At 38.6% G+C, this 71,159-nt stretch overlaps 4 protein-coding genes, 1 long non-coding RNA gene and 1 pseudogene across 15 annotated transcripts; 5 read left to right on the top strand and 1 right to left on the bottom strand.

The window, feature by feature from the left end:
- Nucleotides 1-5,274: 5,274 nt before the first annotated feature.
- Nucleotides 5,275-19,918, top strand: LOC132113141 (uncharacterized). The gene is made up of 3 exons (XR_009425090.1): nucleotides 5,275-5,344; nucleotides 5,491-5,683; nucleotides 19,889-19,918. It is a non-coding gene; the product is annotated as an uncharacterized LOC132113141 (long non-coding RNA).
- Nucleotides 19,919-20,850: 932 nt separating this feature from the next.
- LOC132113353 (zona pellucida sperm-binding protein 3-like) lies at nucleotides 20,851-21,978 on the bottom strand (annotated as a pseudogene).
- Nucleotides 21,979-28,023: 6,045 nt separating this feature from the next.
- Nucleotides 28,024-30,629, top strand: LOC132112361 (zona pellucida sperm-binding protein 4-like). The gene is made up of 8 exons (XM_059519803.1): nucleotides 28,024-29,134; nucleotides 29,212-29,399; nucleotides 29,473-29,570; nucleotides 29,642-29,799; nucleotides 29,873-30,065; nucleotides 30,139-30,286; nucleotides 30,367-30,439; nucleotides 30,514-30,629. The coding sequence occupies exons 1-8, from the start codon at nucleotides 28,042-28,044 to the stop codon at nucleotides 30,588-30,590; spliced, it is 2,028 nt and encodes a 675-aa protein (XP_059375786.1). The 5' UTR covers nucleotides 28,024-28,041; the 3' UTR covers nucleotides 30,591-30,629.
- Nucleotides 30,630-33,948: 3,319 nt separating this feature from the next.
- Nucleotides 33,949-36,363, top strand: LOC132112362 (zona pellucida sperm-binding protein 4-like). Of its 4 annotated transcripts, none has more exons than XM_059519804.1 (9): nucleotides 33,949-34,301; nucleotides 34,710-34,875; nucleotides 34,951-35,138; nucleotides 35,212-35,309; nucleotides 35,381-35,538; nucleotides 35,612-35,804; nucleotides 35,878-36,025; nucleotides 36,106-36,178; nucleotides 36,253-36,363. In XM_059519804.1, the coding sequence occupies exons 1-9, from the start codon at nucleotides 33,951-33,953 to the stop codon at nucleotides 36,327-36,329; spliced, it is 1,452 nt and encodes a 483-aa protein (XP_059375787.1). In that variant the 5' UTR covers nucleotides 33,949-33,950; the 3' UTR covers nucleotides 36,330-36,363. The 4 variants fall into 4 exon arrangements, with proteins under 4 accessions (XP_059375787.1, XP_059375788.1, XP_059375789.1 ...); XM_059519805.1 differs by having other exon boundaries at nucleotides 33,949-34,230; nucleotides 34,690-34,875; XM_059519806.1 differs by having other exon boundaries at nucleotides 33,949-34,188; nucleotides 34,690-34,875.
- A 3,271-nt stretch (nucleotides 36,364-39,634) lies between these two features.
- On the top strand, nucleotides 39,635-42,175 carry LOC132112364 (zona pellucida sperm-binding protein 4-like). 5 transcript variants are annotated; one of them, XM_059519808.1, is made up of 9 exons: nucleotides 39,635-40,205; nucleotides 40,497-40,682; nucleotides 40,758-40,945; nucleotides 41,019-41,116; nucleotides 41,188-41,345; nucleotides 41,419-41,611; nucleotides 41,685-41,832; nucleotides 41,913-41,985; nucleotides 42,060-42,175. In XM_059519808.1, the coding sequence occupies exons 1-9, from the start codon at nucleotides 39,674-39,676 to the stop codon at nucleotides 42,134-42,136; spliced, it is 1,653 nt and encodes a 550-aa protein (XP_059375791.1). In that variant the 5' UTR covers nucleotides 39,635-39,673; the 3' UTR covers nucleotides 42,137-42,175. The 5 variants fall into 5 exon arrangements, with proteins under 5 accessions (XP_059375791.1, XP_059375792.1, XP_059375793.1 ...); XM_059519809.1 differs by having other exon boundaries at nucleotides 39,635-40,163; XM_059519810.1 differs by having other exon boundaries at nucleotides 39,635-40,150; nucleotides 40,517-40,682.
- A 3,231-nt stretch (nucleotides 42,176-45,406) lies between these two features.
- On the top strand, nucleotides 45,407-47,976 carry LOC132112365 (zona pellucida sperm-binding protein 4-like). 4 transcript variants are annotated; one of them, XM_059519813.1, is made up of 9 exons: nucleotides 45,407-45,991; nucleotides 46,316-46,481; nucleotides 46,559-46,746; nucleotides 46,820-46,917; nucleotides 46,989-47,146; nucleotides 47,220-47,412; nucleotides 47,486-47,633; nucleotides 47,714-47,786; nucleotides 47,861-47,976. In XM_059519813.1, the coding sequence occupies exons 1-9, from the start codon at nucleotides 45,431-45,433 to the stop codon at nucleotides 47,935-47,937; spliced, it is 1,662 nt and encodes a 553-aa protein (XP_059375796.1). In that variant the 5' UTR covers nucleotides 45,407-45,430; the 3' UTR covers nucleotides 47,938-47,976. The 4 variants fall into 4 exon arrangements, with proteins under 4 accessions (XP_059375796.1, XP_059375797.1, XP_059375798.1 ...); XM_059519814.1 differs by having other exon boundaries at nucleotides 45,407-45,752; nucleotides 46,296-46,481; XM_059519815.1 differs by having other exon boundaries at nucleotides 45,407-45,710; nucleotides 46,296-46,481.
- The last annotated feature ends 23,183 nt before the right edge of the window (nucleotides 47,977-71,159 follow it).

Consider the following 71,159-nt stretch of genomic DNA (forward strand, 5'->3'; position numbering starts at 1 on the left):
TCTTTAAAAGCCCCTTCAACAAATTATGGCCTAAAAAGATCTTAATTTGGAGCAGAAATTATTATATACAGTTATGGCACTCAATGTTGCATGCAGTGCTAAAATGGAATATATCCTCAATATTTCCTCAATACACTCTTAAATCAAGATACTATTACTTAAAATCAAAATGAAGATTATGAAGTCTTGTTTTCTGAGAAATTAATCATGAGTTCATGCTTAAAATAAGAATAAATGTTTGTCAATGGGGTCAGAAATCAACTTGTTTCTCTTCGAACTTATTGAATTTATGAGTTGTTCTTGATTTAATAATAAAACGTATCTTGTAAAATGTATCTTGATTTAGAAATATCTTTAGATATTTGCACTGGAAAACAAGACAAAATACTGAGGGATAGCAATTTTAAACATTAATTTCTTTACTTGGTCTTAAAAGGTCTTTAAAAGTCTTAATTCATCATTTCACAAATGAATGTCCCACAAAAAGGTCTAAAATTGAAACAGAAAGTCTTAATGTCATGGTATTAAATGTTGCATACATTGCAAAATGAATTATAAAGTAATGGAGGTCTATTGAAGTTGTATTTTCAAACTTTGAAGTGTTAATACAAGACATTTACATTTAGAGAGAATATTGATATACTGTATTTTGTTTCTTTCAATATATTCCTTCAATAATCTTTGCTTTAAGGTGTTGAAAGGTCTGAATTGGCTGATTTTTAGTGAGAAAATGTTTAAGCAGTCCATCAAATCATGGCGTATTTTTTTTAAATCCTGCATATATTAAGCATAAGATTTACATTACAAACTCAGTGAACATCTGCCAAATATGCTTGAGAAACGTTGCATATTAAGCACCTCAGAAGAGCTCCATCTCACATCTACCTGTGACATATTGGCCTTTCCCTGCTCTATTATCACATTAAAAATGCAATGCTTTGCGCAGTTTTAAATATGCACGACCTCTTCATCCCAAACGCAGAGAAACACAAGTGTCGCTGCCATCGCGCCTCTCTGAAACTATTTTTTTAATGAGGCGAAGGATGCAGCACTTCAGTGCAAGAAGCGCCGTGACAAATGTTCACATTGTCACATCTCACATTGTGCAAGAGTGCAAAAACACTTCCTTCTAATTTTGGAGCATAGCACTTTAATTGCTAGTGGTTTTAATGACATTTTAACAGGTAAACAAACACTGGCGGAGGGGTATAATGAGGTTTCCCTGACTGCCCACACACACAAAACAACAACATATCAGAGCTCGCGCTCATGCATTCATTTTATTCACCACAGCAAGTCCTCATGTTTATTTGCTGAAGCACAACTGCATCTAATTATTAAGATATGAGGCTCAGGTTTTGCTTCTGTAGCTCAAATCATGCTGGATAACAGTATTTTCTGTTCAAGTTAGTGACAGGGTTATTTTATCATTTCTATGGTGTATTAATATTTGAACGAACATTTATTTTCATGTTTCAATTTTAGGTTTAGTTTTAGAAATTTTGTCACACCTTGAGGGGACAAATACTGCAGGATGAATGCACAGATGAACTATTGAGAAAATAGCATTTGTGAAGATTTGTGTTTATGTATATGACAAATTAAGTTATATTTTCCAATATTCTCTTTTGAAAAGGCAAACAATCCAAAAAAAAAAAACATATTTAAAGCAGAAGTTAAAGTCACTTACTAAATGAGATTGAAAGAACATTAAAGTTGATGACTTATATTTTTACATCCGTAAACCTTTTGTGAAATCTAAATGAACTCATTAATCTGTTGTTTTAATAATTTAATTTTATTTTTGTCATTTTTATTATTATTCTTTTTAATATTTCTGTAGCTTTATTTTTACTTAAATTTTAGTACTTTTTAAATTTAAATTGTTCATTTATTTTTTATTTTTTTTATTTTATATTATTTATATAATAACATACAGTATAATAACAGGGTTCTAAAACACAAGTAAATATTTTAGGCTAATATTTGAATTTGTGTTGATGTTAAATATTTAATTCAAATATGCTGAAAGGAATGCTCTGGCGTTAAAATAAAACATATATCCATCCCTAGAAGGTTCTATACATTTACAGTTTTTATAATTTTATTTTTGTCCTATTGCTTTTATTTATTTTTATTTAAAAAAAAATTAACACATATTTATATCAGTTAGGTAACAAGTTTTCATCTAAAATCCTTTTTATTTTATTTTATTTTTTAAAAACTTTAAATTAAATTTCAGCTTTACAGTATAATAACCTATTTATTTTGGCATTAAAACAGAACTTAAATCAATACAGATGTGTAACTAACAGGACTTTGTAAGACTCTAAATGGAACCAAATGTGATACTTTTTCTATTCTGTAGAACCTTCACCAGAAGGCCTACAGTGATTGGCTCTTTTAATTTAGAGGGCGGGGCTTCCATTCTTACCACTTCCATATTGAGTGTCTCTTTCTTTATACTCCATAGGCTGTGTCTCTGCTGCTGTGTGTTATTAATCACGATTCACGAGCAACATCTATTATCATACGCGAGTCACCGACATCTAGTTTTCTGCTATTGACTGGAGAAGACATCCCCCCAGACATTTCATTAGAATTGTCTCTGGCTTTGACATCCCGTGTCAAGGAGCAGGTTACAGCACTCATTTTTTCGACTTCATTGACAGAAGTTCATTTAGTTGAAGCAGATAAAATGCCGCGCGCTTCCTCTGAGGCGAACTCATTGTCTCGTGCTCTCTTTGTCTGATCCTGACGGCCCACGATGAGTCAGACGTGGGAATATATTCGAGTCGGAGGACAGTTCAGGACTGCTGACGAGGAACGTGGCTGAGGCCTATAATTAAAAAGAAAATGTATCGCATTGATTACTTCTTTATCTCTGGCGAACCTCAAACGCTGTTGAAAATGAGGGTCACGGCTGCACCTTTTTGTTGGTGGTTCTGGATCCTTCGGGGCTGGAAATGCTCATAAAAATGTGCCGGTTTGTAAGTAATCTCACTGTCCCCAGCCAGAGGCGACGAGGCCACTTCCATAGATATACAAAATAGCATTTTATTCTTGGCCACCCTGAGCCACATACTGCATACTAATACACACAGCTTCTCTCAGCATCCACTGAATGACAGACAGCAGGGAAAAACAACAAAAAGATCTCGGATCAGTCTCTGATCAAACTTATTTGCTCAGAAGTCAAAACTCAGGAGACTTGATGGAGTTTCATTGATGAAAAAGCTGAATTTGGGATTAATTGGATGGGGAAGATGAATCAAGATGATTATCATAGATAATTAAATCTGGAACTGAAATTAAAACAATGAAAAAATAAAACATTTGTTACTTGAGACTAAAATAAAACTGACGTGAAATATACAATATGTATATACTGTTCAAAGTTTGGATTAGTAAGATTTTTTAAAATAAATTAATCATTTTATTCAAAAGGATACATTAAATTGATTGAAAACAAAGACATTGCAATGTTACAAAATTACAATGTTACAAAGTTGCAAATAAAAAAAATCTATTTCAGTAAATGCTGCTCTTTTTGAGCCGTCTATTCATCAAACAATCACTAAAAATAAAATGTCACATTTCCCCCAAAAAATATTCAACAGCACAACTTTTTTTTTTCAACATTGATAATAATCAGAATGTTTCTTGAGCAGTAAATCATCATATTTTCATGATTTCTGAAGATCATGTGACACTGAAGACTGGAGGAATGATGCTAATAATTCAGCTTTGCATCACAGGAATAAATTTCAGTTTACAATATTTTCACAAAATAATTGTTATTTTGAAAAGTAAAATTATTTAAGAAGAATCTTCCTTGAAAGCATCGCAGCATATTTCAGCTCTTATTTCAGAGGATTATAACATGGAGATGTAAATGAAGCTCATAGTCTATGTGCAAATATGCTTTTTAGTTTCAGCTCAATATTGATCTTTAACACATCAAACTTATGCATATGCAGAAGAATCCTGCGTCAATTTAGTTTTTTATTATTGATTTGCACATGAATAGATTCATAGGAGGAATAGTTCAGCCACAAAATGACTATTTGCGTACCTACATGTCATTTACAACATTTTTTTTCTTCTTCTTCTTCCATTGCACACAGAAACTGTCCTAGAAGCTGTTCTCTATTCATGTGAGTGAGGATGGAAATATTAAATGAGGACAGAAAATTAAAGCACCATGAATACATGGCTGGCATTACTTTGACCTAAAATAATTACTAGCTTTTTTTCACAAGTATGTATATATATATAATAGTTATTCTCTATATCCAGTGTACCTAAAATGTTGATTTCAGCAAAGATTTTAAGTTAATATTTCAATAATTTAACAATGCATTTGCAATGTTGGTTAATGATAACATGAAATGCAGGTAAATTGTATATATACAGTACATACACTATTTATAACTACTGTACTATATTATAAATAAAATTCAAATTTCACATGTGTTACTGTATTTGCTGTTTCTCTGATATTTAATTATTTGTGAAATTTACTAACAATTTCTGAGAAAAAAATAAATAAACATTTCAAAGTAAATCCTACACTAAATGTTTTTCAGTGTATGTTTATGATATTTATCTATACGTAATTCTAAAATGGTTCTAAAATAGAATATTTTTCAGTCAGGGGAACATCAGAGAGTCTTTCTTAAAACTTTAAAAATTCAAATTACAAAACTCCAAATTTAAAACTCTATTTCAAATTTAAAGATTTCATGTTAAATTAAGTTTAACTTGTCATTTATTTGTAATTATTTGTAAAATTTACTGGCAATTTCTGATAATATAATATTTTTAAAGTAAATCCTCGCTATTTTTTTTTTCCTTTTATGATGCTATTTATCTGTATTTGAATAATATCTCTGTATTCATGTATTAACTTCATTTTAACCATACTACACTGTAAATAAATAAATAAATAAAATATTTTTCAAAGTTCTACACTTATGTTAAAATTAAATCTTAAAATCATAATTTTTTATTTTAAATTTAAAATTTGTATGTATAATTAAATGTGTTATTTTCCAATTCTTCGTAACTATTTGTGAAATTTACTTGAAGTTTCTGAGGGGAAATTATTTCTACAACCACTTTTTTTCAGTCTCATATTATTATCAGAACCAGCTGATTTTAAAGCATCTCTGCAAAAATTGCCAGACTATAAAGCACTTTAAAATCATGCATTATTCAGAATTTGTTTCTTAGTTTTGTACCACCATCATGAATATTCAATATATTCCTAATTACAGTACACTCCATATGACTTGTGCATTATGATTTGACATCAGTGAGGATGAATGGCATTCATTTTTAGGTGAGTATTTTTATAAATTAGTATTTTGAAGATTTCACTGATATTGCTCAGCGTTCACACTTACATTTCATGAATTTATAATAATGCTTTTAGGTTTAACAGAATTTGAGCAAACAAAAAGTATTTTCTTCCATACTCTTTCACAGATTCCCAAGAATGATAAACTGTCGGGCAATAAAAGCTGTCTTCTGCTTCACGAGATCCTGCCCCTGTCTGTCCTGCACACCTTCTGGGGAGAGAACACAACTGTCTGGTTATAACCTGACACGACTCAATCCACACCGGGGGTCAGAGGTCATCTATCAGGAGACACGCAAGATCATCGGGGCGCTGCATCAGGTACCACACACACACACACACACACACACACACACACACACACTCACTCACACACACACGTAGGACAGCTACTTTAACATCCAGCTCAAAAAAAATTATAAAAAAACAAAACAAAAAATACAGAAAGGTTATGAATTCCAAAATAAATTCAAATATAATATTTAAAATTGATAAAGTATAATTAAATTAATTACAATTAATTAAAATAAACCAAAAAATATAAAAATGTATATACATTTTTCTTTAATATTTATATTAATTACTAATTATATATATATATATATTTCTTACATTAATTTATTATACTTAGCAATACACACTGCTGATCAAAAGTTACTCAAGATATTAATACAATAAATATATGTATTATATTAATTTATTATAGTTATTTTATAAATATTATTCATTATGTTGTAAACATATTTTATAAATTATTTTTATGTAAATATGCAAATATAATGAATTAATACTTTTATTCAACATTTATAATGTTACACAAAAAATATTTAAATAAATGCTGTTCTTTTGAACTTTCAGTTCACAAAGAATCGTGAAAAATTAAATGTATCACTGCTTCTGATAATAATCAGAAATGTTTCTTGAGCAGCAAATCATCATATTATTCTGATTTCTGAAGATCATGTGACTCTGAAGACTGCAGCTGCATGCACATCACAGAAATAAATTACACTTTAACAGATATTCACAGAAAACTTTTGTTTTAAATGATAATAATATTTAATAATTTTTATTGTATTTTTGACTAAATTAATGCAGCCTTGATAAGCAGAAGAGACTTTTCAGAAACACACACACACACACACAAATGTTTCATACTGTAAACCATATATATATATATTTATGTATTTCAATAAAACATCATAATTTGTCTTTTTGGTTGGAGTTTACAAGGGGGCAAACATTCTCAAATCCTATTATCAAAACATAGAAGATGTAGTAACTTAACAAAAATAATTTCTTTGTCAATGAAACTTTGCCTTCACTGGAAAATGTATGCAAAGCATATTCCATAAATGACTTCTGCCTGACAAACTGTGACCTCTGATGAGCAATTACTGATTCTGAACGTCCGCATTGTCTCTGCTGACCAGAAATCACAAGCGCAGAAGAAAAAGCCCTCAGTTCTGTCAGATCTGGACGTGTGTCTTCACCTGCTGCTAAACACTGACAGATCCAGTACACTGATCTACTGTTTCACCGGCTTCTTCTTCTGAGACAGCGTTTTTAACAGCATCTCCTACACTTCTGAAGCCAACCACTAAACCCGACTCAAAACTTTACACTCAGTTTCGTTTTAAACTGATGCACGGTTTTCACTAAATGCAGTATCAGACCTACAAAATAAATAAATACTTTTAATTGAGGGAGTCACAAGTGATGCACCATTACATGAGTATTGTTTGTCACTGTAGCAAAGCTTAATGACTATAATAGGACAACATGCTAAAGCATCTTATAACATGCTATTGATATACTCAATTATGTTAGTAACGTGTTAAATCATGCTAGAATGTGCTAAATCATGTTACAAATGTGTAAATCATGTCAGCAACATGTTAGGAACATGCTAAATCATGCCAGCAATCACATCATGCTATTAACATGCAATATCATTTAATGACTTTGAGTAAATCTTATTTAAAAAAGACAACATCAAAGCTATTCATCAAATGTCACTCCTCTAGTTACAGTGCTGTTTATTCCTGCGTTATCTGTGTATGCATCGCAGTTTTTCATGCATCTGACTCTTGTGTGGATCAATATTCAGAAATAGTATCTTTAAACATGCAATAAATGTGTTTAATTGTGCTTGAGGATGCACAGAATGAAGCTCAGCAGATTGATAAAGTCCTCTATAAAGCGGATTGTGTGTCTCACAGTCTCAGGGATCAGATCGGAGCGTGTTTATTGTTTATAGACCCGGTTAGTGATTAGTTAAAGAGGTTAGTCTCATGCTGAGCTTTCCTCTTTTCTGAAAGCGTCCAATTAAAGCTTATCTCTAGTTACATGAACCCTGTGTGCTTCAGGCGCTGAAACTCGTCTGTGTTTGTGTTGCAGAAGTTTGTCTGACCACAGATCCGTGCAGTTTTATAGTTTGTATTCATGTTTTTTTTAAGTTATTTTAGAATAGTTTTAGTACATCAAGTTCAGAGGTGGGTAGTAACGAGTTACATTTACTTGAGTAATTTTTTGGGGTAACTAATAGGCTACTTTTCGGAGTATATTTAAAGATGGGTATTTATACTCTTACTTGAGTAAATTTTGGGGGAAATATCTGTACTTTTACTTCGTTACTGTGGGCGACGCTCCTCTCGTTACTTTATCTTAATGCAATAAATGTTATAAATGCTTCAGTTTATTCCAAACGTCTACTTTTCTCTGGGCAATGAGCGATGCCCATTCGCGAATGATTCATTCTTTTGAGTCAATTCTGTTCAAAGGCTTGATCAAACCAATTGGCAAACGAGTGAATAGGTTCATGAATCAGTTTAAATGATTCGTTCAGTTCCCTGCCGCACGCGCTGAGCGTCTGAAGCGGTTCACTCAGAGTTGTAACGTTTAACATCAGCAGCGTTGAAAACGTGGCTGGAACTGCACTGAATTGAAAGCAAATCTGCAAAGGCTATTATTTGCTAGCGATGGAGATCCTTATTAGATGAACACCGCGTGTGCTGTCTACTGTTTAACAGGTAATAACTTGGGCTACATTCGATTACAGTACACGATACCTCTGTGACATTAGTTTGTTGTACGTGTGTGGCTTATAACAGAGGGGAGTCAAGTTGAATGTTCAGCAAGTCATATCACCAGCTGCTAAATTCAGATCTGTGATTGCTTGCTGGCGCTGAGCCAGAGATAATGTGTTTTTACAGCAGTGTGCATTATAACCAATCACACATGATTCTGTTGAGCTTATTAAAGCATTGGCCAATCAGAGGTGTTCAGATGAGTCATCGCTAAAATGCCGGTGCTTCCTTCACTCGCTCACTGACTGAATACCTCTTTCTGGCGAATTCTCTCGTCAGAAACAACAAAGTGCAGATGTGTGTACGAATCTTTAATTAAGATATTGATTTCACAGTGTTAACAGTTTCAGTGATTTTAATGGGAGTTTCTGAGAGTGATTGAAATCTAGACTGTCAGTGAAAATGATCTTTAATAATGTAAATGTTATTTGCTCTCTTTCTGAACAATGAAAGATTAGTAGCAATATTTATATCACATTCACTTTCAATGTTAAATTCACATTTAATATAAAGTCAGTCGTATTAAAAATATGTTATGGCATGACACCTATATCTGTTACTTAAGTAAACAGACAGGGTTTTATAATAAATTACATAAATTGGAGTAAAGGCTGATGAAATATATACATTTATAAACGCACACATACATTACATACATTTTATCTATATATCTAAATAATAATAGGCTCAGTATATATGACCCAAAGTAACTAGTAACTAACTACTTGAGTAGATTTTTTATCCGATACTCTTTTACTCTTACTCAAGTAACTATTCAAGACTAGTACTTTTACTTTTACTTGAGTAAATATTTCTAGAAGTACTTTTACTTTTACTTGAGTACAGTTTTTGGGTACTCTACCCACCTCTGATCAAGTTAAACTAAATGAGAAATGTTGTCTTGGCAACTATTTTCTTTATATAATAATTGTTATTATTTTATTTTCTTCATAAAATAGGAATGAAGATTTTTATTCTTAATTCTTTATGTAGTTTGTATTTTTTTATTCTTATTTAATTTATAGTTTTTGTTTTTTTACAAATATTTTATTTTTGTTAAAACTTACATTAATAAAACTTTCATCACTAACAATCGTTTTTCAGAAAAAAAACTATATATATATAATTTTTTTCATTAATATATTTTTCATTATTATTATTATTATTATTATTATTATTATTAATAGCTTTTATAGATTTTTGTTTAATTTTTAGTTATTTTAGTACTTCAGGTTAACTAAATGAAAATAAATATTGCCTTGGCAACTACTTTTAAATTGTATTTTTTAAAGTATATTTTTTATCAGTAAAAACTTTCATGAGCAGTTGTTTTTAACTAAATAAGAAAGATTTTTATTATTGCATTTGTATATCATTCTTACTCATTTTTAATTCAGTTTTAGTTATTTCGGAAAATCAAGTTAAACTAAATAAAAATGAGAAACATTGGAAATATTTTATTTATTTTTTAATAAATGTCATCCCCAAATTACTTAAGTCATGTAATGTTGTGATGCAATAAAATAAATAAACCGCACTTAAAAATGATAATTGTTCATAAAAATAAAGCTGACATGAAATAAAATGCAAATATTAAATGAAAAGCATAAACAGTTTACGAAAAAATGTGGCTTGCAAAATAACTAAAATGATTTCAATCTTAAGCACTAAAACTGCTAAAGCTAAAACTGAAAAAATTGTTTATATGTTTCATTATTATTATTTTAATTTTTGTTTTGAAAAGCATAAATGCTACAAATGCACATATTTTATAGGAAAGTGTCACATGCTCAAATAAAATAGGCACTGTTTTGGGAATCAGCGTCCCAAAATTAATAAGAAACTTGTATTTCATGCTGCAGGAATGAGTTTTTGAATGCACTTCGATGATGAACGTGGTTGCATCACTTCATTGAGTCCAGCAGAATCAGATCCTTTCTGTGTCAAACAGACAGAAGAGCAGAGAAGAGGTTGAGGGATTAAAGGCCTCGAGGCGTGGAAGTAAAGCCCTGGTCCTCTCCGAATCAAACACACATCTGAGGCTGAATGCTGACACGGCTCTGTGAATTAAAGAGACTCGAAAGCCGTACAGAAGCCATGGAAATGGCACACATCAAACAGAACGCAGTGTTTTAACAACGTCCCGCAGGGGCCGACTTCATACAGTCTCCAGTGCTGCTCTTTTATGGACCGTGGGTTTGATTTATACGTCCCCTCCATCAGTCAGACACGCTCTGAAACATCTCTGTGTGAGACGCCACTCTTCTCCACGCGAGACGCTCGACTGTTTTCATAAACAGTGATAAGACGTATCACAGCGAGGAAGAGCTGGACGATCTCATCTTATCTGCAGGCACAGGACGTCCCAAACCACCGACAGTTCTGTGTGAGATACTGGAATTAAACAAATAAATAAAAATAAAAACTTTCCTAAAAAAAGCATGTTTGATACTGGCAATAAAGCTGAAAATAAAAACATATAAAAGTCTAAATGTTGGCTTGGCACTTAACTGAAATAAGTACTAAAATAAAACAAACAAATAAAATAAACAAAATAAAACTAAAATAAAAATAAATGAAAATGTTCTTGTTGTTACTGAATTCTTTTTTTCCTGGATCTGTGTAAACTCCAATCACAAAATAGCATTGTATTTAAGTCATACTATTTTTTTGATGCAATAAAATAAAATTACATAAAACTTAGCTGGAAATGCGTATTTGTTCTTTGAAATAAATCGGACAAGATAAAATAAATATTAAATGAAAAATTTTAAAAGTTGGCTTAGCAACTAATTGAAATAAGTTAAAACTGAAGTACTAAAATGACCAAAACATAAATTGAAAATAATAATTATAATTAAATTAATTAATTAATTAATTAATTTATATATATATATATATATATATGGGGTGTAATGGTTAATAAAAATTCACGGTTCGGTTCGATACGATACACTGGTGTCATGGTACGGTTCGGTACGTTTTAGATACAGCAAAAAGAAAAAATTGGCAGATAAATTTCCTTGATTTTTAAAAAATGTTTTATTTATTAAAACTAACAAAGTATGTTTTTTTTTTACATTGAACAATGATGGAGCTATTCTTTACCCATCTTCTATAGTGTTTTCTTAGCAGCATACTGTATAAAACAAAAACGGCTCCTTATAAAAAAAAATGAAAATGTTATATTAGTTATGAACGAATACAAAGATGTAACTTTTTATATGGAACTCTATAACTCTTTATATTGAGTGTGTTTTTACTCAATTGGCTCTCTAAAGGGCTTATGTTTTTTGGAACAAAGCAGGAATTACGGTCTGTCTGAAATGGACTCGTGAAGGAATATTGTAACAGGGCTCAATTACATTAAGCATGTTCTTAAAACCTACGTTTTCCACTACTGCGCTCGCTCACTCAGTACACGCTGAAGGCTCGTTGCAAAATGGCCAATGCGTTTAACAGACCAGAAATAGAAGATCCTCCAATAACCAACAGGTCTGGTGTTTGGGTGCACGTTGGATTCCCTGTAAGCTATAATGGTGATGATAGAATCAATGGTAAATAGTAAGGTCTCATATCCGCGGCTATAACGTAAATGTAGCCTACCAATCGCCGTGGTGATGTCTTTTGCCCTGTTTGAATGCGTTGGAAATGTCTGTCTAAATGCTGTGGGGATAGTTTGTTTCGTGTATGTTTCTCTTTTTTTCATCTTTTCCCAGATACTGACACACTAAGGTGATGTCGGCGTAAATGAGTTGACATGTTTCAAGTAATCCCGCTGGTGTTTTTTTGTGTGTTTTTTTTGTATTCCCACTGGTGTACCCTAGATGCGACATATCGTTGTTTTTTTATCCACCACTCTCTTGCCATCACCATTATAGCTTACAGGGAATCCAACGTGCACCCAAACACCAGACCTGTTGGTTATTGGAGGATCTTCTATTTCTGGTCTGTTAAACGCATTGGCCATTTTGCAACGAGCCTTCAGCGTGTATTACTGAGTGAGCGAGCGCCTGACTGAGTAGCCTAACCTAAACATATAAGTTGGTGTTTTTTTCTTCTTCGGGGGTGTCAGGGGCGTTGCCTGTTACGTCGTTTGGGTTATTGGGCTACCTTGTTGAACGCATATCATTATATTTCAAATTTTATTTTTATTTTTTCCCAAATATAATTAATTAGTCCAACGAACCGCATACCGAACCGAAAGCCTCGTACCGAAGGGTTCAATACGAATACGCGTATCGTTACACCCCTAATATATATATAAGTTTTTTTTTTCTCTTTCCTTAACCCGCATACAATGAATTACTAAATAAGGTCATATATAAGCCATGTTATTATTGTTAGGATGCAATAAAATAAATAGTTTTTGTTAACTGAAATAAAGATGACAATATAAATATTAAATGAAAAACTGAAATAAGTTTAGGTTGGAGTACTGCAATTACTACAACTAAACTACTCTTTAACCGGTGTAAAATTCATCCCTTAATAAAATTATATATAAATTATGTCATGATTCAATCAAATAAATTGTTAATTGTTTAAAAAAAAAAGTTAATTGGAATAAGGGACATAAAATACAGATATTAACTGACACACGTTTCAGATGAAGTACTGAAATTACTTACTTTTTATTATTGATTCTTTCTTTCTTTAACCTGTGTAAACTGAATCAACATCTCTAAGGTAATATGTTGGACTATTTTCTCAAACAGCGATGATAAGACAGGATGAATGTTTGATGTGTATCACAGCGAGAAAGAGCTGTGCGATCTCCTCTTATCTGCAGGCACAGGACGTCTCACACCGAATATACTCTACAAAATCCCAGATAGATGAGTATCATTCACATTAGTGAGCAGATGATGTGTGCTTTTCTCAGTTGCATCAAGAGACTATCATTACGCAGCACTCTGATAGAAGTGTGTTCAGATTCAGCATCTTGTCTTGCAAATGATGCAGTGATGTAAAGATGCTCAATTGTTCATGCAAAACCTAGTGAGCTGCCTACTGTGTCTAGACGGCATTTTTCAGCATCACAGCACACATCTTATGCAGCATGCAAAAAAGATGATCCCAGAAAGCACTGCAACCATTAAAAAAAGTAATCATCCACAATGCAGTGTTGCTATTAACTAAAACTAGCATAACCTTTGTAAAAGCAATTACCAGATAATGATTATTTGTACAGTAAGTCATGCAGGGGCGTAGCCATCTTTTCAGAAGTGAGGGGGACATAAATCACACACACACACACATATTATATATATATATATATATATATATATATATATATATATATATATATATATATATATATATATATATATATATAACATTACGATATAACATTTCTGTAATCTATATAGCCTACTATTCAACAGTTTTTTAACAGTAAGATTTTTAATGTTTTGGAAGAAGTCTCTTCTGCTCACCAAGCCTGCCTTTATTTGATCCAAAGTACAACAAAAGCAGTAATATTGTGAAATATTTATACTATTATACTAACTGTTTATACTAACTGTTTTCTATTTGAATATATTTTAAATGCAATGTATCCCTGTGATCAAAGGTGAATTTTCAGTGTCACATTAATCAGAAATCATTCTAATATGCTGATTATCAATATTTAAAACAGATGAGTACATTGATGAATAGAAGGATCCACAGATCAGCATTTATGTGAAATAAAAAGCTTTTGCAACATTATACACTATATCATTCAAAAGCTTAGTCAGTATAATTTTTTGTTTTGTTAAATAAATGATAGAAATTAATACTTGTATTTAGCAAGGATTCTTTAAATTGATCAAAAGTGATTATAAAGACATCATTTTACAAGAGATTTATATTTCAGATAAATGCTGCTCTTTTGAACTTTCTATTAATCAAAGAAATCTGAAAGAATTATACTCAGCTGTTTTCAACATTATCATAATACAAGTTTTTGTTTGTTTGTTTGTTTTTTTAGCAACAACACCGAATATCAGAATTATTTCTGAAATTCTCTAATTTCTAGCTTTTAATTGGCTTAGAAATCTATAAATGCTGGACAATAACAAAGAATAATGATTTGTTTATATACTACAAACATTTTTTTTTTATCACATAAGGCAGAATAGTTTATATACTGTAATAAATGCCATGTCAATTAGCACTGCATTGTTTATATAATTTATTAATCACCAGCTGGAGATTTTTTTGGACTTGGAAAAAAAACAAAACAGAAAATAACTGTTTTCATACAGCGATGGCTGGACGCTGTTGTTGCCCATATTAGGAGTTTCCTGATATGACTTTCTGCGCGAGAGCGCCCTCCGGCTTCGAGGATGAATGAAACAAACACACACACACACACACACTGCAGGAGAGATTAGCGCTCTGTGATGTTCATCCCGCTTTCTCGGTCCGAAAAGATATCAGGTCATGCGCAGACTATACTGTCTCTTTGAGTTTAAATCTATATTTATTTACACCAGCTCTTGAAAACCTCTATAAGAACACATTTGCCCGACAAAGTGCGGGGGACGATGTTCCGTGATGATAAAAGTGGGGGGACACGTCCCCCGCGTAATCTACGCCCCTGAAGTCATGTTGTTACGTTGTGATGCAATACAGTATAATTATAATAAAATACCAAAAGTTTAAGTACAAAAACTAAAACCAAAGTTTTTTTTTCATTCTTTCTTTTACCTGTGTAAAATTAATTAACAAAGAATGTTACATGTATGTTATATTATGATGGAATAAAATATGAGGGGAAAAAGCATACCTTAAAAATGTTTTTTTTTAATAGAAATAAAGATTTGTAAAAAAAAAAAAAATTGTATTCTCATTGTTTAGCCTGTGTAAAATTCATCACTGTATAAGGTATTTCTTATGTTATGATGCAATAAAACACATAAAAATAGATTTGTTCATCGAAACAAAAATGACAAAATCAATAAATGAAAATTTTAAATGTAAAAACTTGTCTTGCCAACTAAATGAAATAAGCATGTTAAATTACATAGTTGAAAACTTAAACTGATCAACTGGAACTTGCTTAACAGAAAAACTAAAAATAATAGCTAATAAAAATTATATATAATAAATAATAATAGAAAGAAATCTAAACAGGAACATAAAAACTAATTCAAAATATTAATATAAAAATATTTCATACTATACTACATAAATACTATAGTTGTATATAAATAATGCTAAAATAACACTGCCAGAATGTCAAAAGAATATCTAAATATGATATAATATGTAAATCAGGCCATTTAGATTTGCTTTATATGATTGTGTTACTTAAAATAATCATTTTATTTTAGCTAGTTTCCAATAGGCAGTTTCATTTAGACTTAAAAAATATAATATAAACTAATAAAAACTATATAGATTAAATATTAAATGATTCAAACAACAAAAAAACTAATAAAAAAAAAAAAAAAAATTAAAACACAAAATTAATTGAAAATGAATCACTAAATAAGGTTGTATATGTATATATTTTATGATAAAATAAAATATATAAAAATACCTACAAATGTTGTTGTTAATTTAAATAAAGATAACATGAAACAAAATATAAAATATTAATATTATAAAAATTAAATATGTAGATAATATATAGTAAATATAAAATGCTTGATTGTCTGCATTGTTGCAAAACTATATTACATACATTATGACTACGGCGAGATATTTAAAAAAATGAACATTACGATTTTCTGTACAGCTGCTCTGAAACTATTTTTATTGTGATATAAATAAATTTGACGACCAATAAACACAACCTTATTTCTGTGAGTGTGATGTAGACGCTTCTTCTGCCAGATGTTCTTCTTCTGCAAAATACTGAAATGAATCTGTGTTGAATAAGCAGGCTGACTTCATTAAACAGCTGACTGATGCTGACATTTCCACTGGAAATTTTCCAGACAAGGGACAGAAATATTAAACACGTCAATATGAAACTATTACTGCAGCTACTGGTAGACTCGTTATTGAAGCACTGAATAATTTCTCTCATTTGGCTGGTAACTGAATGATTTATAGTTAGAAAGACATTTTACATACTGTACATGCTGACTGATAGAAACCATCAATGAGCTTTTAGTTCAACTGTGTTTGTCTTTGTTTGACTGTGTGTGTGACTGACTATATACAGTATTATATATGTGTGTGTGTGTGTGTGTGTGTGTGTAAAAATAAAAACAAAACTTTAACTAAACTAAATAAAATATAAAAATTAAAATTGATGGAAAACCGCTATAACTAAAATAACAGGTCTAATTTCCTCAATATTTTTTTTTTAATTTAATGGCCATATATACAGTTTACTCATGTAAAATACACTTTAACTGAAATAAATTTACAATTTAAAATATGTAATTTATTTCAGCTACTTCCCAGTGCAGCATTTCTTATTTTCATTTAGCTTAACTTGATGTACTAAAATAACTCAAATTAAAACTGAAATAAAAATCAACAAAAAACTAATATTATATATATATATATATATATATATATATATATATATATATATATATATATATACACACACACACACACACATACACACACACACACACAAAAATGACTAATTTTTTTTTTTAATCAAAACGAAAATATAGAAATAAAAACGGCATAAAATATTAATAATAATTGTAATAGCATTTCAGTGATACTAATATAACACTAGTCTGATTTCCTAAAAATACAAAATTTAATTCAATGTTCTAAAATAACTAAAACTTAAATAAAAATTAACATAATCAGTATCACTGCCCTGATTTTCTCAAAAGAACACAAGTATTATTTTTGTTAAGTACAATGACAATAAAGCTTTAGGAACGTTTTTTTTTTTTTTTTTTTTCCCAATGAACCGATTCATTCAAGTGATTCTTTTGAGCAAATCACTTTTGTAATCATAATTGATTTAATGAAAAATATAAAATATGTAGAAAGCATAATGTTTATTATATTATAAATTAATTGGTAAAACTTTACTATAAGATTCAATTTGTTAACAGTAGTTAAGTACATTAGCTAGCATAAGCGAACAATGAAAAATATGTTAATGTTGAAATTAACTTATACATTACTAAAAATCAAAAGTTGCATCTGTTAATTTTATTTAATGGACCTGAGCCTTGAGGAGATCAGTCAAAAAAAAAAAAAAAGGAGGTAATTTTACTACAGGAGGAGACCATTTGTCTTATTTATTTAATATTACAGTCCAAAGTGCGCGTTGACTTTGCTTACTACACACAGGGATGCATCACACAAATATTGCCAAATATTAAAAACAAAATAATTACAGTGTAAAAATATTATTGTGTAGGCTACATAAATATGAAAATGCAATGATTGATAGTCATTGCATGTATTAGAATTATAGGCTACCTATTTGCAATTCAGCCTATTACTATTTGAATGAAATTGGCTAATTAGCCTAATTGAACAATCATGCCAACACACACACACACGCGCACGCACGCACGTATACAGTAGCTGACTCTTCGCATGGAAGATCAGTTTCTTCAAACAAATTCCGCCATGTAAATAGCGATACGCCATGGCGTGAGCACATCTCGGTCTTAAAGGCAATGGGAGATGTACTCTGATTGGTTTATTGAACGTTACGCCCATTACTCATTAAGAGAATAGGGACAACCCATTCCAAAAATGCGCCCCAGCGCACGGACCGTTTTTCCGTCGTTAAAATAGCAAAAGTGGATTTGGACACACCCTGCGTGCATCTGCACCGTGCGCTTTACACTTTGCGTTTAGATCGTTAAAATAGGGTACATAATGTCCTTCCTGATCTGTACACTGCAAATAAAGACCTTCTTTCTCAGTATTTTGTCTTGTTTTCCAGTGCAAATGTCTTGAACATTCTTAAATCAAGATCCATTTCCTTGAGATGCAAAGTGACTCTTAAGATTTTAAGTCTTGTTTTTGTGACTCGTATGAACTGGATCTTTCGAGTGAATCAGTCAAAAAGGCTCAAAAGTCAATTTCAAATTAAATAAATTATTATTGGTTTGCTTCGGTCTCATTCAGAGTTTTGTTATAAGAAATGGTTCCTCTAAAAACATATGAAGTTACTTTTTGTTTGTTTAGTAAAATTACTCAAAATAACCGGGTTGTAAGAGTTATAGATATAATAAATCATTTTGACTGATTGCCTCAAAAGAATCAGTTCATGAGAGTTTGCAATTGTAGTACAATTAGTGCAAAACCGATTCTTTGGAGTCAATCAGTCAAAAAGACTCATGAATCAATTTCAAACTTAAATTTTCAGAAAATAAAATAAATTATATTGTAAGAAATGTAATTTATTTCTGTGATGTGCAGCTGTATTTCCAGCATCATTCCTCCAGTCCTCAGTGTCACTTATTCTTCAGAAATGATTCTAATTTGCCGATTTGCTGCTCAAGAAACATTTCTGATTATCATCAACGTTGAAAACAGTTAGAAAGTTCAAAAGAACATTAAATTTCTTTACTGTCGATTGAATGTGTCCTTGCTGAATAAAAGCATTATTTTCCTGAGAAAATTCTTCCTGACCCTAAACTTTTGAACAGTAAAGTATTTGCAAAGACTAGTGGTATTTTAGGACATGCAACTTGTTATTTTTCATGATTTTAATGCGCTTTCTTTTCCATGTTCTCTTTACACAGTCCTGAGGTGAAACATGAATTTTTTAAACTATAAATAGCCTAATCGATGTAGCTTCTCAGTTCATTTTAACTCACAAACACAGCATGCATAAGGCGAAGCATGTAAATCATTTGTGTTTACCTTCTAAACACAGCTGAGCTCTGCTGTCGAAATTCATGAATAGCAAAGAGGCTGTAATTTGAGGAATAACAGTCTCTATAAGGGAAAAAAATACATGCAAATTGACTCGGTAAGAGAATGAGTGAAATGGATTGTGTAAACGGCAGCACTCAAACCTCATTCGGTCCCAGGTTTGACGGCAGGAAGCGGTTTATTCCCAGTGTGGCAAACTGATGGTGTAAAATGTTCTGGTTATAGTGTTTGCATCATCCAAACTCCTTAAATACACAGACACAAAGCACTGCTTGAATCTTAATGTGAAGTCTATTGTTTTTGCTAACCCATACAAAAAAAAAAAAAAACCTTTTTGTATCAATATATTGTTATACATTTATATCTTTTTAAATTATATTTTAAATAAAAATTATGCATTTTAAACATTCCATAAATAAATGCACACACTCATTTTTATTTGTTAGTGAATAAAGAGCTGCTGAACCACATGACCCTGTACAGGTCGGATAAATCATGAGCGGCTCAATAAAACAAATATAATACACTGCCGCAGGCCCTAATTAGTAGTAATGGATTAGTTGTTTAATGTTTTTGCTTTATATGCATCATGTTCTAATCATAGGACTTTTCTTCACATCTATAGTATGCTTGTGGCGCAGCTGACACAGAATGTGTCCCTACTCAGAGGATGCTTTTCTGGACCTTGATAGTGCATTTTACTTGGCAGTCTAAAGGAGCTGTGTTCTGAAGATGAACGAAGCCCTTATGGGTTTGGAACAACTTGGGGGTAAGTGATGGCAATTTTCATTTTGGGGTGGAGTAGCCCTTTAATATTGAAACTATGCTAGAAACAAATTTCCCAAGATGTTGCACAAGTAGCAAACCAACAGTTTCCATAAAAGGTCATCCACTGAGATTCCAAATATTAGTTCTATTTGAGTGTTATGTTGTCAATGATTAACTAATGGTAACTGATATGCTACTGTACAAAAACACTTGTCAGTATGGTTCTGCTAGTTCGACACACCAAATATTAAACTGACCTTAAGAGATGCCTGCCATTTTCCGAAAAAAAAAAAAAAAAAAAAAAAAAAAAAAAAAAAAAAAAAAAAAGGGAAAACCTATAAATAACCCATCTGAAAGTGGAAAAATGTTGTGGCAATGTTGATACTTGCATGTTGAAACTGGGAGAGTGCTTTTAATATACATTGATTTAAAAGCATGAGATAACAAGGAGCATTAGGAAATAAATTTAACTGATCAAACCTATTTGGGGATGCAAGGAGAAAATTAAACTGCTCATTTGAAGTTACAAACACAAAGAAAAATCAAGTTCAATGCATAAGATGCACACAAAGTCCGCAGTGCTTCAAGGAAGTGGACGTTCTCCCAGAACTCCGTTGGCACAAGTGCCAATTAACAGAATTCCCTTTACAGCATCATGGGCAATGTATTCCACCTTTACAGTACTCATCAAGCACGAGCTCACAGCAGGTCCCTTTAAAAGGGTTATTTACTTCCCTATCAAGAAAAGGGAGCCTTTCCTTCTGCCAAGAGAATAGGTACCGTAGGACTACCCCCTTCCACGTTCTTACAGCACTCAAATCAATTGGTTAAACTAGACAAGACAGAAGTATGTTTGTTCCCCCACATTTGTTGAAGACCAGCTAGAGTCTTCTTGTGCTCTTGAATCACTACAGGACCAAGCGATGCCTTCCCTTCCCACTGAAGGCCTAGAAAGAGTTATGGGCTTTAGGTGTCAAACTAAGCTTAAAAGCACAGTCCTACCTCCAAAAGGAGCAGCAGCAGTTCCACCATCAGGACCACATGTTGAGTCACAGCAACCACAAACCTGGTGGTTCCCAGCAGCAGCAATCCACCTGCAATACTAATAATCAGACATGGCACCTTTAATGTATTCGTAAGTGGCATGACTAGGTGCAGAAGCAAGTGTGGCCTTCAGAAAACACGTTATGTAGACCTGAAAGAGGTACCACGGGTAAGGAGTCAAACCAAAGCAAACGGGAAAGGCAATTCTCCCAACACTCAATGCATACAGAAGGACTGGACCCCCCCATAATAATCAACTATGCAGCATCTGGTGTCATGAACACACCCATGATTCTCAATGAACAAGTATCTCAGAAAGGCGCTCACATTGGGTACTTGGGTGACCACAGAGAGGTCCACAAACACACGCAGAGGGACATGGTTGTATACGGTCACAGACGCCTAAACATTAAAGTCACTCAGGAAGTGAGAGTTTGAAGGCCTCTCATAGGACCAGTCATCTGCATGAGGGAAGAACAGTTTAGGCACAGCCTCGATCAAAAGGCTGAGAGAAGCTGCATAAACCAATCATGAGCTTCAGGGTGAACAGCAAGGCTTCTTCACCAGCCTCCGCTGAGCCATAAGGGACCCAAGTTGGCTTCAATGCACTACAGCTGACATTTTGAAACCTGCCATTCGAGAAGTTAATTAAATAGGCTTCCAGTTCCACCACAACCAATGACAAGTCAAAAGGTCACTTACCTTTAAGAATTCCATTGAACACCAATAACTGCACCATCTGCATGGGTAATCCGGGTGCAGGCAAACACCTCAGGAGTGTAGGTAATGGCAAAGGTCATCCTTGGCCATCTATAGGAGACTGACGTTGTTACCAAGAGGGTTCTCGAAATAAGAACCCATTCCAAAAGGCATCTTAGCAAGTCATGCCATAACACTTGGTTACCCAAGTAACCAGTTATTAAGAGTTTTGCCCCACTATAAAAGAACATTCCCATGGATGTTATAATTTCAGTGAACTATTGATACCAAAACAAGGACCTATATTTAGTAGTGTTCCATAACACTTGACAGCTCTTACCATCAACACGGTTGCAGTCCTACAGTTCATCGTCAAAAGAAGAGCATCTTAGAGCCTGGGACCAAACCGACAACAGGTCATCCTCCCGAAGTCAGACCAGATAGCTGGATCAATTCACCATTACTAAACAAGTCCTGTTGTACCTCCACATGAATCCGGTTCTCACCGCATTGAAAAGCTACATTACTGGGAGTCACAGGCTGCCTCAAATGGAAGTCCACCACCATCTCGCTCAGCACTTCAGGAACAGTGGGAAACCTCCAGTCCAAAGGCTTCACTGGACCCTGCAACACCAGCTTGTCCTGAAGACCAAGAGGCTTTTGTGCAAATCCTCTGTAGTCAAGACTCTGAAACAGAAGCCTTCTGCAAAGTATTCCCGAGCCATTGAGAAAACACAGGCACAGACACAAAAAAAACTCATTCTGACAAATGTTAACACAATACCCACCAGTGCTCGTCTTTGCCATTAAGTACAGCTTTGAATTTGGTGGCTCCTCCCCTTTCAGATTGATTGATTACCTTTGATTCTCCTCTGGACCTGTAATTAACAAATGGGAATGTTCTAGAAAGTCACTAGCCAACGGAAGGCTTGATAAGGATCTGGGGCCTCATTTATAAAGCGTGCGTACGCACAAAACGGGGCTGGAAACGTACGTACGCCAGTTCCCACGCAAAGGTTGTGATCTATAAAAAACAAACTTGACGGGAGAATGTGCGCACCTTTAAGCAAACTTTGAGCCGTGCGTACGCACATTCTGGAGACAAAGGGAATTGGCGACACCGATGGTGAGGTCGTGAACTGAAGTTAGATTGTAGAAAATAAATGTGAGAAGAACGATTATAAGAATGAATGACATTTAATTTTCACTCCATTTCATACGTTATATCCACATTATCATGAAGATTAAATCCAACAGTGTTATTTGTGCCGATTGTTTTAGGCTATATACATCTAGTAAAATCCAAACGTAATTCAAAATGTATTAAAAGTAAAATAAAATAATAATCAGCGCTGCCTTACAGTCACATTGTCCACAACGGGAGCACAGGAGGACATGGCGCGATACATGTGATAGCCTACAGAATAGCATGACATACCCTTTTATTAGAGAACTGCAGAACACAGTGTAAAAAGGAAATATTTTCCTTAATGTACATATCATAAAATGTCAAAGTCTGCAAATACAGTCATGAAGCACAATCGCTACTCATCATCGGTCCTAACTATTACGGTGTTCATTACAAAACCGTCAAGAAGCATGTGTTCACTATAACATTTTCGTCTTAAATTTTCGCCCACAAATTAATTAAGTGATTTTGTCAAGGTGTTAACGATCAGTCTATTTGCTAGAAACATATAAATTCTCCGGTGACCCGGGTATGTAATGCTTCATGATGGCACTCCTGGCACTGTTGGAGGATTACGCTAATGGCAGAATAAGGAGAGAACGAGTTTTCAGGGACCATGATGATTTCCTGGCCCATGATGATGACTGGCTAATAAGCCGATTTAGATTCCCTAGAGCTGTGCTCTTGGATCTATGTGCTGAATTGGGTCCAGTATTAGAGAGGGCAACACGCCGGAACCATGCCATCCCAGTCCAAATACAAGTCCTCACCACTCTGGGGTTCTTGGCAACCGGCTGTTTCCAGCGGGAATTGGCAGACCGGTAAATTAATAATATAAAAAAACTATAAGTAATCAAATTTGTCTCTAAGACCTTTTTGTATATGAAATAATTCTATTGGAATCTATCATCTCACCCTATAGGTCTGGTATATCACAGCCGTCCCTGAGTGCCATAATATCTGTCGTTTTAAATGGTATACTTAATATGGTTAGTCGATACATCAGGTTCCCCTACACTGTGCGAGAACAGGCCGAAATTAAAACGCAATTTGCAGCAATGTCTGGTTTCCCAAATGTAATCGGCGCAATTGACTGCACTCATGTTGCTATAAGGGCACCATCTGAAAATGAATTTGCTTATGTTAATAGAAAGCATGTGCATTCTATTAATGTGCAAATCATATGTGACTCCAACATGACCCTCACAAACATTGTGGCACGCTGGCCTGGTTCAACACATGATTCCTTTATCTTGACACATAGCAGTGTAGGGAACAGACTAAATGCAGGCGCAGTACGTGATGGCTGGCTTCTTGGTGAGTTTAACAATATTAAAAAGTAGAAACTGTAACAATTTTGTTTTTAATATAATTATAACCTGCAGGCGACAGTGGCTACCCCCTGAGACGCTGGCTCCTCACCCCATTTTTAAACCCGCAGAGGAAACTCATTATAACGAGGTCCACTCTCGTGCCCGCGCAGTTGTGGAGCGTGCCATCGGCATCCTGAAATGCAGATGGCGTGCTCTGGATGCCTCGGGTGGCAGACTTTTATACCATCCAGCAAAAGTGTGCAAGATTGTCAGGGCGTGTGGTGTTTTGCACAATATAGCACTGAGAAACGGTATTCCTCTCCCTCCTGATCTCCCTCTACCCCAGCATTACGACCCCGAGCCACAGCCCCCTGGCCGACAAGAGGGATATCAACGAGGTGCAAGAATCCGTGAGGATGTCATGCGGCGTTTGTAAAAGACAAAACTCAAGGTTCATGTTTTAACTGCATCTTTTAATGATTGTGCAATTTCTTGCATCACTTCTCTCATCTGCCGTAGCTCATCTGCAACCCTGTTGACAGCGTTTATTGTCTCTCGCTGTAACTGCAGGACTGCGTCAGTGAGTACCCGACCACTTTTGGACGTGCCAGACGCAGAAGGGGCACTGCTTTGAGCCGGACGCTGTGCATCTGCATCTGAGAACCCCTCACCCTGAACCTCCTGTTCATTTACAGCTTCAGACTCCGGAAGGACTGGAGGACAAACAATTGGCAACATTTATCCATTTATCACCCCACACACTCAAATGTACAGCGTTAATGATTAAAAATCGGTTTAACCTTGCTCCTCTGTGGTTTCAGTCACGTCAGTGTCTCCCTCCTTTTCCGACACAATACCACACACGCTGACCTCCCCAATTATAGCCGCGATTTTGCTGTCCACTGATGTGAGATCAGCTGTACATGGGCCCCCACCAGTTGCAGCCACGCTCTGGCGGTGGGAGGACAGTTTTCTCTTTGCCTCCACCTTGAATGAATGAGAATCTTTATTTCACATATTTTGCATACTGTAAGCACATGTAAATAAAACTTTTTGAAAATCAATATTGCTATTTATATAGGTATATAGCCTAATAAAACACAAATGTAATATGTTGGTAAAAAAAAAATTTGTATAGGCCTACCTTCAGGTCGGACCATTTTTTCTTTAATTCTGCAACTGTCCGTTCTGTCCCACTGACACAATTGACGGCAGAAGCAATACTTTGCCACTCGCACTGCTTCTTTTTATTAGTGACCCCACTGCTGTGGCCACCAAATAACACAGTTTTCCGAGCCTCCACCTCCCCTACAAGTGTTTCAATCTCAGTATCTGAGAAATTACGTTTTTTTCCTCTTTTCTCACCTGTCGCCATTATTAAAATTAGGCTAACAGAAATGCACGTTTTCACTTTCTTGGATTAATTAATTGGCGGGTCGCATGCCAGTTTTCCAGGTATATATGGGATTCCACTCTCATTTACATGCTGATCAGCAATCATGAGGTGATTTGCATTGACTATTTATGGTTAAAAATGGGCGTGTACAGGGCGGGATATGAGGCTGGTTCACGTACGCACATCTGCGGGTGATCTGTGATTTATAAAGGGAACATTGCTTACAGGTGTGCGTACGCACGGTTTTATAAATCGGAATATTTTTTGGCGTACGCCATTTTTGGCTTTTGGGCGCACGTAAACTTTTAGTAAAGATCCTACGCATAGTTTTATAAATGAGACCCCTGGGGTGCGTTCTCCGAAACTGCCTTAACGCTACGTCGTTCTTAAGTTGTACCTTATCGTTAATACGTGGTTTCCGAAACCTTCTTAGTTAAGTATACCTTCTGTAAGTCATGCGTTCGTAAGGTTGGTCTGGAGCGCTCTTAGCTTTACCTTATCACTGCTGACGGTTCATACCGCTAGTGGCCACCACTACACAAAAAGCTTTTTTACATCGCAGTTTAATTACACATAGAAAATTTTATATGAACATTTATTATAAAATCTGATTTAGTATTAAAATTACATTTTTACTTTACTTTAAAATTTTACACATAAAATACTTAAGTTGTTATAGCCTACTACACCCAGTGTATGGTGTTTTCATTAATAAAGTTTCCATACACTAATTGTTAGCTTTTTTAATTACTATCCTAAGGCACATCAGCTGGCGAACCATTTGACAGAAAAAGCTTAGGAGTCTATATAAAGAAAGATGAGTTTACACAAACTTTATAGCTATGGCAGCAAGACAGCGAGTAGCCTACTCGTTCAAATCAAAGACGGCACCGTCCGCGGAGCAAGTTAGTGTACGTCAACTACATGGCTGGTGGATAATCAGCATACGTTGTGGAGAACATTAACACACTTATGGCCGTGAGGGTTTGGTATTGCACACTTGCTAAATTATAAACACATACTCATATTTATTTCTGCATGTACATATTTCAATGAGCCCCGATACATGCAGTTTGTACTATTTCTAAAACGCTTCTTTATAAAGAACATTGTTTTCTCAATACTTTACCTATACCACTGTGAAGGAAAGAGCGCACAATCGATCATCGAGGCGTCGATATCAACCTATTCAGCGCCTCCACCATGAACAGCGCCTGCTAAGGTCGAACTTAAGAAGGTTTACCTTAAGCAACACCCTAAGGTATAGTTCGGAGAACACACGTAGGAAAGGTATACCTGTAGTTAAGATGTACCTTTTGAGTCTTCGTAGCGCGCTAATTGACAACGTTATCGGAGAACGCACCCCTGAGATTTTCATCTACACTTATTCACAATTTTACAATTAAAGTTTGACAGTTTGTCTATGATAGACAATGAATGTCATTTAAAAAGCACCTGATATGACTCAAATCGTCCCCTTGGAATTATAAGGTTCTATCTGCATTCCTAGTAGTTTTGAGATTTTTTTTGCTTCGAATTTTTGCATTCAATTCGACTGTATAGATAGAACTTTGTTTATTTATTTAAATAAAAATTACCAAAATGTACAGAACATGAAAAAACTAATAATATAAATAAGTTGTCACTGAATAAGAATATGTGAATAACTCGATTTTGACAAACATGTCAGATAGAACGTTATAATTCCAAGGGGACGAAATAAAATAGAATATTTATTAAAAAAAAAAAAAATCATTTTTTTTAAAGAGTTTTTTTAGTTTATCATTGAAAATTTTTGAATTACATCACTTTCTCCCCAATGAATCCTCTGCAGTGAATGGGTGGCATCAGAACGAAAGTCCAAAGATCTGATATAAATATCACAATAATCCACAAGTAGTTGACATCAATTACTGTCTTGTGAAGGGAAAGGCTGTGGGTTTATAAGAAACAAATCCATCATTAAGAAATTCAAATTCAAGCTCTGCTCTGATTGTCCAGTCTGAACGATGAAGAGATTAGGCATCCATCCTGATACTGTATGTTTGAGCCTTTAAAGATTTTGAAAGATTTTGCAAGAATGTTTAGCATGAATGAGGCTTTAGAGAGATGTCAGTGAAGATGTGGATGCAGCCTCTGTGTTGCTGTTATAGGTGTTTTTGGACTTGTCTTTACCATGTTAACATAAATTGAGAACCAATTACAATCAGGGGTGCGTTTCCAGAAAGCATAGTTGCTAACCTGTTAGATGCAATGAGAATCACTCACTTGTTAATGAAGAGGGAGGGACTATTGTTAATTAGCTGAAATCTGTAGAATACAAAAAGACCAAAGGGCAGTATCTCCACTTTGTGATTAGGTGTTGAACAATGGCTGGAAGTTGGTGTTTGGTTCAGATTTTGCTGATTTGTGCTTTCTGTCATGCTGTTCCACAGTGGAGTAAATCGCTTCAGGATGCTCAAGCTCTGATGATCCAGCAAACTGACCAGCATTTCCAGCTCCAGAAGCCAGTTCAACAGCTAGCTAACCAGCAGTTTCCGCTTCAGAAGCCAGTTCAACAGCTAGCTAACCAGCAGTTTCCACTTCAGAAGCCAGTTCAACAGCTAGCTAACCAGCAGTTTCCGCTTCAGAAGCCAGTTCAACAGCTAACGAACCAGCAGTTTCCGCTTCAGATGCCAGTTCAACAGCTAACTAACCAGCAGTTTCCACTTCAGAAGCCAGTTCAACAGCTAACTAACCAGCAGTTTCCGCTTCAGAAGCCAGTTCAACAGCTAACGAACCAGCAGTTTCCGCTTCAGATGCCAGTTCAACAGCTAACGAACCAGCAGTTTCCACTTCAGAAGCCAGTTCAACAGCTAACGAACCAGCAGTTTCCACTTCAGAAGCCAGTTCAACAGCTAACGAACCAGCAGTTTCCACTTCAGAAGCCAGTTCAACAGCTAACGAACCAGCAGTTTCCACTTCAGAAGCCCGTTCAACAGCTAACGAACCAGCAGTTTCCACTTCAGAAGCCAGGTCAACAGCTAACTAACCAGCAGTTTCCACTTCAGAAGCATGTTCAACAGCTAACGAACCAGCAGTTTCCACTTCAGAAGCATGTTCAACAGCTAACGAACCAGCAGTTTCCACTTCAGAAGCCAGTTCAACAGCTAACGAACCAGCAGTTTCCACTTCAGAAGCCAGTTCAACAGCTAACGAACCAGCAGTTTCCACTTCAGAAGCCAGTTCAACAGCTAACGAACCAGCAGTTTCCACTTCAGAAGCCAGTACGACTACCTAAGCTGCAATTTCCGAAGCCAGTTAAACCGTTTCAGAAGCCAGTAGTGCAGGCAGAGCCCCTTGATAAATGCGCTGTAGCTGATTCTGAGCAGATCCAATGTGGTCTACCTGGGATCAGTGGTGCTGAGTGTGAAGCTATCAACTGCTGCTTTAATGGACAGCAGTGTTTCTATGGGAGGGCGGGTAAGTGTTCTCAATCTGATTCTGTTCATGTTAAACTGATTCTCTGCATTTTAACTAGCTCTTGTACCTTGTTCTAGTGACCGTCCAGTGTATTAGAGATGGTCAGTTTGTGGTAGTGGTGTCTAGAGATGTTACTCTGCCTCGACTGAGTCTGGATTCGGTTCATCTACTGGGTGGAAATGACCCACCTTGTGCTCCCGTGGGGTCCACACCTTCCTTTGCTATATACCAGTTCCCTGTGACCGCATGTGGCACGAGTGTGATGGTGAGCAGCTGCTGTTGGTCTTATTCTGCATTGCTTATGATGGACTGGATGCTGACACTGTTCCTATTCGCAGGAGGACAGCGGATATGTGGTGTATGAAAACCGAATGACCTCATCGTATGAAGTGGGGATTGGACCTTATGGTTCCATCACAAGGGACAGTCATTTTGAGTAGGTGATCCATGACTTGGTGTGAACCTTAATCCCTGATGAATGCTACAAGCTTGCTGTGTGTCGTCCAGGTTTCTCTTCCAGTGTAGATACTCGGGAACTTCTGTGGAAGCTCTGGTTGTGGAGGTCAACTCTGTTCCTCCACCTCCACCAGTAGCTGCTCCTGGACCTCTCAGGGTTGAGCTCAGACTGGCCAATGGCCAATGTGTCACCAAAGGCTGTGCTGAAGGTAAGATCTTGTCCTGTGTCTCCCTAAAGCCTTTCAAACTGGAGTCTGGTTAAACCCCAGTGTTGTTCCTCAGGGGATGAGGCCTACACGTCCTACTACAATGATGCTGATTATCCCATCACAAAAGTCCTGCGGGAGCCTGTGTATGTTGAGGTGCACATTATGGAGAGGACTGACCCCAACATTGTCCTGATGCTGGGACATTGTTGGACTACTTCAACCCCCAGTCCACTCAGTCTCCCCCAGTGGGACCTTCTGATCGACGGGTGAGCGTACAGCCAATCTTTATCCAGTTAGTCTGCTGGGAGACCCTTTCTAGCCTTCTCTTTTTGTCTTCAGATGCCCTTACCGGGACGATCGCTATTTGACCACACTGGTTCCAGTGACTGGATCGTCTGGTCTTCAGTTCCCAACCCACTACAAGCGCTTTGTTGTGAAGATGTTCACATTTGTAGATCCAGCATCACTGGCTGCTCTGCAGGAAACTGTATGCCTCCCCTTTACTTGAACCGTTGTATATTTACTACTTTTGGATTCTATGACTTGAGCCTCTCTCTTCCCTGTCAGATCTTTATCCACTGCAGTACAGAGGTGTGCCATCCATCATCTGGCTCTTGTGAACAAAGCTGCACCAGGAAACGTGAGTTCTTCCTCTTAACAAGAGGAACTGAGCATTTTATAAGTGCCTTCTCACATCTAACATTCCTCTTTCAGGGAGAGACACTCGTATCAAGGCTGTCTCTGGGGAGCAGACTGTGGTTTCTAGTGGAGAAGTTACTCTGGTCATGTAAATCTAGTACTTTTAATAAACCTTGCAGAACCCCGAGGTATCTTTGTCTATTGGTATTGTTGTGGTTCGGCAGAATCTGGTATTGCATGCCTGGCCAGTTTTTTTTTTTTTTTTTTTTTTTTTAAACCGTCTGGAGTCGATTCCCACATCTGCGCATTGAGGCATCTTCTCCTGATAACCCCAAAGAGAACTTAAATTGCACTTTCAGTTTTGATCGTTCACCTAAGAGCAATACATCAATCGACTCTGTAAAGGTTTTTTTTTTTTTTTTTGTATACACCCACAAGTTTATTCATTCATATAACAAACAAGCTGTGCTGTCTGCAGCCTCGGTCTGGGGTGATCTTCATGTAGAAATGCGTCATTAAAATGAACTAACTCCATGAATTATCAACAGAGCCATGAGACTTATCTATAGAAAGCTTGACATGTCTACCAAGCAAATGCTACCGAAAACAAATTCTGTAAAGTAATCCATTTGAAAATGCGATTGTCCTGTTCATATCTAATGTGACAATGTGCTATTGATAATGTTACACATGAAGCTTGTGGCTTGTAAACGGCCATACCACGGAAAACTAAGCAGTGAGATAGTTTGTTTCACTGAGAGGAATAAGACCCAATTCCCCCAAAGAAGATGCGCTGAGGACTAATTCAAAAAAGAATGAAGCACTTTTATCCAACAGCGATCAAACATTTAAGTCATTTATTTTCACATAACGTGTACACCTTTTTACTAGTTAGACTTTTTCCAAGATATAATTCCTGACTAAATGTATAATCAAGTGAAACCTTAAGTTCCATTCATGCACTACTAGTATAAGTGACCATCACAATAATAGTTTATAATTGAGTTTATTTGAGAGTACATTAACAATATACCCTGTGGAAGTGCTAGTTATGTGTTGTTCATTTATGTATTTCAACATGACTCAATACCAGTTTGCTAAATCCGTAATATTGTTCAATATTTGTATGATTTAAAATGGTATGCCTGTTTGAATATATCTCAAATTAATTTATTCAGAATCAGAATCAGAATCAGAAAGAATTCCTGTGATCAAAGCTACATTTTCAGCATCATTACTCCAGTCTTACTCAAAGTGTAACAACATACGCTACATTCAAAAGCTTGGATTCAGTATATATAGATATTAAAAATTTTATTCAGCACACACGTGATGATAGATAAAAACGATTAATACGATAAATGTTACAAACAATGCTGTTTCAATTTATCAAAAAAAACTGAAAAAATATTCTCCGCTCTTTTCAACAAGTTTTTTTTGTTTTGTGTTTTTTTTTTGTAGAAAATCTGAATATTAGAATGATTTCGGAAGGATTGTGTGACTGGAGTAATGATGCTAAAATTCAGTATGTATATATTTATGAGCTACTAAAAAAAGGGCATCTCAAAACTTCTCAAGGCCCCCAAAACCCCCTTAGACATCAGCGGGTTAATTTGTCATACAAACAGTAGTTTGGTTCACGATATTCACTTGCATATTTAGTAAATAAAACTCAAATTGCTGAGCTCAAGTTTTAAATGGAAATCAGTTCTCGAATGCCTTGAAGTAAACGCAGAACAGATTCAATCGTCCTCAACTCAAAGTAATGATATTAAACAGATACTCCACACCAAAAAGAAAATTGTGCCACTAATCACTTACCCACCTTATCACTTGGGTGTCATTCCAAACCCGTAAAATCTTTTGTTCGTCTTCGGAAAACAATTTAAGATATTTTGGATGAAAACCGGGAGGCTTGTGTCCATCCCATATACTGCCAAGTAAAACACTCGGTCAAGGATCAGAAAAGTATGTAAAGCACTTTCAGAATTATCCATCTGCCATCAGTGGATCAACCGTAACGTTAGGAAACGATGAGAACACTTTGTGCACAAATGAAACAAAGACTTTATTCAATTCAACAGATGGTCTGCTCTGTCTATCCCCATGTCACCCTAGCGCCGTTTTGAAAAACACCTGCTGAACGCAAACTGCACATGCTATTGTCAGCCGCAACAAAAACGTGCAGTTCTCTTTGAAATCAAAGCATTAATTTACGCAGAAAACATACTGTACTTTAAAATACAAAATATTGTTCAAAAGGTTGATGAGAGTTTATTCAACAAAGATGCATTAAATGGATAAAAAGTGATACTAGTGACATGATTTATAATATTAAAAATTTATTTCTTGCATGCTGAAAAAAAACTTTTACTTTGATCAGGGTAATAAATAAAAATGTGACATTCACAAAAATTTTTTTTTTTAAATACTAAAAAAATAGCTGGGTTTTTTTTGTCAAATAATAACAGCCTTACTGAGCATAAGACACCTTTTTCAAAAATGGTTTTACAAACCTCAAACTTCATAACAGTAGTGTACTGTACAGTAGATCCAATAACTGTTTTATGTATCTTGATGTCTAGAGAGTAAGTGACCGATATAATGCAACACAAAATACTGAGCCATATCTAGAGACCAGGATTGTTTTAAACTGTAAAAAAATGCCTATAGCCTAGCAGACCGTCTTGGCTACACTGCGGTGGATGTTTGCTCTCGTTCAGTACAGATATCACTCGAACAGCGTTTTAACAATCATTCTCATGTCTCCAGAGCCTGTAATTCTCCCAGCACTGGAATATTGATTCATTTGGAAGCTGCAACGCTGGAAAAACAATTAACATTACCAAACGCACCTGTTATGTGCAGGGAATATTTAATAGATGTCTAAATAGATAACTAAAAATGTTTTTTTAGTATATCATTGAATATTTTTGAATTACATCACTTTCTCCCCAATGAATCCTCTGCAGTGAATGGGTGGCATCAGAACGAAAGTCCAAAGATCTGATATAAATATCACAATAATCCACAAGTAGTTGACATCAATTACTGTCTTGTGAAGGGAAAGGCTGTGGGTTTATAAGAAACAAATCCATCATTAAGAAATTCAAATTCAAGCTCTGCTCTGCTTTGATTGTCCAGTCTGAACGATGAAGAGATTAGGCATCCATCCTGATACTGTATGTTTGAGCCTTTAAAGATTTTGAAAGATTTTGCAAGAATGTTTAGCATGAATGAGGCTTTAGAGAGATGTCAGTGAAGATGTGGATGCAGCCTCTGTGTTGCTGTTATAGGTGTTTTTGGACTTGTCTTTACCATGTTAACATAAATTGAGAACCAATTACAATCAGGGGTGCGTTTCCCAAAAGCATAGTTGCTAACCTGTTAGATGCAATGAGAATCACTCAGTTGTTAATGAAGAGGGAGGGACTATTGTTAATTAGCTGAAATCTGTAGAATACAAAAAGACCAAAGGGCAGTATCTCCACTTTGTGATTAGGTGTTGAACAATGGTTGGAAGTTGGTGTTTGGTTCAGATTTTGCTGATTTGTGCTTTCTGTCATGCTGTTCCACAGTGGAGTAAATCGCTTCAGGATGCTCAAGCTCTGATGATCCAGCAAACTGACCAGCAGTTCCAGCTCCAGAAGCCAGTTCAACAGCTAGCTAACCAGCAGTTTCCGCTTCAGAAGCCAGTTCAACAGCTAACTAACCAGCAGTTTCCGCTTCGGAAGCCAGTTCAACAACTACCTAAACTGCAGTTTCCACTTCAGAAGCCAGATCAACAGCTAGCTAACCAGCAGTTTCCACTTCAGAAGCCCGTTCAACAACTACCTAAACTGCAGTTTCCACTTCAGAAGCCAGTACAACAGCTAACGAACCAGCAGTTTCCACTTCAGAAGCCAGTACAACAGCTAACGAACCAGCAGTTTCCACTTCAGAAGCCTGTTCAACAGCTAACTAACCAGCAGTTTCCACTTCAGAAGCCAGTACAACAGCTAACGAACCAGCAGTTTCCACTTCAGAAGCCAGTTCAACAGCTAACAAACCAGCAGTTTCCACTTCAGAAGCCAGTTCAACAGCTAACAAACCAGCAGTTTCCACTTCAGAAGCCAGTTCAACAGCTAACTAACCAGCAGTTTCCACTTCAGAAGCCAGTTCAACAGCTAACTAACCAGAAGTTTCCACTTCAGAAGCCAGTTCAACAGCTAACTAACCAGAAGTTTCCACTTCAGAAGCCAGTACAACTACCTAAGCTGCAATTTCCGAAGCCAGTTAAACAGTTTCAGAAGCCAGTAGTGCAGGCAGAGCCCCTTGATAAATGCGCTGTAGCTGATTCTGAGCAGATCCAATGTGGTCTACCTGGGATCAGTGGTGCTGAGTGTGAAGCTATCAACTGCTGCTTTAACGGACAGCAGTGTTTCTATGGGAGGGCAGGTAAGCGTTCTCAATCTGATTCGGCTCATGTTAAACTGATTCTCTGCATTAACTAGCTCTTGTACCTTGTTCTAGTGACCGTCCAGTGTATTAGAGATGGTCAGTTTGTGGTAGTGGTGTCTAGAGATGTTACTCTGCCTCGACTGAGTCTGGATTCGGTTCATCTACTGGGTGGAAATGACCCACCTTGTGCTCCCGTGGGGTCCACACCTTCCTTTGCTATATACCAGTTCCCTGTGACCGCATGTGGCACGAGTGTGATGGTGAGCAGCTGCTGTTGGTCTTATTCTGCATTGCTTATGATGGACTGGATGCTGACACTGTTCCTATTCGCAGGAGGACAGCGGATATGTGGTGTATGAAAACCGAATGACCTCATCGTATGAAGTGGGGATTGGACCTTATGGTTCCATCACAAGGGACAGTCATTTTGAGTAGGTGATCCATGACTTGGTGTGAACCTTAATCCCTGATGAATGCTACAAGCTTGCTGTGTGTCGTCCAGGTTTCTCTTCCAGTGTAGATACTCGGGAACTTCTGTGGAAGCTCTGGTTGTGGAGGTCAACTCTGTTCCTCCACCTCCACCAGTAGCTGCTCCTGGACCTCTCAGGGTTGAGCTCAGACTGGCCAATGGCCAATGTGTCACCAAAGGCTGTGCTGAAGGTAAGATCTTGTCCTGTGTCTCCCTAAAGCCTTTCAAACTGGAGTCTGGTTAAACCCCAGTGTTGTTCCTCAGGGGATGAGGCCTACACGTCCTACTACAATGATGCTGATTATCCCATCACAAAAGTCCTGCGGGAGCCTGTGTATGTTGAGGTGCACATTATGGAGAGGACTGACCCCAACATTGTCCTGATGCTGGGACATTGTTGGACGACTTCAACCCCCAGTCCACTCAGTCTCCCCCAGTGGGACCTTCTGATCGACGGGTGAGTGTACAGCCAATCTTTATCCAGTTAGTCTGCTGGGAGACCCTTTCTAGCCTTCTCTTTTTGTCTTCAGATGCCCTTACCGGGACGATCGCTATTTGACCACACTGGTTCCAGTGACTGGATCGTCTGGTCTTCAGTTCCCAACCCACTACAAGCGCTTTGTTGTGAAGATGTTCACATTTGTAGATCCAGCATCACTGGCTGCTCTGCAGGAAACTGTATGCCTCCCCTTTACTTGAACCGTTGTACATTTACTACTTTTGGATTCTATGACTTGAGCCTCTCTCTTCCCTGTCAGATCTTTATCCACTGCAGTACAGAGGTGTGCCATCCATCATCTGGCTCTTGTGAACAAAGCTGCACCAGGAAACGTGAGTTCTTCCTCTTAACAAGAGGAACTGAGCATTTTATAAGTGCCTTCTCACATCTAACATTCCTCTTTCAGGGAGAGACACTCGTATCAAGGCTGTCTCTGGGGAGCAGACTGTGGTTTCTAGTGGAGAAGTTACTCTGGTCATGTAAATCTAGTACTTTTAATAAACCTTTCAGAACCCGAGGTATCTTTTGTCTATTGGTATTGTTTTGGTTTGGCAGAATCTGGTATTGCATGCCTGGCCAGTTTTTTTTTTTTTGTTTTTTTTTTTTTAAACCGTCTGGAGTCGATTCCCACATCTGCGCATTGAGGCATCTTCTCCTGATAACCCCAAAGAGAACTTAAATTGCACTTTCAGTTGATTATTCACTTAAGAGCAATACATCAATCGACTCTGTAAAGGTTTTTTTTTTTTTGTATACACCCACAAGTTTATTCATTCATATAACAAACAAGCTGTGCTGTCTGCAGCCTCGGTCTGGGGTGATCTTCATGTAGAAATGCGTCATTAAAATGAACTAACTCTGTGAATTATCAACAGAGCCATGAGACTTATCTATAGAAAGCTTGACATGTCTACCAAGCAAATGCTACCGAAAACAAATTCTGTAAAGTAATCCATTTGAAAATGCGATTGTCCTGTTCATATCTAATGTGACAATGTGCTATTGATAATGTTACACATGAAGCTCGTGGCTTGTAAACGGCCATACCACGGAAAACTAAGCAGTGAGATAGTTTGTTTCACTGAGAGGAATAAGACTCAATTTCCCCAAAGAAGATGCGCTGAGGACTAATTCAAAAAAGAATGAAGCACTTTTATCCAACAGCGATCAAACATTTAAGTCATTTATTTTCACATAACGTGTACACCTTTTTACTAGTTAGACTTTTTCCAAGATATAATTCCTGACTAAATGTATAATCAAGTGAAACCTTAAGTTCCATTCATGCACTACTAGTATAAGTGACCATCACAATAATAGTTTATAATTGAGTTTATTTGAGAGTACATTAACAATATACCCTGTGGAAGTGCTAGTTATGTGATGTTCGTTTATGTATTTCAACATGACTCAATACCAGTTTGCTAAATCCGTAATATTGTTCAATATTTGTATGATTTAAAATGGTATTCCTGTTTGAATATATCTCAAATTAATTTATTCCTGTGATCAAAGCTACATTTTCAGCATCATTACTCCAGTCTTACTCAAAGTGTAACAATATACGCTACACCATTCAAAAGCTTGGATTCAGTATATATAGATATTAAAAATTTTATTCAGCACACGTGATGATAGATAAAAACGATTAATACGATAAATGTTACAAACAATGCTGTTTCAATTTATCAAAATAAAAAACTGAAAAAATATTCTCAGCTCTTTTCAACAATAAGTTTTTTTTTTTTTTTGTAGAAAATCAGAATATTAGAATGATTTCGGAAGGATTGTGTGACTGGAGTAATGATGATAAAATTCAGTATGTATATATTTATGAGCTACTAAAAAAAGGGCATGTCAAAACTTCTCAAGGCCCCCAAAACCCCCTTAGACATCAGCGGGTTAATTTGTCATACAAACAGTAGTTTGGTTCACGATATTCACTTGCATATTTAGTAAATAAAACTCAAATTGCTGAGCTCAAGTTTTAAATGGAAATCAGTTCTCGAATGCCTTGAAGTAAACGCAGAACAGATTCAATCGTCCTCAACTCAAAGTAATGATATTAAACAGATACTCCACACCAAAAAGAAAATTGTGCCACTAATCACTTACCCTGGTGTCATTCCAAACCCGTAAAATCTTTTGTTCGTCTTCGGAAAACAATTTAAGATATTTTGGATGAAAACCGGGAGGCTTGTGTCCATCCCATATACTGCCAAGTAAAACACTCGGTCAAGGATCAGAAAAGTATGTAAAGCACTTTCAGAATTATCCATCTGCCATCAGTGGATCAACCGTAACGTTAGGAAACGATGAGAACACTTTGTGCACAAATGAAACAAAGACTTTATTCAATTCAACAGATGGTCTGCTCTGTCTCTCCCCATGTCACCCTAGCGCCGTTTTGAAAAACACCTGCTGAACGCAAACTGCACATGCTATTGTCAGCCGCAACAAAAACGTGCAGTTCTCTTTGAAATCAAAGCATTAATTTACGCAGAAAACATACTGTACTTTAAAATACAAAATATTGTTCAAAAGGTTGATGAGAGTTTATTCAACAAAGATGCATTAAATGGATAAAAAGTAATACTAGTGACATGATTTATAATATTAAAAATTGATTTCTTGCTTGCTGAAAAAAAACTTTTACTTTGATCAGGGTAATAAATAAACATGTGACACATTCACAAAACATTTTTTTTTTTAAATACTAAAAAAATAGCAGGGTTTTTTTTGTCAAGTAATAACGGCCTTACTGAGCATAAGACACCTTTTTCAAAAATGGTTTTACAAACCTCAAACTTCATAACAGTAGTGTACTGTACAGTAGATCCAATAACTGTTTTATGTATCTTGATGTCTAGAGAGTAAGTGACCGATATAATGCAACACAAAATACTGAGCCATATCTAGAGACCAGGATTGTTTTAAACAGTAAAAAAATGCCTATAGCCTAGCAGACCGTCTTGGCTACACTGCGGTGGATGTTTGCTCTCGTTCAGTACAGATATCACTCGAACAGCGTTTTAACAATCATTCTCATGTCTCCAGAGCCTGTAATTCTCCCAGCACTGGAATATTGATTCATTTGGAAGCTGCAACGCTGGAAAAACAATTAACATTACCAAACGCACCTGTTATGTGCAGGGAATATTTAATAGATTAATAAATAAAATAGAATATTTATTTAAAAAAAACAAATTCTTTTATTTTTTTAAGAATTTTTTTATTTTATCATTGAAAATTTTTGAATTACATCACTTTCTCCCCAATGAATCCTCTGCAGTGAATGGGTGGCATCAGAACGAAAGTCCAAAGATCTGATATAAATATCACAATAATCCACAAGTAGTTGACATCAATTACTGTCTTGTGAAGGGAAAGGCTGTGGGTTTATAAGAAACAAATCCATCATTAAGAAATTCAAATTCAAGCTCTGCTCAGATTGTCCAGTCTGAACGATGAAGAGATTAGGCATCCATCCTGATACTGTATGTTTGAGCCTTTAAAGATTTTGAAAGATTTTGCAAGAATGTTTAGCATGAATGAGGCTTTAGAGAGATGTCAGTGAAGCTGTGGATGCAGCCTCTGTGTTGCTGTTATAGGTGTTTTTGGACTTGTCTTTACCATGTTAACATAAATTGAGAACCAATTACAATCAGGGGTGCGTTTCCCAAAAGCATAGTTGCTAACCTGTTAGATGCAATGAGAATCACTCACTTGTTAATGAAGAGGGAGGGACTATTGTTAATTAGCTGAAATCTGTAGAATACAAAAAGACCAAAGGGCAGTATCTCCACTTTGTGATTAGGTGTTGAACAATGGCTGGAAGTTGGTGTTTGGTTCAGATTTTGCTGATTTGTGCTTTCTGTCATGCTGTTCCACAGTGGAGTAAATCGCTTCAGGATGCTCAAGCTCTGATGATCCAGCAAACTGACCAGCAGTTCCAGCTCCAGAAGCCAGTTCAACAGCTAGCTAACCAGCAGTTTCCGCTTCAGAAGCCAGTTCAACAGCTAACTAACCAGCAGTTTCCACTGCAGAAGCCAGTTCAACCGCTAACGAACCAGCAGTTTCCGCTTCAGAAGCCAGTTCAACAACTACCTAAACTGCAGTTTCCACTTCAGAAGCCAGATCAACAGCTAGCTAACCAGCAGTTTCCACTTCAGAAGCCCGTTCAACAACTACCTAAACTGCAGTTTCCACTTCAGAAGCCAGTACAACAGCTAACGAACCAGCAGTTTCCACTTCAGAAGCCAGTACAACAGCTAACTAACCAGCAGTTTCCGCTTCGGAAGCCAGTTCAACAACTACCTAAACTGCAGTTTCCACTTCAGAAGCCAGATCAACAGCTAGCTAACCAGCAGTTTCCACTTCAGAAGCCCGTTCAACAACTACCTAAACTGCAGTTTCCACTTCAGAAGCCAGTACAACAGCTAACGAACCAGCAGTTTCCACTTCAGAAGCCAGTTCAACAGCTAACGAACCAGCAGTTTCCACTTCAGAAGCCAGTTCAACAGCTAACGAACCAGCAGTTTCCACTTCAGAAGCCAGTACAACAGCTTACGAACCAGCAGTTTCCACTTCAGAAGCCAGTTCAACAGCTAACGAACCAGAAGTTTCCACTTCAGAAGCCAGTACAACTACCTAAGCTGCAATTTCCGAAGCCAGTTAAACAGTTTCAGAAGCCAGTAGTGCAGGCAGAGCCCCTTGATAAATGCGCTGTAGCTGATTCTGAGCAGATCCAATGTGGTCTACCTGGGATCAGTGGTGCTGAGTGTGAAGCTATCAACTGCTGCTTTAACGGACAGCAGTGTTTCTATGGGAGGGCAGGTAAGCGTTCTCAATCTGATTCGGCTCATGTTAAACTGATTCTCTGCATTAACTAGCTCTTGTACCTTGTTCTAGTGACCGTCCAGTGTATTAGAGATGGTCAGTTTGTGGTAGTGGTGTCTAGAGATGTTACTCTGCCTCGACTGAGTCTGGATTCGGTTCATCTACTGGGTGGAAATGACCCACCTTGTGCTCCCGTGGGGTCCACACCTTCCTTTGCTATATACCAGTTCCCTGTGACCGCATGTGGCACGAGTGTGATGGTGAGCAGCTGCTGTTGGTCTTATTCTGCATTGCTTATGATGGACTGGATGCTGACACTGTTCCTATTCGCAGGAGGACAGCGGATATGTGGTGTATGAAAACCGAATGACCTCATCGTATGAAGTGGGGATTGGACCTTATGGTTCCATCACAAGGGACAGTCATTTTGAGTAGGTGATCCATGACTTGGTGTGAACCTTAATCCCTGATGAATGCTACAAGCTTGCTGTGTGTCGTCCAGGTTTCTCTTCCAGTGTAGATACTCGGGAACTTCTGTGGAAGCTCTGGTTGTGGAGGTCAACTCTGTTCCTCCACCTCCACCAGTAGCTGCTCCTGGACCTCTCAGGGTTGAGCTCAGACTGGCCAATGGCCAATGTGTCACCAAAGGCTGTGCTGAAGGTAAGATCTTGTCCTGTGTCTCCCTAAAGCCTTTCAAACTGGAGTCTGGTTAAACCCCAGTGTTGTTCCTCAGGGGATGAGGCCTACACGTCCTACTACAATGATGCTGATTATCCCATCACAAAAGTCCTGCGGGAGCCTGTGTATGTTGAGGTGCACATTATGGAGAGGACTGACCCCAACATTGTCCTGATGCTGGGACATTGTTGGACTACTTCAACCCCCAGTCCACTCAGTCTCCCCCAGTGGGACCTTCTGATCGACGGGTGAGTGTACAGCCAATCTTTATCCAGTTAGTCTGCTGGGAGACCCTTTCTAGCCTTCTCTTTTTGTCTTCAGATGCCCTTACCGGGACGATCGCTATTTGACCACACTGGTTCCAGTGACTGGGTCGTCTGGTCTTCAGTTCCCAACCCACTACAAGCGCTTTGTTGTGAAGATGTTCACATTTGTAGATCCAGCATCACTGGCTGCTCTGCAGGAAACTGTATGCCTCCCCTTTACTTGAACCGTTGTATATTTACTACTTTTGGATTCTATGACTTGAGCCTCTCTCTTCCCTGTCAGATCTTTATCCACTGCAGTACAGAGGTGTGCCATCCATCATCTGGCTCTTGTGAACAAAGCTGCACCAGGAAACGTGAGTTCTTCCTCTTAACAAGAGGAACTGAGCATTTTATAAGTGCCTTCTCACATCTAACATTCCTCTTTCAGGGAGAGACACTCGTATCAAGGCTGTCTCTGGGGAGCAGACTGTGGTTTCTAGTGGAGAAGTTACTCTGGTCATGTAAATCTAGTACTTTTAATAAACCTTGCAGAACCCCGAGGTATCTTTTGTCTATTGGTATTGTTTTGGTTCGGCAGAATCTGGTATTGCATGCCTGGCCAGTTTTTTTTTTTTTGTTTTTTTTTTTTTAAACCGTCTGGAGTCGATTCCCACATCTGCGCATTGAGGCATCTTCTCCTGATAACCCCAAAGAGAACTTAAATTGCACTTTCAGTTTTGATTATTCACCTAAGAGCAATACATCAATCGACTCTGTAAAGGGTTTTTTTTTTTTTGTATACACCCACAAGTTTATTCATTCATATAACAAACAAGCTGTGCTGTCTGCAGCCTCGGTCTGGGGTGATCTTCATGTAGAAATGCGTCATTAAAATGAACTAACTCTGTGAATTATCAACAGAGCCATGAGACTTATCTATAGAAAGCTTGACATGTCTACCAAGCAAATGCTACCGAAAACAAATTCTGTAAAGTAATCCATTTGAAAATGCGATTGTCCTGTTCATATCTAATGTGACAATGTGCTATTGATAATGTTACACATGAAGCTCGTGGCTTGTAAACGGCCATACCACGGAAAACTAAGCAGTGAGATAGTTTGTTTCACTGAGAGGAATAAGACCCAATTTCCCCAAAGAAGATGCGCTGAGGACTAATTCAAAAAAGAATGAAGCACTTTTATCCAACAGCGATCAAACATTTAAGTCATTTATTTTCACATAACGTGTACACCTTTTTACTAGTTAGACTTTTTCCAAGATATAATTCCTGACTAAATGTATAATCAAGTGAAACCTTAAGTTCCATTCATGCACTACTAGTATAAGTGACCATCACAATAATAGTTTATTTGAGAGTACATTAACAATATACCCTGTGGAAGTGCTAGTTATGTGATGTTCATTTATGTATTTCAACATGACTCAATACCAGTTTGCTAAATCCGTAATATTGTTCAATATTTGTATGATTTAAAATGGTATTCCTGTTTGAATATATCTCAAATTAATTTATTCCTGTGATCAAAGCTACATTTTCAGCATCATTACTCCAGTCTTACTCAGTGTAACAATATACGCTACACCATTCAAAAGCTTGGATTCAGTATATATAGATATTAATTTTTATTCAGCACACACGTGATGATAGATAAAAACGATTAATACGATAAATGTTACAAACAATGCTGTTTCAATTTATCAAAATAAAAAACTGAAATATTCTCAGCTCTTTTCAACAATAAGTTTTTTTTTTTTGTTGTAGAAAATCTGAATATTAGAATGATTTCTGAAGGATTGTGTGACTGGAGTAATGATGCTAAAATTCATTATGTATATATTTATGAGCTACTAAAAAAAGGGCATCTCAAAACTTCTCAAGGCCCCCAAAACCCCCTTAGACATCAGCGGGTTAATTTGTCATACAAACAGTAGTTTGGTTCACGATATTCACTTGCATATTTAGTAAATAAAACTCAAATTGCTGAGCTCAAGTTTTAAATGGAAATCAGTTCTCGAATGCCTTGAAGTAAACGCAGAACAGATTCAATCGTCCTCAACTCAAAGTAATGATATTAAACAGATACTCCACACCAAAAAGAAAATTGTGCCACTAATCACTTACCCCGGTGTCATTCCAAACCCGTAAAATCTTTTGTTCATCTTCGGAAAACAATTTAAGATATTTTGGATGAAAACCGGGAGGCTTGTGTCCATCCCATATACTGCCAAGTAAAACACTCGGTCAAGGATCAGAAAAGTATGTAAAGCACTTTCAGAATTATCCATCTGCCATCAGTGGATCAACCGTAACGTTAGGAAACGATGAGAACACTTTGTGCACAAATGAAACAAAGACTTTATTCAATTCAACAGATGGTCTGCTCTGTCTCTCCCCATGTCACCCTAGCGCCGTTTTGAAAAACACCTGCTGAACGCAAACTGCACATGCTATTGTCAGCCGCAACAAAAACGTGCAGTTCTCTTTGAAATCAAAGCATTAATTTACGCAGAAAACATACTGTACTTTAAAATACAAAATATTGTTCAAAAGGTTGATGAGAGTTTATTCAACAAAGATGCATTAAATGGATAAAAAGTGATACTAGTGACATGATTTATAATATTAAAAATTGATTTCTTGCATGCTGAAAAAAAACTTTTACTTTGATCAGGGTAATAAAAATGTGACATTCACACAATTTTTTTTTTTTAAATACTAAAAAAATAGCTGGGTTTTTTTTGTCAAATAATAACAGCCTTACTGAGCATAAGACACCTTTTTCAAAAATGGTTTTACAAACCTCAAACTTCATAACAGTAGTGTACTGTACAGTAGATCCAATAACTGTTTTATGTATCTTGATGTCTAGAGAGTAAGTGACCGATATAATGCAACACAAAATACTGAGCCATATCTAGAGACCAGGATTGTTTTAAACAGTAAAAAAATGCCTATAGCCTAGCAGACCGTCTTGGCTACACTGCGGTGGATGTTTGCTCTCGTTCAGTACAGATATCACTCGAACAGCGTTTTAACAATCATTCTCATGTCTCCAGAGCCTGTAATTCTCCCAGCACTGGAATATTGATTCATTTGGAAGCTGCAACGCTGGAAAAACAATTATCATTACCAAACGCACCTGTTATGTGCAGGGAATATTTAATAGATGTCTAAATAGATAACTAAAAATGTTTTTTTAGTATATCATTGAATATTTTTGAATTACATCACTTTCTCCCCAATGAATCCTCTGCAGTGAATGGGTGGCATCAGAACGAAAGTCCAAAGATCTGATATAAATATCACAATAATCCACAAGTAGTTGACATCAATTACTGTCTTGTGAAGGGAAAGGCTGTGGGTTTATAAGAAACAAATCCATCATTAAGAAATTCAAATTCAAGCTCTGCTCTGCTTTGATTGTCCAGTCTGAACGATGAAGAGATTAGGCATCCATCCTGATACTGTATGTTTGAGCCTTTAAAGATTTTGAAAGATTTTGCAAGAATGTTTAGCATGAATGAGGCTTTAGAGAGATGTCAGTGAAGATGTGGATGCAGCCTCTGTGTTGCTGTTATAGGTGTTTTTGGACTTGTCTTTACCATGTTAACATAAATTGAGAACCAATTACAATCAGGGGTGCGTTTCCCAAAAGCATAGTTGCTAACCTGTTAGATGCAATGAGAATCACTCAGTTGTTAATGAAGAGGGAGGGACTATTGTTAATTAGCTGAAATCTGTAGAATACAAAAAGACCAAAGGGCAGTATCTCCACTTTGTGATTAGGTGTTGAACAATGGCTGGAAGTTGGTGTTTGGTTCAGATTTTGCTGATTTGTGCTTTCTGTCATGCTGTTCCACAGTGGAGTAAATCGCTTCAGGATGCTCAAGCTCTGATGATCCAGCAAACTGACCAGCAGTTCCAGCTCCAGAAGCCAGTTCAACAGCTAGCTAACCAGCAGTTTCCGCTTCAGAAGCCAGTTCAACAGCTAGCTAACCAGCAGTTTCCGCTTCAGAAGCCTGTTCAACAGCTAACTAACCAGCAGTTTCCGCTTCGGAAGCCAGTTCAACAACTACCTAAACTGCAGTTTCCACTTCAGAAGCCAGATCAACAGCTAGCTAACCAGCAGTTTCCACTTCAGAAGCCCGTTCAACAACTACCTAAACTACAGTTTCCACTTCAGAAGCCAGTACAACAGCTAACGAACCAGCAGTTTCCACTTCAGAAGCCAGTTCAACAGCTAACGAACCAGCAGTTTCCACTTCAGAAGCCAGTACAACAGCTAACGAACCAGCAGTTTCCACTTCAGAAGCCTGTTCAACAGCTAACTAACCAGCAGTTTCCACTTCAGAAGCCAGTTCAACAGCTAACGAACCAGCAGTTTCCACTTCAGAAGCCAGTACAACAGCTAACGAACCAGCAGTTTCCACTTCAGAAGCCAGTACAACAGCTAACGAACCAGCAGTTTCCACTTCAGAAGCCAGTACAACAGCTAACGAACCAGCAGTTTCCACTTCAGAAGCCAGTTCAACAGCTAACAAACCAGCAGTTTCCACTTCAGAAGCCAGTTCAACAGCTAACTAACCAGCAGTTTCCACTTCAGAAGCCAGTTCAACAGCTAACTAACCAGAAGTTTCCACTTCAGAAGCCAGTACAACTACCTAAGCTGCAATTTCCGAAGCCAGTTAAACAGTTTCAGAAGCCAGTAGTGCAGGCAGAGCCCCTTGATAAATGCGCTGTAGCTGATTCTGAGCAGATCCAATGTGGTCTACCTGGGATCAGTGGTGCTGAGTGTGAAGCTATCAACTGCTGCTTTAACGGACAGCAGTGTTTCTATGGGAGGGCAGGTAAGCGTTCTCAATCTGATTCTGTTCATGTTAAACTGATTCTCTGCATTTTAACCTGCTCTTGTACCTTGTTCTAGTGACCGTCCAGTGTATTAGAGATGGTCAGTTTGTGGTAGTGGTGTCTAGAGATGTTACTCTGCCTCGACTGAGTCTGGATTCGGTTCATCTACTGGGTGGAAATGGCCCACCTTGTGCTCCCGTGGGGTCCACACCTTCCTTTGCTATATACCAGTTCCCTGTGACCGCATGTGGCACGAGTGTGATGGTGAGCAGCTGCTGTTGGTCTTATTCTGCATTGCTTATGATGGACTGGATGCTGACACTGTTCCTATTCGCAGGAGGACAGCGGATATGTGGTGTATGAAAACCGAATGACCTCTTCGTATGAAGTGGGGATTGGACCTTATGGTTCCATCACAAGGGACAGTCATTTTGAGTAGGTGATCCATGACTTGGTGTGAACCTTAATCCCTGATGAATGCTACAAGCTTGCTGTGTGTCGTCCAGGTTTCTCTTCCAGTGTAGATACTCGGGAACTTCTGTGGAAGCTCTGGTTGTGGAGGTCAACCCTGTTCCTCCACCTCCACCAGTAGCTGCTCCTGGACCTCTCAGGGTTGAGCTCAGACTGGCCAATGGCCAATGTGTCACCAAAGGCTGTGCTGAAGGTAAGATCTTGTCCTGTGTCTCCCTAAAGCCTTTCAAACTGGAGTCCGGTTAAACCCCAGTGTTGTTCCTCAGGGGATGAGGCCTACACGTCCTACTACAATGATGCTGATTATCCCATCACAAAAGTCCTGCGGGAGCCTGTGTATGTTGAGGTGCTCATTATGGAGAGGACTGACCCCAACATTGTCCTGATGCTGGGACATTGTTGGACTACTTCAACCCCCAGTCCACTCAGTCTCCCCCAGTGGGACCTTCTGATCGACGGGTGAGTGTACAGCCAATCTTTATCCAGTTAGTCTGCTGGGAGACCCTTTCTAGCCTTCTCTTTTTGTCTTCAGATGCCCTTACCGGGACGATCGCTATTTGACCACACTGGTTCCAGTGACTGGATCGTCTGGTCTTCAGTTCCCAACCCACTACAAGCGCTTTGTTGTGAAGATGTTCACATTTGTAGATCCAGCATCACTGGCTGCTCTGCAGGAAACTGTATGCCTCCCCTTTACTTGAACCGTTGTATATTTACTACTTTTGGATTCTATGACTTGAGCCTCTCTCTTCCCTGTCAGATCTTTATCCACTGCAGTACAGAGGTGTGCCATCCATCATCTGGCTCTTGTGAACAAAGCTGCACCAGGAAACGTGAGTTCTTCCTCTTAACAAGAGGAACTGAGCATTTTATAAGTGCCTTCTCACATCTAACATTCCTCTTTCAGGGAGAGACACTCGTATCAAGGCTGTCTCTGGGGAGCAGACTGTGGTTTCTAGTGGAGAAGTAACTCTGGTCATGTAAATCTAGTACTTTTAATAAACCTTGCAGAACCCCGAGGTATCTTTGTCTATTGGTATTGTTTTGGTTCGGCAGAATCTGGTATTGCATGCCTGGCCAGTTTTTTTTTTTTTTTTTTTTTTTTTTTTTTTTTTAACCGTCTGGAGTCGATTCCCACATCTGCGCATTGAGGCATCTTCTCCTGATAACCCCAAAGAGAACTTAAATTGCACTTTCAGTTTTGATTATTCACCTAAGAGCAATACATCAATCGACTCTGTAAAGGGTTTTTTTTTTTTTTTTTTTGTATACACCCACAAGTTTATTCATTCATATAACAAACAAGCTGTGCTGTCTGCAGCCTCGGTCTGGGGTTATCTTCATGTAGAAATGCGTCATTAAAATGAACTAACTCCGTGAATTATCAACAGAGCCATGAGACTTATCTATAGAAAGCTTGACATGTCTACCAAGCAAATGCTACCGAAAACAAATTCTGTAAAGTAATCCATTTGAAAATGCGATTGTCCTGTTCATATCTAATGTGACAATGTGCTATTGATAATGTTACACATGAAGCTCGTGGCTTGTAAACGGCCATACCACGGAAAACTAAGCAGTGAGATAGTTTGTTTCACTGAGAGGAATAAGACCCAATTTCCCCAAAGAAGATGCGCTGAGGACTAATTCAAAAAAGAATGAAGCACTTTTATCCAACAGCGATCAAACATTTAAGTCATTTATTTTCACATAACGTGTACACCTTTTTACTAGTTAGACTTTTTCCAAGATATAATTCCTGATTAAATGTATAATCAAGTGAAACCTTAAGTTCCATTCATGCACTACTAGTATAAGTGACCATCACAATAATAGTTTATAATTGAGTTTATTTGAGAGCACATTAACAATATACCCTGTGGAAGTGCTAGTTATGTGATGTTCATTTATGTATTTCAACATGACTCAATACCAGTTTGCTAAATCCGTAATATTGTTCAATATTTGTATGATTTAAAATGGTATTCCTGTTTGAATATATCTCAAATTAATTTATTCCTGTGATCAAAGCTACATTTTCAGCATCATTACTCCAGTCTTACTCAGTGTAACAATATACGCTACACCATTCAAAAGCTTGGATTCAGTATATATAGATATTAAAAATTTTATTCCGCACACGTGATGATAGATAAAAACGATTAATACGATAAATGTTACAAACAATGCTGTTTCAATTTATCAAAATAAAAAACTGAAAAAATATTCTCAGCTCTTTTCAACAATAAGTTGTTTTGTGTTTTTTTTTGTAGAAAATCTGAATATTAGAATGATTTCGGAAGGATTGTGTGACTGGAGTAATGATGCTAAAATTCAGTATGTATATATTTATGAGCTACTAAAAAAAGGGCATGTCAAAACTTCTCAAGGCCCCCAAAACCCCCTTAGACATCAGCGGGTTAATTTGTCATACAAACAGTAGTTTGGTTCACGATATTCATTTGCATATTTAGTAAATAAAACTCAAATTGCTGAGCTCAAGTTTTAAATGGAAATCAGTTCTCGAATGCCTTGAAGTAAACACAGAACAGATTCAATCGTCCTCAACTCAAAGTAATGATATTAAACAGATACTCCACACCAAAAAGAAAATTGTGCCACTAATCACTTACCCTGGTGTCATTCCAAACCCGTAAAATCTTTTGTTCGTCTTCGGAAAACAATTTAAGATATTTTGGATGAAAACCGGGAGGCTTGTGTCCATCCCATATACTGCCAAGTAAAACACTCGGTCAAGGATCAGAAAAGTATGTAAAGCACTTTCAGAATTATCCATCTGCCATCAGTGGATCAACCGTAACGTTAGGAAACGATGAGAACACTTTGTGCACAAATGAAACAAAGACTTTATTCAATTCAACAGATGGTCTGCTCTGTCTCTCCCCATGTCACCCTAGCGCCGTTTTGAAAAACACCTGCTGAACGCAAACTGCACATGCTATTGTCAGCCGCAAAAAAAACGTGCAGTTCTCTTTGAAATCGAAGCATTAATTTACGCAGAAAACATACTGTACTTTAAAATACAAAATATTGTTCAAAAGGTTGATGAGAGTTTATTCAACAAAGATGCATTAAATGGATAAAAAAGTGATACTAGTGTAACCGAGCGTTTATGCAGGGTCCGCCTAAACACTTAGTAATAAGAAAACAATAAAACGAGAGACAGTCTGAACTCTTCTTGACTTTATTATTCCTCACACCAAAAAGAACTTCCCAAAAAACCCGCGACACTCTAGAGTAGAAAAAGTGCGCATGCCCATTGCCTATCTACGGCAAGCCCCGAGGGGATAAATGCATTACACACACACACATATAAAGAGCGCCCGTACATCCAGAATTAGTGCAATATAACAGGATCAAATAAAGTCTGTTACATATGTCCCCCCCTCACAAAATAAACGTCCCCGTTTATGTGCCAGAATAACATTCAGAAACCATAAACATCTGTGTACAACAATACACTAAACAAATTACAGAGCAAATTTTTAACATGGCAACAAGCCAATGAAAGGAACAAAACATTCCCCTTTTATATAGATTTCGTTTTCTCCAACTCATAAAAAAAATATGGAAAGAGAAATATACACATGGTAACTTTTCCTCATTTTCCAACCGCTTGCCCTCCTCTCTCTCTCTCTTTTTTTTATAGAACAAGAGGCACAGCAATAGAGAAAAAAAAAAATTCTTACTAACCCTCACCCATACACAAAAGACATTTCAATACAGAACAAAATCCTTTAAATGACCAGGAGGTCTACGAACTCGCCCAGTCTCAAGAAAATTTGGCTCAGACTCTTTAACTGGACACTGCGAGTCAGACAAAGAACTCAGATCTTTCTGGGGAGATACAAGCTTTGCTTCACCTGAAACTTCAGACCCCAGGAGAATTGACTCAGGCTGCGAGTCTGGAACATCGGACAGTGTCCGAATCTGTGACAAGGAAGAAACAGGTAATGTGTATGGCCGCACCCTATTATAATGCACCACCTGTGCCCTCTTACCAGCATCAAAAGGATTTACAATCCTATAAGTCAGTCCCAGTTCACCACATGAGTCCATGACTTGCACAATTTTATAAGGTCCTGTCCAATGTGGTGCCAGCTTCATGCGACTCTCCACCGGGTTGTGGAGCCACACCATGGCACCTACATCATAAGGCCGGTGACGCAAGCCAACATCATGGTACAGTTTTTGACGGTCGTGGGCTGCCTCACTGTGCATCCGTGCACTGCTAAAGGCAGAGTTCAGTTTTGTCATCAAGGAGGAAACAAACTCAGCATGCGATACCGATAACTGAGAGTCAAGAGCTCGAGAGGGTAACAGCACATCAGCGGGAACACGTGCTTCCCGACCGTGGGTCAAGAAGAAAGGTGTGAAACGAGTGCTTGAGTGAGTGGTAGTATTATAAGCAAATGCCACATGCTTCACATACTCATCCCATTCCCCACCATAAGTCAACAGTGTCTTAGCCAGTTGATCAATTAGAGTTCGATTAAAGCGTTCAACCATGCCATCTGATTGAGGATGGTATGGCGTGGTGCGAGTCTTTTTAATGTTCAGCAAACGGCAGAGAGTCTGAACCACCTCAGCCTCAAACTGACGACCCTGATCTGAATGCAAAGTCTCTGGAACGCCATGAAGTAGAACATAGTCCTCAAACAGACAATGTGCAACTGTCTGTGCTGACTGATTTGGTAAGGGATACAAGTTGACGAATTTAGTGAAGTAGTCTTCAACAACCAGCACATAACAGTTTCCTTTTGATGTCGCTGGCAGCTCTAAGATGTCCATGGCCACTCTTTCAAATGGCCGCACTGACTGGGATCCACCCATTGGCGCACGGTGCGTTGGAACAGGACTGCGCCGTGTCTGACATGCCTTGCACTGCTCACACCATTCCTTGATGTCTCTGTACATAGAAGGCCAGTAACAAAATTGTCTTGCTCGTTCCCACACACGCTCTGAAGAGAAATGGGCAGAAACTGGGGCTCCATGCAATTGCAAAAGAATGTCAGAAATTAGTGCAGAAGGAACAACAATTTGGACTACAGGTTTACTTGTGAGGGGGCAGCAAACTGAGCGGCATAACAGTCCATCAATGATAGAAAGGTGGTTGAATTCAGTTCAAAGCTTCCGTAAGCACCGAGAAGCTCCTTGTAATTTTCTCCTGGATGGTCTTTGGGAGTGTGCCACCCAGTTCAAAGCAGTCTTAATGTCAGGGTCAGCATTCTGCATAGCTCTAATGTCTGACAAATTGTGGGACAGCGCATTAATGGGAGACATGCCATCTGAATTTACAAGTGAGTCTTCCGCCGTCGCACCACCTGTACAATCTTCGACTTCAGAGGAATGTACAATGTCAATGCTTGTTTGATTAGAACTCACCACATTTACTTGCAGCGCCCCTTCAACACTACCCTCCGCCACGTTTGTGTCAGGTGTCTCAGGGCGGCGAGAAAGCGCATCCGCGTTCTTGTGATGTTGTCCATTCTTGTGTACAATGACCCAATTCAATGGATCAAGCTCCAGGATCCATCTCGCTCGTCTCCCTGTTGGGTCATCATCAATGGACAGACGCCGAAGAGCTAAGAGTGGTCGATGATCTGTGATGATGGTAAATGAGGCAAGTCCGATGTAGTGCTTGAATTCCCTTACTGCCCATACAATAGCCCACAACTCACGATCAAATGTGGACCAACGCTTCTGTGTGGCATTCAATGCTCGGCTAGCATATGCCACCACATGTTCGCGCCCATCTCTGTCCTGTGCAAGAACTGCACCGACAGCCAGGTTGGAGGCATCAGTGTAGATTTTAAAGGGCACACTGAAGTCAGGCAATATCACAACAGGCCCAGACGACAGCACATTTTTCAAGTGGTTAAATGATTGGTCGCATGTAGCGTTCCACACAAAGGGCACATTTTTACCAATCAGTTGGTTCAGTGGCGCAGCGAGTTTCGAGAAATCCTTGACAAAACGTCTGTAATAAGAACATAGTCCCAGAAATGCTCTCACTTCAGAAGGAGAACGGGGAACTGGCCAGTTTAAAACTTTCTCTGTGTTCTTGGGGTCGGGCTGAAGACCCTTCCGAGAAACTACATGTCCCAGGAAAACTACATGATCTCTGGCAAGGTGGCATTTTCGTGGGTTCAGTCTCAACCCTGCAGATCGGATTCTCGAAAACACCTCTTTAAGGCTTGACATGTGTTCCTCAAAGGTTTTATTGTAAATCAAAATATCATCGAGGTATACCATGCAGATGTGTCATGGAAGCCCTCTGAGGACCAGCTCCATTAGACGTTGAAATGTAGCTGGGGCATTGGAAAGGCCCATCGGCATAGATCGCCACTGATAGAGGCCCTGTCCTGTTGTAAAAGCCGTCTTTTCTCGGTCCTCCTCTGCAACTTCCACCTGCCAGTAACCGTTGGAGAAGTCTAATGTGCTGAACCAGGCAGAACCTGCTAGTGCATCCAGTGTGTCATCCACTCGGGGCAGAGGATGAGAATCTTTAATAGTCACACTGTTTAAACGTCTGTAATCCACACAAAAACGCCAGGTGCCACATTTCTTTCTCACCAAAACAACCGGCGATGCCCAGGGACTACAGCTCTCCTCAATCACACCATCTGCAAGCAAATCAGCCACCTGTCTTTCTATTTTAGCACGTTTTTCAGGGGAGGCACGATGTGCACGAAGTTTGATGGGAGCCTGCTCACCAGTTCTTATGTAATGTTTCACCAGCTTACATTTGCCAACATTCTGTTTGGATGAGCTGAAGATGTCATGGAATTCCAACAGCAAGGCTGACAGTGCAGCTTTTTCTGAATCGGAAATAGGTGACTCGTCCAATGATATAGGAGGCGCAGCTGTGGAAGGGGTCACTGCAGCTACATCAACTGGGGCATGAAATAGCTGAACATCAGAATTGTCAACTGAGTATAACTCACCCAGGTGCATCCCTTGTTTCAATAATATGTCGTGTCCAGTAGGATTCAAAATCCGAGCCTTTGTCAGTCCATTGTGAACCCCAGCCAGTGTGTGAGCTACTATTAGACTGGAAGAATCTGCCACATTGGGTTCAAGGTATCCAACAAAGTCACTTGTTGCATGAGCTGCATTAGGTAGACACACTTTGACTGGCACCACTGACTCACTGAGAGGTGGCACATTTATAGTGGTTGCCAGTGACACATTGCAGCATGACGGAACAAAGTCTTTGCTGGTTAGTAGAGGAATCGTGATGTCCCACAGTTGGAGCTTAGCATGGCTGAGGTCCAGTAAGGCATGGTTTTTCAACAGAAAGTCCCAGCCCAGCAACACCGTCTGTGTGGTCTCTCTTAGCACATGAAATACATGCTGCCATGACTCAGTTCCCAGCTGGAATGTTACAGTGATGGTGCCCAGTGTATCCAGCATTTGTCCATTCACTGCATGGGCTGACACATAGTCTTTTCTCAACGGGCGATTACGAAGCGTAGGAATTGACATACGAAAATCTGCACTCATAAGAGACACACTGGAACCAGAGTCGACTAACATTTGAACCTCCATGCCTTCAATAACTCCTCTCACATATGATACTAACAGCTCCTTGGCAGCGTCCGAACTTAAATAATTGTCTTTTGATACAGAATTACAGTCGTCGACATTGTCAATTTGAGGGCCCATAGGAAACATAGCTGGTGTTTGGGCCGCAACATCAGCTACAGTTAGTTTCCCGGCTGATACCGGCGCTCTTCTCTGTTAGGTGACATGAAACGCACTCCCCGCTTTCTCGAATCATCTTCATAGCTGTTCCATCTGCGAGAACCTGGGCTGGGGCTGCGTCTCGCAGGAGACAAAGGAGAGTGTGAGTCTTTATAGTTACGCATGTCCATACCTGATGTACGCTCATCACAGTGCTGGAATTTCCTATCAGGTTAGCGGCCTCTCCGAGTGCCATCAAAGACACGTGACTGGCATCCTCGACCCCCGCAGACACACTGGCACCTTCCATTAAATGGAGAGCGGCTTCCATCCCACTCGTCCATCGCTTTAGAACTCACTCTGGCCTTTAGTTTTTGATTTTCATCACCCAAGCGCCTCATTTCCATTCTCATATCCCTCATTTCCTCAGTCAATCGATCCATAGCTCTGTGCAGCCCTCCATTATCAGTCACAGAATAAACAGCAGCCACTGCTCCTCCATCATTAGCATTTCCTGCCACATTAACAGTCGTGTAATCAGTCTTCATTGCGTCTCTAGCGTTTTCACACCGACCTGCAATTATCACAGCCTCCACCAAATCCGTTGCTCCTTGTTCATGGCACTTAGCTCTGAGCCCAGGATCCAAACCAGCAAGGAAACGACGAAATTTTTCTTCCCTTTGGGCTCTGTCACCGTATTCAGGAAACGCCTCGTCCACTAATCTGCTGATCTCTGCTGCATACACCTCCAAACTTTCCTGCGGCGCACGAGGGCGGGCTGATAGGCTGGCTCTGAAACGATCCATGAACTGCCGCTGTCCGAAAGCTTCCTTGAGTCGTTCTTTGGTCGCTGTATAATCAGCCTGAACAGTATGAGGAAGGCTGTCCCACAAAAGAAATGCTGCGCTGCTCAGCCGCGTTGGTAGAATACGCGCCAGTTCATAATTATAGGACGCAGCGCCATCTCCCTCTGTGAGTGCTCTGACTGCGACCTCGAACTGCCGTGCCCAACAGAGAAAGCTCTGCTTCTCGTCACCGGAGAACGGCGGCGGTAACTCAATTCTCACGTGTCTGTTAATCTTGTCGCGGTTCTGTCTCGAATATAAATCATCCTCGTCTTTACACCACATGATGGCCGCGACAAAGTCGAACCCGCGTGTGCTAACTCCACCTAGAACTTTGGACTATAAACTAACTAGTTAAACACTCGCCGTAACACTGAACCACGTAAATGCGAACAAAACAAAACTGCTGCCACCAATGTAACCGAGCGTTTATGCAGGGTCCGCCTAAACACTTAGTAATAAGAAAACAATAAAACGAGAGACAGTCTGAACTCTTCTTGACTTTATTATTCCTCACACCAAAAAGAACTTCCCAAAAAACCCGCGACACTCTAGAGTAGAAAAAGTGCGCATGCCCATTGCCTATCTACGGCAAGCCCCGAGGGGATAAATGCATTACACACACACATATAAAGAGCGCCCGTACATCCAGAATTAGTGCAATATAACAGGATCAAATAAAGTCTGTTACACTAGTGACATGATTTATAATATTAAAAATTGATTTCTTGCATGCTGAAAAAAAACTTTTACTTTGATCAGGGTAATAAATAAAAATGTGACACATTCACATAGAAAACTTTTAAATACTAAAAAAATAGCAGGTTTTTTTTGTCAAATAATAACCGCCTTACTGAGCATAAGACACCTTTTTCAAACTTCAACAACTTCATAACAGTAGTGTACTGTACAGTAGATCCAATAACTGTTTTATTATGTATCTTGATGTCTAGAGAGTAAGTGACCGATATAATGCAACACAAAATACTGAGCCATATCTAGAGACCAGGATTGTTTTAAACAGTAAAAAAATGCCTATAGCCTAGCAGACCGTCTTGGCTACACTGCGGTGGATGTTTGCTCTCGTTCAGTACAGATATCACTCGAACAGCGTATTAACAATCATTCTCATGTCTCCAGAGCCTGTAATTCTCCCAGCACTGGAATATTGATTCATTTTGAAGCTGCAACGCTGGAAAAACAATTAACATTACCAAACGCACCTGTTATGTGCAGGGAAATCAATCCTACTAATGAATTTTAGGTGAATCCCATGGTTCGAGCGCGAGTTTCCACAGCGTCCCAGAGATAGAAAGCATGCAAGTTTGCATTAGTTTGGCCTCCCGACCCGTCCTCAAGCCATCTGTGGTGTTTAATGCAGAATAGTGATGTATATAAACACAGAATTGAGAGGAAGGCTATAAATGCAGAACTGTGAAGAAAAAGTAATATTTAACGTTTAAATGTTGTGACAAAAAGTTGCATGATATAAACTCAGAATTGCATGAAAAAGGTAGAAATTATAAGAAAAATAATTTGCCTTTGGATCACAGAAACAAATTAAGTTTAACATACATTAAAATAATAATAAAAAAAACTGTTCTTTAAATTGTAATAATATTCTACAATATTTATGTTTTACTGTATTTTGGATTAAATAAACACAGCCTTAAGCAGAGCATAAAAGACTTCAAAAACTTTTTGAAAAATACAAAATTTTTGGACAGTAGTAATAATGATTTTTTTTAAATTATTATTATTATTCATATTCCTAATATGTTGAAAACGCACAATGGAAAAATGCCCTTTTCTCGTCACACTGAATTAAGTCAAGTATGCAAAACTTTTTATTTTTGGATTTTTGTAGACTAAGTTTTTCTGATTATATTATTTCATGTGTCAGTTCTGATCTAACCACAGTATTTGGGTTTGATTAATTGACTTTCTCTCTGCAGATGTGAGACTCTGACGGTGTTTTAGTGAATAAAGAGCTGCTGAACTACAGGACGCTGTACAGGTCTGATGAATTATGACCAGCTCATTATATCCAATATAATGCACTACCACAGGCCCTAATTAATGATGGATTAATATTCTTTACACACCTGCCACATTCTCTGCTCAAAAAAAAAAAGGAGCAGTGTATTGTACCATCTGAAAGCAAATAGTTATAAATAAGTGCTCATAGCCACAGCTAAGTGCAGTTTGGCTGCTCGTGGATCCATGTACTGTAAAATGCATTTATGGATCAAAGTGTAATAATTTACTGTATGTTGAGTAATGTAGGTTCACTGTCATATTAGGTTTAAAAAAACTGAAATATAAATGCAATAAATGTCCATTTACCACTTTTGGTATTAAATCTCCTGATTATTTTTACAGTTAATATAGTCCATGTATATTTATTATATGAACTCATCATATACGTATTGTATTACATACTTGCATGTCCCATATGTGATGGAAAATAAAACTTTTATTTTTATTTTACTTGAAACAATGTTATTCTAGTATCATTAAAATACTATTACAGTTTGAATATTACTATTTTGAGTGAGTATCTGTACTGAACAAAAGAATTTATTGCATAAAAAAAGTTATATGAGCAGAAAACTAATAATAATTTAAGTGTTGATGGCATTTTGTATTAAAAAATTATTCCACTTATCTCTGGTCCACTTATCTCTTGGCACCGGTACAGGATGGCTGCCTCCGTGACGTGCTCTACATATGTTTTTGTCTTTTTGTTAGTTTGTCCTGTCTTTAGTTATATTCCTGCAATCAGTTTCACCAGGGATGAACTGCTGAACATTCGGCAGAGCGCACCACAAGATGTTTTTCCGGATTTCAATTATTCAGACGTTTTACTGAATATTGTTATCGGAGGAGCAGCGGCGCTGATCAAGCGCTTCAGGACGCGCAGGCGGGGAAAGCGAGCGGGAGCGCTCGTCAGACTCAGGAAGCGCGGATTTCGAACGCCGTTGCCTAGCATCCATCTGGCAAATCTACGCTCTCTACCCAACAAAACGGACGAACTCCTTCTGCTTTCTCGGACAAATAAGGATTTCACACACTCTGCTGCTCTGTGTTTCACGGAAACCTGGCTGAATAACGCCATACCGGACAGCGCGCTCCATCTGCCGGGCTTTCAGCTGTTTAGAGCGGTTCGCGAAGCAGAATCAACGGGGAAATCGCGCGGCGGCGGGACATGCTTTTACATCAATGAACGGTGGTGTACAGATGTAACTGTGTTAAAGAAGATGTGCTGCCCTGATCTAGAAATGCAGTTTGTCAACTGCAAGCCGTTCTATTCGCCGCGGGAGTTTCACTCGCTCATTCTGGTTAGTGTTTACATCCCTCCGCAAGCGCAAGTAAGTCTGGCTTTACAGAAACTCGCTGAGCAGATCACAGAGACAGAACAACAACACCCAGACTCTGTTTTAATCATTCTCGGGGACTTTAATAAAGCCAATCTCTCCCGTGAACTGCCAAAATACAGACAGCATGTTACCTGTCCCACCAGAGACAGTAATATATTGGATCACTATTACACAACAATAAAGGATGCATTTCACTCTGTTCCACGAGCAGCTTTGGGACGTTCTGATCACCTTCTGGTTCATCTTATACCGACCTACAGGCAGAAACTAAAATCAGCTAAACCTGTATTAAGGACTGTAAAAAGATGGACTAATGAAGCAGAGCTGGATTTACAATCTTGTTTTGACCTCACTGATTGGAGTGTTTTTGAAGCTGCTGCCACCGATCTGGACGAACTCACAGAGACCGTAACATCATATATCAGTTTCTGTGAGGATATGTGTATTCCTACCAAGACTCAACTAAATTACAACAATGACAAACCGTGGTTCACTGCAAAACTCAGACAGCTCCGTCAGGCCAAAGAAGATGCTTACAGGAAGGGGGGCAATGTCTTGTATAAACAGGCTAAATACACACTGGAAAAGGAGATCAGAGTGGCAAAGAGGAATTATTCTGAAAAAATAAGGACTCAGTTCACTTCGAACGACTCAGCATCAGTGTGGAAAAGTCTAAAGAAGATCACCAATTACAAGACACCACCCCCCAGCACTGTGGAGAATCAACGACTGGCAGACGATCTGAACGAGTTTTACTTCAGGTTTGAAAGAACACCCATCACCTGCCCTGAACACCTCTCCACACAACCGTTCACACCAATAACAACTCCTGCAACCAACCCTGAATGCCTCTCCAAACAACTGTTCACACCACTCACAACTCCTGCAACCCACCCTGAACACCTCTCCAATCAAGCGCTCTCACCATTCACACCTCCTGCATCCCCCCTCTCCCCCACACCTGCAATACAGATCAGCGAGGATGCGGTGCGCCAGGTCTTCCGGAAGCAGAAAAGGAAAAAAGCACCAGGCCCAGATTACACCAGCCTGTCTGAAATCCTGTGCTGACCAGCTGGCCCCCATCTTCACAAAGATCTTCAACAGATCGCTGGAGCTGTGCGAAGTCCCTTCATGCTTCAAACGCTCCACCATCATCCCCATCCCAAAGAAACCCAAAATTACAGGACTAAATGACTACAGGCCTGTGGCTTTAACATCCGTAGTCATGAAGTCATTTGAAAAACTGGTGCTGGCCCACCTGAAGGACATCACTGGACCCTTGCTAGATCCTCTTCAGTTTGCCTACAGAGCAAACAGGTCTGTGGACGATGCAGTAAACATTGGACTGCATTATGTTCTGCAACACCTAGACAGACCGGGGACCTATGTGAGGATCCTGTTTGTGGACTTCAGCTCGGCTTTTAACACGATCATCCCAAACCTCCTCTTGCCCAAACTAACTCAGCTCTCCGTGCCCACCTCCGTCTGTCAGTGGATCAACAGCTTCCTGACAGACAGGCAGCAGCTAGTGAGGCTGGGAAAATACACATCCAGCACCCGTACAATCAGCACCGGAGCTCCCCAGGGCTGTGTTCTCTCCCCACTGCTCTTCTCCCTGTACACTAATGATTGCACATCTAAGGACCCCTCTGTCAAGCTCCTGAAGTTTGCAGACGACACCACACTCATCGGCCTCATTCAGGACGGTGACGAGTCTGCTTACAGACAGGAGGTTAAAGAGCTGGCTGTCTGGTGCACTCTCAACAACCTGGAGCTTAACACGCTCAAAACAGTGGAGATGATCGTGGACTTCAGGAGAAACCCCCCTGCACTCCCCCCACTCACCATCATGAACAGCACTGTGACTGCAGTGGAGTCATTCAGGTTCCTGGGCACCACTATCTCTCAGGACCTGAAGTGGGACATTCACATTGACTCCATTGTGAAAAAGGCCCAGCAGAGGTTGTACTTCCTTCGCCAGCTGAGGAAGTTTAACCTGTCACAGGATCTGCTGAAACAGTTCTACTCCACCATCATCGAATCCATCCTCTGCACTTCAGTAACTGTCTGGTTCAGCTCAGCTTCTAAATCTGAACTCAGAAGATGTACATACATAACTGCATTTTTGTAATATACCTGCCTACAATTGTCAATTTGTATATTGTCATTCCTAATCTACTTATTTGTATTTTTTGTATTTTTATATCCTTTTATTATGTGTTTTATGTTCTGTCGCTGTCATTCTGTTGTACTGCGGAGCTTCTGTCACGAAAACAAATTCCTCGTATGTGTAAACATACCTGGCAATAAAGCTCATTCTGATTCTGATTCTGAAAAACAAGTAATGCAAACCAAATTAAGTCAGCAAGTAGTTATTCACAAACTAGTAATAGTTAGTTTATCCCTAAGCATGAACTTTTCTCATTTAAACACAACCATATGAACTGTAGATGAAGCGATTATTTAAACTAAAAGCAAATAAAGCAATGTGGTTTATTCCAATCTTTTCTGTGCTTATAAATGAACACACATCTATTCAAACAGATGTAGGCCACATTTACATGTTAAACCTGGGATTTAACTCTTTGATGAGGATGGACTGCTCCGTTTTGACACAAATAGGCATCTCATTTGCATTCAGCCATATCTCGTCCTGGTTTTGTTTTAGATAATGGAATACAAAAGCAATCAGTTGTGCAAAATGAGACGGCCCTAAGGAAATCAAACAGAGGCTTTTAGGCGATTTCTGCTGTGTTGACCAATTACACGTCTCTCCTGTTCAGACTAATTTAAAGCGGTTCTTCATTACAGCAGATCTGTAGAATCACTATAAAACAGCAGCGCTTGCCTTCAGAAAATGCATTTTTTGATGCACAATCACAGTTACATGTGCAGTTACTTCAAGGATCTTTCTACCTGATCTGAGCAGTAAAACATGGAGTTAACTTCAGCTTCACACTCGCAAACGCTTCACAAGCGTGATTTCACATCATTGTGTTGCATTCTGATACACACAAGAATAGAATAGAAATGTGATAAACAATTAGGTTATTCATTGTAAAATAGTCATAAGAAATGACTGACTTCGTTGATTGGATGGTGACAGTGACAGGTGAAACTGATGGCTTTCCTAAGGAAATGTTTTTCAGAAGTTGAACAAGTTACAATATAATTTATTCAATTTATGTATTTTTAAAGTACTTTTTAAAGCTATGCATATGTGAAATTGATAATGTAAATACATAGTGTATATATAAAGAAGCCAATTCACATAACTGCATTTTAAGCAACAAATGCATAAATAGTATTGTTAACTTTTGAATTAGATGATTATATATATTTTCTGTTTTCACTTTAATTTTAGCTATTTTTTTAATTTCTAATTTTAGATAAAGTATTCATTTTACTGTATATAACTGTATATAAAAGAATGAAATATATACATTATTTTAGAATTATTCATATACTATTATTGATATTATAATATAAAATATTTTATTAAAAACAATTTGAATTTTACTATTTTTCTGTCCTTATTCTGTCCTTTTTATTATCACTCTTAACATGTCAAGTTAACTCACATACATACTGTAACATACAATAGATGCACAATTCAAATAACTGCATATTAAACATCAAATAGTAACATCTATTATATACATTCATAATTTTGTTAATATTTCGTATTAGACATTTTAATATATATTTTGTTTTCACATCAATGCAAGGTATTCTTTCATTTCTAATTTTGAATAATTTGTTGTGCATGTCATTTTTGCTTTGTTTTTTTATTAATGTTTACTAACACCATTAAACATATACCATTACATGCAAAATGATAAAGTACGGATTAATTATACTGACTGGCCGATGAAAAGTGAGCGATGCAGTTGACTTTCTCGAAAACAAAAGTAGTCTCAGAAGTTGAGTGAATTTTTTATTTTTTATTTTTATGCACTAATGAATAATTTACATCAAGATCAAGAAGATGAATTTAGAAACAGTAAATAGAGTCGAGCTCTAAGTGAATTCTCCAGTATATGCAGCTCAGATCAATGCATGCAGACCTTGGCACACAGATATCAGCGCTGTTTCTGCTGTGAATCCGCCCTCAGGTTCCCACACTCCCAAACAATTTCTGAGGAGCGGAGCGCCTGATGATCGCCGCTGACTCATCGCAAAAAACAAACACATGATGATACAGAAAAGAGCTGCGGCCGCGAACACTCTGACCCAAACGCCTACACCTCACGTCACGGCTGACCGCAGACTGAATCATACTCAATATAGAGTCAACCACAACAAAATCAACTCTGACTTTTTCTCAAGTGTTCATAATATCAACCCAGTGCTTTTTAACCATGTAAAGCCTGCTGTCGGACACAGTCTACTCCACGTCTTCTGTTGTCTAATTGAGAGTCTCTTAGTCTAATTGTTCAAACGTCCAACTTCAGCTTGAGCTTCTTGTGTCAAATCTTGAGTGATTTTGATAAAGTAAAGAACATCAGTAATATCTCCAGATGAACTCTTCCTGGACTGAAGCAGCTCAGCTTTACTTGATTCTCCATCAATCATGTTTTAGAGTCTCAAATCTGATCCTCAGGATCTTTTGAGGAGCGTTTGTTTCTCCAGCTCTCAATCAGCACTGGATTATTATATGTGTGAATCATTTCATTCTCATTTTACTAAAACATATTATTGGAAATATAGAGTGACCACTGATATTTATACAATATAAATAGTGTTATATAGATCTCACTGATTTACATTACAAGCAGCAGAATTTCATCATATACGTAAATATCAGCATCTGCAGCAAATTGCATACTGTGTATAGGTTTATTTAAAGTGTAATTAAAAATGTATTTAAATGTATTTAAAATGTTATTAAAACTAATGTTTTAGACTTTTTGAAATATTATTATAGTTTTTATTAAATTAAAAAAAAAATTGTTTAAAAGGTTTTATATTTGTTGTTTGCATTTTTATTTCAGTTTTATTTTTTAAAGATGTATAGTTTAATTTTTTTTTATTTTAGTTTGATTTAGTTTAGTATGAAGTTTACTAAGTGAAAATGAGAAGAAATTTTGTTTTTCATGTATTTTAGTTAGCATTTATTTAATTTCAAGTAACTAAAATGTTTTTAGATTTAGTTATCTATATTAGCCATGCTTTGCAGCATTAAATACCTGCAGTAACTTTTCTTACTGACAATTACTAGATAACTTAAATAATAAACATGATTCATAATCATATTTTATTATTATTATTTTTATTATTTTTTACTTTTGATAATTAAATACATGAAAAAGATACTTCTGTACCTTTACTTAAAAAAAGTCATTTGAGTAATATTTAATAAGGGTATGTGTTACATTTTAAAACACCCCCCCCCCCCAACACACACACACGCACATACAAATCTGTATATACAGTAGGTGCATCTAAAAAAATTATATCCTGAAAAAGTATTTAGTTTTTTTTTTACTTATTTCAAAAAGGTGACATTTTCATATATTCTAGATTCACTGCATGCAAAGTAAAACATTTCAAAAGTTTTTTGTTTTAGTTTTAATGATTAGATCTTACAGCTCATGAAAGTAGTGGAAAAAAACTATTATCATAAAAAACCGTAAACTCTGCATTTAACATGCTTTGATACAGCACTCTGTGAACTTTCAGTAATGAGCTTCATCTTCAGGACCATTGCCAAGTCAGCAGTCTTCCCCATTATTGTGGTTTCAAAGAACAAGAGAATCCCAGAATTTATACTTTAGGGATGGTTATTTAATGAAGCTCACATGTAAATATTCTAATAATTTGAGAGCCTGGATTCCATGACTTCCATGAGCTATAAGCGCTAATAATCAAAATTAAAACCAAAAATCAAACAAACACATGATTTCAATGGGCTCAAACAGCTCTCTTTCCAGCAGATTTAAATAGTTCACAAATAACGGACAGCCATGAACTAAATATGATTTCATTTACGATAAACAATACTGAAATGAGTCATAAATAACTTACTTAGCTAATTTTCGCGCTTCCAATCTTGTGCAAACGCTCAAGCTCCGATATTCAGTTCTTGGCTTCATGTGAATCATTCTTACTGAATCACTCAAAACTCAGTTGTTCACTCAAAAACAGCTGCGAGTGGATCAGTCCGGTTCACAAACCGATTCAGCAGGTTCACTGAAAAGAATCAACTTGTTCACGAATCTGACAAAACGGAAGCTATATGTTTTGATAATACGTATATATGTAAAAGGTACAATATTATGCTTTAAAAGGTAATCTAATTTATTGCATTAAAACTACTCTGATAAAGCAAAGCTATAGCTGAAAAATGTAGCAGTAAGGATGTAAATGTTCACCTCTGTGGACTGTATGAAGTCAATCTGGTAATTGAACAATAAGCCCCAGGACAATTCATCCCATGAAGAAGGTAAAAGCGACTCCTGAGTGCGTGTTTGATCAGTCCGAAGCTGTTTAACATTCCCCTCCAGTGTTACTGATGTTCATTCGTATACCGCTGTGAGAACGCAAACATTGGATTAATCTTCATGGCTGCAGGTCTGCTCGAGCTTGTTAAGTTCAGTCTTCCGTAGCCAAAGATCTGGCTAATTATTTGATAAACCCATGCCGCGCTGATTCCCATGCAGTTTACCAAGAATTGACTACAGTAGGCCTTAAAAATAGAAATAAATAAAGATGTATAAGCTGAAAAACTTACTGACAAAACAGAAGCACTGTAATAATTTTCATCAATATATTTCTATTGTGTTTGACCCATGTTTTACATTTAAAATAAGCTGCACAGACGATATATATATATAGATATTTTCACCCTTTTTTTCTTAGTTTAATTTATTTTATTTTATAACTAAGTTGCCTATAACTTGTATCTAAGTGCATAGTATTTGTACCTGGTGTCTTTGGTTTCTTAGGTCTCTAACCTTTATATAATGTGTTTTCTTCTGGATTCTCTGGTTGGTATTCTGTCTCTATCCATTAAAAAAATACATTTTCTTTGTAAATGGGCAAAAATCAGCAAGGGGTCAAATAAATATTTTCCCCACTGTAACTAAAACTAAACCACAAAAACTGAAGCAAATGTTTATTTTTTTTACTTAATATAAAATTAATATAAAATAAGAATTTTTTTTTTTTTTATTTCAGGTAGTTGCCGAGACCAATTTTTTTATTTTCATTTAGTTTAAATTGATGTACAATACTAAAATAGCTAAAGATAAAAGCCAAAAAAAAAAAAACAGATATTCAACTAAGATAAAAATAAAATACTCATAAAAGGTCAAACTCAAATAGATGAAGAAATCTCTTCAATATTGAGTAAACTTGCAGTCTTAAATCTCTTATGCTCTCATGTATTTCATACTTTAATGTCTGACACGCTGTTTACTCCCAGAATCTGCTGGTTTTCCAAGTGTTGATTTTTGGTGAATTGCACTGAAATTTTTTACAAAACACATCTAAGTTTCAAAACATGCACATTTATAACCCTAAATGAGAAACAAGAAGAAATAAACAGTGCTTTAAGCTGTTTGAAATCGAAAGGTGGTCAAAGTACCTCGGCACAATATAGTGTATGAGGTTTTTTCCATGTGACAGTGCGGCTGATTTATTAATTGTTCTGTGCATTGATATTTTCGTCGTAATGAGGAGGATGTAATGAGCCGCTACAATAAAGCTGCTTTTCATGCTTTCTTATTCATATCAAAAAACACATTTACTGCTTTTGTGTCACAGAAACATCTGTTATATTATACGTCCATCACATTTCAGGAAACAGGCGATGTTCTGAACACATCTGATGCTGTCAGGACAAGAATAAAAGCAATATTCTCAGTTATTGCAAATTAAAGTGCAACATTCATATAATATTTTAACTACTGCAAGGCCGTTGAGTTTTATCCTTTAGACTGTATATGCAAATGAGAAATATATGCACTATACACTTATATTGGAAACATGACAAAAAAGTAACAGTGTAAATAAAATGTTTAAAACTACAGTTCTCTTACGAGAGTTCTCTCGTACTGCGTCTTAGCTAAGACGCTACGGGAAAAGTCTCCTTTCACGAAATACTGAAGCAAAAAATTATCCTTAATTTTGAATTATTGTAAAGTGCATTTGCAGCAGCACACAGCCATAGGCGAGACGGCTCGCTCGCTCATTGGCTGCTCTGCGGCAACTACACAAGCCTATCGAGCGCTTCGCGCCCTTCATGCCACTTCCCGCCGAAACAGGTGTGGCCTAGCCCTATAAAGGGAGCTCGAAAAGGCTGACTCACCTGATTTTTCATCTCTTCAGTGAAGCTCACACATCGTTGGATCACGAGAGGAAGCAAGCGCCGTCTGATAAGCATCTCAGCGGGACAAGCTACTTCTTAAGCCACTGGCCTTTGCTGCCTTCCACTGCCGTTCCTGCTGCGCTCTCCGGCGCCTATATCCTTTTATATCCTTGTGTGTGTTCGCCCTGCGACACACACTCGTAAAAGAGCTGAGTCTTTTTAAAGATGCCCTCGTGCGGCTCGTGCAGAGCCCAGCTCTGCGAAGGAGACCGTCACGCCATCTGTGTCTCCTGCCTGGGTGAGAATCATGCAGCGCTCGCTGATGGCGGCTGCCCTCACTGCGAGCTACTGCCGATGGTGACTCTGAGGACTCGCCTGGCATTCTTCTCCGAGCCTGCATCCTCCGCTGCGCCGCAGCGCCGTAAAAAGCGCCGCTCCCAGCGATTTCTGGAACCGCCTCGAGCTCAACCGAGCTCGCCGGTTCTCCCTGCTTCACCGGCCTCCCCTGCATCGATTCCCGATGGTCAGTGCCCGCTGTCTGCTGCCACGTCTTCCGAGGAAGTGGATCTCAGGGCCGCGTCGGAGGAAGAGGACACGTGCTCTCTGCTAGCTTCGGGCAGTGAAGGTTGGGCGAGCTCCGGGGATCTCGCGCCTTCTGCTCAGAGGCCCAGCAGACGGGCTGATATTGAGAAGGAGCTGATGCGAGTGCTCAAGCTGGCCGCGGCGAGCCTCTGCCTCGAGTGGTCTGCACCAGCGCCCCCCTCTCGTTCCCGGATGGATGGTAGCTTTCTTCCGGATGAGCATATTTCTCCCAGCTCGAAGCCCGCCCCGTTTCTTCCTGAGCTTCATGAAGAAGTGGCGAAAGCTTGGAACGCTGACTCCTGCTGGCCTCTTCGGATCGTCTGTCAACGAGTTTGTCGAGAGATTTGTCGAGGACCAGAAAGCCTCGCAAGCTTTTTTAGCACTTCCTGCCGAAGCGCCAAAGCTCTATGTCACGCCCCCCGCCTCCAGCTGCTTCATCGCGACAGCGTCAGCAACGCAGCTCGGGACCCCGTTCTCGCTCTACCAGCCGTCGCCCCGCGCCGCGGGAGTCACGGCAGAGGATTATGGTGAAGCCAGAAGCCCCGAAGTCATCCTAGCACTTCTAGGAAAGCGCCGGTGTACGAGTTCCGCTGTGGCCGAGCTTTCACCCAAGCGCGCCGCTGTTTCAGTTCCAGGAATTGTGACTGTCTCAGCGTTTTCTGCAACGCGCAAGCCTGCACAGTTGCCCGCTTGCCTGCACACAAAGGCCGTTATCACGGCTACCCAGATATTTCCCGAAAAGAGTGTTATTTCTGGTGTTCCGGCCACGGCCGATGGTGCTATAAATGTAGTGACGATGCCCACTCCTCAGTGCCCATCTCCACATATAAGCACAGCCCTGCACACAGGGCTCGCGCCCATAAGATCGACTCCAGTCGATCGCGCGTGCTACATAGTAAACGTGCCCACTCCTCAGTGCCCACAAACACTATGTCACACACGGCGCGTGGTTTCTGTAAAAACGAAACCCGTGCACGTACGCTCTGCCCAGGCAGACAGCAAGTCGAAAGCAGCAAATGTGCACGCTTACAGCCCACAGTTACTCGCAGACATCACGAGTCCTACGGGACCCGCTCAGCCCCCCTCAATCGGTTAAGCACCGTGACGGGGTCGAGGAAGAGCGATTTGCCCGCTGTGATCAGCGCGCTTCCCGCCTCAAATGCCACAGGCATAACGCCCATGGTGCAGCACATCGAATCGCCGCCATTGCCCAGTCAACAGAGCGCGCTTCGCATCCAGCCCTTAGCCATTCATGCAGATGCATGGTCAGCGCTTCCAGGGGTTTCAGATTGGGTGCTAGGCATTATAAAGAGAGGCTACTTGCTACAGTTTTTTTCGACGCCCTCCACGCTTTTTAGCGCGCGTCGAAACTACGGTCAAAACAATACTGCTTGTAGCACCATTTTGGAAGAACCAACCATGGTTTCCAGATTTGACGCAGTTAGCAGACACTGCCCCGTGGCCGGTGCCGTTGAGGAGGGATCTCCTCTCGCAGGCCGGGGGCTCGATTTGGCACCCTCAACCGGAGTTGTGGTCCCTCCATGTGTGGGCGCTCAACGGTTACCCGCTGATCTCTCAGTGGGAGTGCTGAATATAATCACTCAGGCTAGAGCTCCGCGAGCGACACGACGGCTGTATGCCTCGAAGTGGTCGGTGTTCTCCAGCTGGTGCACAGCTCGGGGATGTTCACCCCTTAGTTGTGAGGTGACAGAGGTTCTCTCCTTCCTACAGGAGCTGTTGGATAAGGACAGAGCCCCCTCCACGCTCAAAGTTTACGTGGCAGCTATTGCTAGCGTTTTCTGAGACAGCGCTCGGTCAGTCAATAGGAAGGAACGATTTAGTCATCCGCTTTCTTAGAGGAGCTAGGAAGCTGAATCCTCCCAGACCTCCTTCAGTCCCTATATGGGACCTCGCGACGGTTTTGGAGGCCATGAAAGGTTCCCCTTTCGAGCCTATCCAAATGATTAGCCTCAAGCGTCTGTCGTTCAAGACAGTGTTCTTGTTGGCTCTCGCTTCAGTGAAGCGTGTGGGTGACCTGCACGCGCTCTCGGTGAGCTCGTCGTGCTTGGAGTTTGGGCCTAATGACTCAAGGGTCATACTCAGACCTAGGCACGGTTATGTGCCGAAATCCCTCAACACGCCGTTTCGGGCTCAGGTTATTGCCCTGTCTGCCCTGTCGGTGTCAGGAGAGAATGGAGACTCGAATCTTCTTTGCCCTGTTAGGGCTTTAAGAGCTTATGTGTCTCGCTCCGCTGTCTTTAGACGGACTGAGCAGCTGTTTGTCTCGTTCAGTGGACGTTCCAAAGGAATGGCTGTTTCGAGACAGAGCCTATCCAGATGGATAGTTGACGCCATAGCATTAGCTTACGCTTCCAGGGGCCTTCAGTGCCCACTGGGCGTCAGAGCACACTCCACAAGAGGCGTCGCCTCGTCGTGGGCGTGGTCTACTGGGATCTCCTTGCAGGATATATGTATGGCGGCAGGTTGGGCCTCGCCGTCTACATTTATCAGGTTCTATAACCTGGAGGTTCCCGCCTTGCAATCAAGGCTGCTGTCAGTATAGTCGAATCAGGGCCCTGATTGGAACTCTGAGATCGCAAACGTTATGCGCTGCCGACTGTTATATGGGCAGTATTTCATAAGACCCGCATTACCACATTGGTCAGGCCTTGCCTAGACTGTGTGATGTCATATTGCCGCGTCTACGGACGCTGCTAGATATGGGACGGAGGGTCCCCCCCCCTCCTGTCCTGGACTCTCTGTGAGTCCCTCGGGTGACTGTGCACTGTAAATCCTGGGCGTTGCTTCCAGGTTTATTGGTGTGTGATCCCTGCGCGCACGGCGCTTTACATGGGGTTCCCGTAGCGTCTTAGCTAAGACGCAGTACAAGAGAACTCTCGTAAGAGAACGTACTCGGTTACTAATGTAACCTTGGCTCTCTCTAGAAGAGGGAACGAGTACTGCGTTCTCTGCCGTGCGTACGATTCACTCTGGTTCACTTAGGCGATGAAATAAATCAGGTGAGTCAGCCTTTTCGAGCTCCCTTTATAGGGCTAGGCCACACCCGTTTCGGCGGGAAGTTTCATGAAGCGAAGCGCCCTTATTGGTCTGATGTTGTATCAGCCTGCGCTCGATAGGCTTGTGCAGTTGCCGCAGAGCAGCCAATGAGCGAGCGAGCCGTCTCGCCTATGCCTGTGTGCTGCTGCAAATACGCTTTACAATAATTCAAAATTAAGGATAATTTTTTGCTTCAGTATTTCGTGAAAAGAGACTTTTCCCGTAGCGTCTTAGCTAAGACGCAGTACTCGTTCCCTCTTCTAGAGAGAATCGAGGTTACGTTAGTAACCGAGTATGTTTTGAATCATATAAACATGAATTTTT

This window comes from Carassius carassius, chromosome 32, assembly GCF_963082965.1.
Source record: "Carassius carassius chromosome 32, fCarCar2.1, whole genome shotgun sequence".
Taxonomy (NCBI): domain Eukaryota; kingdom Metazoa; phylum Chordata; class Actinopteri; order Cypriniformes; family Cyprinidae; genus Carassius; species Carassius carassius.

What these genes read in the sequence shown, in the direction of transcription:
- LOC132112361 (XM_059519803.1), top strand. Translation starts at nt 28,042, where the DNA reads ATGGCTGGAAGTTGGTGTTTGGTTCAGATTTTGCTGATTTGTGCTTTC. An exon ending in CATGTGGCACGAGTGTGATG is followed by an intron (nt 29,400 to 29,472) that starts GTGAGCAGCTGC and finishes TCCTATTCGCAG; the next exon opens with GAGGACAGCGGATATGTGGT. An exon ending in CACCAAAGGCTGTGCTGAAG is followed by an intron (nt 29,800 to 29,872) that starts GTAAGATCTTGT and finishes GTTGTTCCTCAG; the next exon opens with GGGATGAGGCCTACACGTCC.
- LOC132112362 (XM_059519804.1), top strand. Translation starts at nt 33,951, where the DNA reads ATGGTTGGAAGTTGGTGTTTGGTTCAGATTTTGCTGATTTGTGCTTTC. An exon ending in GTGTTTCTATGGGAGGGCAG is followed by an intron (nt 34,876 to 34,950) that starts GTAAGCGTTCTC and finishes ACCTTGTTCTAG; the next exon opens with TGACCGTCCAGTGTATTAGA. An exon ending in ACAAAGCTGCACCAGGAAAC is followed by an intron (nt 36,179 to 36,252) that starts GTGAGTTCTTCC and finishes TTCCTCTTTCAG; the next exon opens with GGAGAGACACTCGTATCAAG.
- LOC132112364 (XM_059519808.1), top strand. Translation starts at nt 39,674, where the DNA reads ATGGCTGGAAGTTGGTGTTTGGTTCAGATTTTGCTGATTTGTGCTTTC. An exon ending in GTGTTTCTATGGGAGGGCAG is followed by an intron (nt 40,683 to 40,757) that starts GTAAGCGTTCTC and finishes ACCTTGTTCTAG; the next exon opens with TGACCGTCCAGTGTATTAGA. An exon ending in CATGTGGCACGAGTGTGATG is followed by an intron (nt 40,946 to 41,018) that starts GTGAGCAGCTGC and finishes TCCTATTCGCAG; the next exon opens with GAGGACAGCGGATATGTGGT.
- LOC132112365 (XM_059519813.1), top strand. Translation starts at nt 45,431, where the DNA reads ATGGCTGGAAGTTGGTGTTTGGTTCAGATTTTGCTGATTTGTGCTTTC. An exon ending in GTGTTTCTATGGGAGGGCAG is followed by an intron (nt 46,482 to 46,558) that starts GTAAGCGTTCTC and finishes ACCTTGTTCTAG; the next exon opens with TGACCGTCCAGTGTATTAGA. An exon ending in TGGGACCTTCTGATCGACGG is followed by an intron (nt 47,413 to 47,485) that starts GTGAGTGTACAG and finishes TTTTGTCTTCAG; the next exon opens with ATGCCCTTACCGGGACGATC.